Source organism: Prunus mume, linkage group LG1, assembly GCF_029339155.1.
Source record: "Prunus mume cultivar Tortuosa linkage group LG1, ASM2933915v1, whole genome shotgun sequence".
Taxonomy (NCBI): Eukaryota; Viridiplantae; Streptophyta; class Magnoliopsida; order Rosales; family Rosaceae; genus Prunus; species Prunus mume.
In genome coordinates, this window is record NC_142698.1 from 10,655,605 (window position 1) to 10,726,746 (window position 71,142).

General features: G+C 35.8%; 7 protein-coding genes across 9 annotated transcripts; 4 read left to right on the forward strand and 3 right to left on the reverse strand.

Annotated features, from left to right (window-relative positions):
* The first annotated feature begins 709 nt into the window (after positions 1–709).
* Positions 710–7,257, forward strand: SHM1 (serine transhydroxymethyltransferase 1). The gene is made up of 16 exons (XM_089044011.1): positions 710–1,202; positions 1,306–1,356; positions 1,470–1,556; positions 1,865–1,986; positions 2,105–2,181; positions 3,154–3,278; positions 3,612–3,704; positions 4,150–4,242; positions 4,413–4,610; positions 4,688–4,792; positions 5,398–5,463; positions 5,972–6,049; positions 6,278–6,389; positions 6,482–6,592; positions 6,744–6,902; positions 7,063–7,257. The coding sequence occupies exons 1-15, from the start codon at positions 1,113–1,115 to the stop codon at positions 6,887–6,889; spliced, it is 1,554 nt and encodes a 517-aa protein (XP_088900137.1). The 5' UTR covers positions 710–1,112; the 3' UTR covers positions 6,890–6,902; positions 7,063–7,257.
* Positions 7,258–7,716: 459 nt separating this feature from the next.
* On the forward strand, positions 7,717–15,113 carry LOC103335379 (putative cytosolic oligopeptidase A). Its single transcript, XM_008238388.2, is given in 18 exon segments — positions 7,717–8,259; positions 8,465–8,632; positions 8,878–9,001; positions 9,460–9,536; positions 10,052–10,195; positions 10,284–10,514; positions 10,577–10,667; positions 10,854–10,975; positions 11,283–11,390; positions 11,493–11,738; positions 12,429–12,507; positions 12,510–12,573; positions 12,930–13,047; positions 13,771–13,930; positions 14,036–14,067; positions 14,255–14,320; positions 14,603–14,674; positions 14,981–15,113. Coding segments are annotated over 18 exon segments (2,430 nt in total). The 5' UTR covers positions 7,717–7,815; the 3' UTR covers positions 15,065–15,113.
* An 890-nt stretch (positions 15,114–16,003) lies between these two features.
* BRK1 (BRICK1) lies at positions 16,004–17,526 on the forward strand. The gene is made up of 2 exons (XM_008238397.3): positions 16,004–16,499; positions 17,262–17,526. The coding sequence occupies exons 1-2, from the start codon at positions 16,277–16,279 to the stop codon at positions 17,390–17,392; spliced, it is 354 nt and encodes a 117-aa protein (XP_008236619.1). The 5' UTR covers positions 16,004–16,276; the 3' UTR covers positions 17,393–17,526.
* Positions 17,527–18,686: 1,160 nt separating this feature from the next.
* Positions 18,687–27,780, reverse strand: LOC103335398 (nodulation receptor kinase-like). The gene is given in 16 exon segments (XM_008238403.2): positions 18,687–19,218; positions 19,447–19,579; positions 19,937–20,126; positions 20,236–20,304; positions 20,381–20,507; positions 21,269–21,495; positions 22,499–22,671; positions 22,776–22,847; positions 22,945–23,016; positions 23,878–23,946; positions 24,050–24,148; positions 24,513–24,663; positions 24,776–24,919; positions 24,922–25,241; positions 26,289–26,817; positions 27,244–27,780. Coding segments are annotated over 16 exon segments (2,799 nt in total). The 5' UTR covers positions 27,338–27,780; the 3' UTR covers positions 18,687–18,888.
* A 553-nt stretch (positions 27,781–28,333) lies between these two features.
* On the reverse strand, positions 28,334–31,837 carry LOC103335408 (endoribonuclease E-like protein). 2 transcript variants are annotated; one of them, XM_008238422.3, is made up of 7 exons: positions 31,682–31,837; positions 31,219–31,474; positions 30,615–30,892; positions 30,117–30,282; positions 29,561–29,805; positions 28,829–29,016; positions 28,334–28,722 (listed from the first exon to the last, which is right to left on the reverse strand). In XM_008238422.3, exons 2-7 carry the CDS (start codon positions 31,409–31,411, stop codon positions 28,509–28,511), a joined length of 1,284 nt encoding a protein of 427 aa, XP_008236644.2. In that variant the 5' UTR covers positions 31,412–31,474; positions 31,682–31,837; the 3' UTR covers positions 28,334–28,508. The 2 variants fall into 2 exon arrangements, with proteins under 2 accessions (XP_008236644.2, XP_088900138.1); XM_089044012.1 differs by lacking the exon at positions 31,682–31,837 and having other exon boundaries at positions 31,219–31,511.
* A 3,467-nt stretch (positions 31,838–35,304) lies between these two features.
* On the forward strand, positions 35,305–40,494 carry LOC103336026 (DNA-binding protein, putative (duplicated DUF1399)). Its single transcript, XM_008239065.3, is given in 11 exon segments — positions 35,305–35,446; positions 35,772–35,941; positions 36,249–36,366; positions 36,454–36,708; positions 37,185–37,640; positions 38,164–38,702; positions 38,950–39,148; positions 39,404–39,559; positions 39,664–39,817; positions 39,820–39,967; positions 39,969–40,494. Coding segments are annotated over 10 exon segments (2,535 nt in total). The 5' UTR covers positions 35,305–35,446; positions 35,772–35,783; the 3' UTR covers positions 40,321–40,494.
* Positions 40,495–55,581: 15,087 nt separating this feature from the next.
* Positions 55,582–59,494, reverse strand: LOC103335428 (Glycosyl hydrolase family protein). Of its 2 annotated transcripts, none has more exons than XM_008238438.2 (6): positions 58,592–59,494; positions 58,110–58,276; positions 57,909–58,006; positions 57,442–57,792; positions 56,697–57,113; positions 55,582–56,408 (listed from the first exon to the last, which is right to left on the reverse strand). In XM_008238438.2, the coding sequence occupies exons 1-6, from the start codon at positions 58,802–58,804 to the stop codon at positions 55,810–55,812; spliced, it is 1,845 nt and encodes a 614-aa protein (XP_008236660.2). In that variant the 5' UTR covers positions 58,805–59,494; the 3' UTR covers positions 55,582–55,809. The 2 variants fall into 2 exon arrangements, with proteins under 2 accessions (XP_008236660.2, XP_008236665.2); XM_008238443.3 differs by having other exon boundaries at positions 57,442–57,802; positions 58,110–58,179; positions 58,592–59,448.
* Between the last annotated feature and the right edge of the window lie 11,648 nt (positions 59,495–71,142).

Here is a 71,142-nt window from a genome sequence, read left to right on the forward strand (position 1 = left end):
ATTTTATAATAAATATGGACATGTGATAACCGAAAATCTTATAAAATTTTTATATGAAATTTGAGATGTGAAATTTATAATAAATATGGACACATGGCAACCAAAAATCTTATCCAAAAATTTAATCTGAAAATGTTATCGGAAAATGTTATCCAAAAATTTATCCAAAATATGAGATGAGAATTTTATATAATAAAAAATGACACATGACAACCGAAAATATTCTCCAAATTAATTATTTAGGTAAAAAAATAAAATTAAAAATTAAAAATGAATAGTATTTGCCATTTGCCATGGCAATGGGTGAAAACACATATTGCTTTTTGCAGGCACTATTCACGTGAAATAGAACTTCCCCTAAACTCCATTTTACATCAAGCACCCACAAACCTCAAAAACATCATAGCCCTAAAAAAAACCCATAACCACCACATTCATCTTACATCTCACAAATTGAACATAAAGTCAAATTTAATTCACTTTGAATAAGAGGGCTCTTGAGCCGAAAAGGGGATTGCTAAAGTGAATTGTTGATATGATTAATGTTTGTTGAAACTTGAAATGTGTGATCCATCCAAATTACTGTACCATATAAAAAAATAACTTTGGCAAAATAATATTTACTCTCGTAAGTTTACCTCAACCTATATAACCACCTCGGCGAAAATGACATTTGAGTTGGTGAAGTGCTCTCTCTCCTGGAGGAACAATTCAAAAGCTTCGGTGGCCAAATTTGTCTCACAAAATACACAAAACCCGATCAGGCCATATCTGCGAGAGTCCCTTTGTGGCTGAGAAATGAGAACTTTGGATAGGCCATTCATGGATGGCTTTGGTCTCATATCTCTCTCTCATACACCAATCCATTTTCCCACATAATTGAGTTACAAGTTTAAAAAAGCACCAATCTTTGTAGTTGATAATGAAATCTCAACTCTGAAGCTATAGACAAAACAGGTGTCGAACTGAGCAACCAACCATGAATAAGCTCACCTAGGAGAGCAAGGACAAAACCCACCATAATTCAAAAACCACAAAGGGAAAAATCACTACCACCAAAACCTCACCCACGCAACTGAACCCAGAAGCCAAAGAGTGAGAGAAAACTCAGCATGGCAATGGCATTGGCGCTTCGCAGGCTTTCCTCTTTTGGGGACAAGCCCATTCGCCCTCTCTTCAATGCCACCTCTCATTATTACATGGTTCTTTCTACTTTTTCTCTTGTTTTGTGTTGTTGGGTTCTTTGCTGTCATTGAATGCCTGATAATTTTACCACTTTCCCACTTACTTGTTTTCATTTTACAGTCATCTTTGCCCAATGAAGCTGTCTACGACAAGGAGAAGCCCGGTGTCACAGTAAGTTCCCATTATAGCCAGTTTTTAATCTGACTTGGGTTTTTTGCTTTGTGTTTTTGTGTGTTGATGTGGTTTGTTTCTAAATAGTAAAGCATGAACTTTATATCTTACAGTGGCCTAAGCAACTGAATGCTCCACTGGAGGCTGTGGATCCCGAAATTGCAGACATCATTGAACACGAGAAAACCAGGCAATGGAAGGTATGCTGTTACTCTGTAATCAAAATCAAGACTTTGGTATGAACAATGATTGTTAGAATGGACAATGATGTGGTTTGATGCCTATTTTTCTGTGAACAATTATAGTTGTGAATGGTGCTTCCTTTTAGTAGTCTATGTTGAAAATTTTATCCAGGCCACAATTGAGAAATTTTTATCTCTTTCCATTTTCTATGATTTTGTGGTGGGAATTTAAATGATGGAAGCAAGTTTCTCTTTAGCATGATATCAAGTTTTGGTATGTTGTTTAACTTCATCTCTTATTAGAATTCTTTGTTGTATTTCTGAAGGGGCTGGAGCTGATACCCTCAGAGAACTTCACATCGCTGTCTGTGATGCAAGCAGTTGGGTCAGTGATGACCAACAAATACAGTGAAGGATACCCCGGTGCTAGATACTATGGAGGAAATGAGTATGTGAAATCTTCCCTACTATTCCCTTTGATTGAAAGCAGGGTGTTTACATAGTCAACTCTTTATGTTTTATTTTGGGCTAGAAACTAATTAAAAAATAACTCTTCAAATTCTCAGGTTCATTGACATGGCAGAATCTTTATGCCAAAAGCGTGCTTTGGAAGCATTTCGGTTAGATCCAGCAAAATGGGGAGGTAAATTCATATGGCATGACTCATGAACAGCCTCCAGCTATTTGTTACAATGTCCAAAAGTAAGCATACGGGCAGTATGCATCTCAACATTCACCAGGACCATATTTTCACATTCACAGGCCACTTTTCAAGCATCTGCTATATGAGTCAGGATGACATCTATATGAACAGCCTCCAGCTATTTGTTACTATATGAGTCCAAAATTATGCCTGGGATGTCTTGGAAGATCAATGGAGTTGGTTTCAGAAGATAAAACTTAAGCAAAAAACTTCCTACCATCATCTCCAAATTGCATCTTAGTCCTCAACACAACTTCTAGCTTTATCTTCCTATCACATATCGTCTATGACTATTTTTAGCAACTGTGTGAAAGAACTTGCCATTCTTATCACCTTCCTGAGCCACCGAACGTATCAGTTGCAAGAAATTAGTAAAAGCTGGAGAATTCTATAATGTAGGTAGTAATTGGAGATGAGTGCTTGCTTGGGGTTGAAGATTCGATGGCTTATGTTTTGCTAATATACAGTTGCCTGTGCTAAGTGTGTCAAAATAGAAATTTGTTTCTGTCCAATTTTACAGAAACAAGACTAGCAATATTCTACAGACTAGGATTAGGTAGAGGATTAAAAGTTGAAGTGACAATTGAAGAAGAGGAAGAGGAAGAGGATTGTGTAGCCATAAGAAACTGAGAAGATGATGGAGAGATAGGAGGTGTGAGAAGAAAAGAGGCAGAGAGCAAAAAACATGAAGAATTACCATGAAACAGATATATGGAGTAGGGTTAGCCTCTGTATTTATAATCAGTATTGTCTTGCTGTACTAGAGTCTGATGTATTAAATAAATTGAGCACAAACCAAGTCCCCTAACTCAAGTCAATCAAATCCCTGAATAGTAGGTTTAGCAATATCTAATATATGTTAACCGCATAGAAGCTTTCTTTTTTACATGATGTCATCTTCCTATATTGCAGTCAACGTGCAGCCTCTATCAGGGTCTCCAGCTAATTTCCAGGTTTACACTGCATTGTTAAAGCCTCATGATAGAATCATGGCACTTGATCTTCCTCATGGTGGACATCTTTCTCATGGTTATCAGGTAATTAAACTTCCGGTGAGCAGTTTCTTCTGTGATGAAATGTCTAATCAGTCTACGATCAGTGTTTTCATCTGTTTTGATTCTAAACCTAAGGGTGTACTTGAAAATATTTCCTCTGTTCTGTTGTAACATCTGCAGATTCTTTTTTCTCTAGAAACTTGAAATAGCTGCACTAGAATAGTATCACTGTTCCTGTAACATCTATTGACTTTGAAGAAAGTTGAACCTCATGCCGTTTATAATTTTTCAATTTTTGTTACTTCAATACTTGATGGTAACTACATTCCTTCTTTTAAATTTCTTGTTTTTTTTTTTTTTTTTGGTAATGTGCAGACTGACACTAAAAAGATATCTGCTGTGTCGATCTTTTTTGAAACAATGCCGTACAGATTGAATGAGAGCACTGGCTATATTGACTACGACCAGGTAGCTTAGAAGTTTTCTTGTTATGGTGATTCTTGGGTACAACTCATTTTTTCAATGTTACTTTGTTGCCAAGTTCCTACTTCAAAAATGCCTTAAACTACCTTTATTTTTTGGCCTTGCATGACAGAGGAATTTATGAAGATCAATAAAGACCAAATAATAACACAGTGCAAATTCAAACCTATTAGTTCAACCTGTAGGCTGTAGGATTAGTAAACTGTCTGCTTTTGATACATTATCAAAAGACCAAAAAAGACATTATCAAAAACTTATTGCTGAAATACTGTAATGGATGATTTAAACCACAACATTCTGTTGAAAGGTTACCAAGATGAAATCTATCTTATTCTTATTATTCTTGCTCGTCATATAGAAACTTTGTGTTTAAATTTATCTACCTGTGCCAGTAGAAGCTTCATCTGACAAGAGTAACCATGATTTGCAGTTGGAGAAAAGTGCCAAGCTATTTCGGCCAAAATTAATAGTTGCTGGTGCTAGTGCCTATGCACGTCTGTATGACTATGCACATATTCGCAAGGTAAACTTGTTTGGATTTGAATAATAGTAATAGAAAAAAAAAAAAAAAACTCAAAAGACATCTTTTCTTGAGAACACTAGAACTAGGAAGAACTATATTTTCATTTGGAATTTGATTTCGTGTGATGGTGGGTGGAAAAGTACAAGATTTACCTTTTAAGTACTTGACAGGTATGCAACAATCAGAAAGCAATATTGTTGGCAGATATGGCACACATCAGTGGGTTGGTTGCAGCTGGTGTCATCCCATCACCTTTCGAGTATGCGGATGTAGTGACCACCACAACGCACAAGTCGCTTCGTGGACCTCGTGGAGCCATGATTTTCTTCAGGAAGGGGGTAAAAGAGATTAACAAACAAGGGAAAGAGGTGAGTTTTCAAAGATCACAGTTCGAACTTATTTATGCAGTTTAATAAACTCACCCAATGTTTATACTTTCCTGAAGGTGCTGTATGACTACGAAGACAAAATCAATCAAGCTGTCTTTCCTGGGCTTCAAGGTGGCCCGCACAACCACACAATTACTGGTTTGGCAGTTGCATTGAAACAGGTGTACATGCTGATTATGATAACCAGGAATTTAATTTTTACTTTCTTTGTAGAAGTTAATTCCATTGTTAATGCGGTATATTTAATTATTTATGGCAATAAATGATCTGTAGTAGTTATTGTTGATGTTGAGAATAGTGCCTTATTATGCATCTTGAGTTGAGTCTCAGCTCACCACCCGTGCAAATATCTTATGGAACTCAGGTGGCCAAGACAGTATTTATCTATACAGATCAGAAACTGAAATACCTTATATTGTCTTATGGAACTGACACATACTGGAGTCAAACTGCAAATTTTGTTTGAAGTACTTGCTTTACTTTTCTGTGACCACTGAATTAGAAAAAAAATGTGGAAGTTCCTATTTGCAAATGGTCCGATGTAAGATATGCATGGTTTATGGCCAGTACATCCAAAGCAATTTTAAGGAAGTGTTAACTCTCTTGGCCTTTAACATCCATTGCCAATTCAGACCTTACACTTTTACCCTCACACTCTCCTTCCCCCAGTTCTTTCATAAAATTACCAATGATACTTGAGAATTTTACTTTTCAAGTTCTGTTGAAATCTTATTGGTCGTATTTTCTGATTCTTGTTTAAATGTAGGCTACTACACCAGAGTACAAAGCTTATCAAGAGCAAGTTCTCAGCAATTGCTCAAGATTTGCACAGGTATCATATTCTGAGATGCAAGAATCTTTGTTTTTGAGACAAGATCTTAAATTTATATTTATATATATATCGTGCATTATTATCGTGCGGATGTCTGCACATTATTATCATGCGGATGCTATTGTAAACAGGCAGGAAAGTAGGGAGGAGTAGCATAGGAGAATTTCTGTATATCAGTTATTCTCTTATCCGGATATCCGCACATTATTATCTTGCGGATGCTATTGTAAACAGGCAGGAAAGTAGGGAAGGGATAATACAAAATACACGGCATCCGCACGATAATAACGTCCGGATGTTCGCATATGAGAATTTCTGTATATATATATATATATATATTATATATTTCAAAAGGAAAAGAGACAGAGAGAGATAATAGCTTCAGACATTTCCTTTTGTTCACCTATGCTAGAATTTTCCTTGATATAATGTTCTCTTGTTAAGACATAGGTCTATAATTTACTTCCAGCATTCTAATAGCTAAAAATTGGAAAAAAAATATATGCAGTCTTTGGTTGAGAAGGGCTACGAACTTGTCTCTGGCGGAACTGAGAACCATTTAGTTTTGGTGAATTTGAAGAACAAGGTAACATAATTTTTCTTTTTTTGTAATACTTTATAGAGAAGCTTATGGGTTTCAAAAATTTGTTTGTGCAATCATCTAAGTCTACCACTTAGTTGTGCTTTATAGTCAGAGAAATTTTGAAACTATCAATCTGAGCTGTTGACTCCATGTAATAGTGTACCATATAGTTTTTCTATCATGAAAGATGCAGTGACAGCACTGTCTGTTTGTGAAAACCTCATTTTCCAGGGTATTGACGGCTCCAGGGTCGAAAAGGTGTTAGAAGCTGTTCACATTGCAGCCAACAAGAACACTGTTCCTGGAGATGTGTCTGCCATGGTTCCTGGCGGCATCAGGATGGGTAAAGGCTTCTCATAATTTTGGTTCTTCTTACACTCTTTTTCTTTCATAAAATTTCAGTAACCTTACTTGGTGATTTTTTTGAAACTTCAGGAACCCCAGCTCTTACTTCTAGGGGATTTGTTGAGGAGGATTTCGCTAGAGTTGCAGATTTTTTTGATGCTACTGTGAAGTTGGCGGTGAAGATCAAGGGGGAAGCCCAAGGTTCCTAAACTATTTGATATCATAAATTTCATGCTCACCAAGCTTTTGTTTGTCCAGTTGTCATTCATATACAAGTGGTATTGGCTGTTGATAATCCTGGTGTTTGCATGGGCTAATATGGAACTGCATTTCCTTCATTTCTGTATACCAGGAACAAAGTTGAAGGACTTTGTGGCCGCACTGGCCGCCCCTCACTTCCAATCTGAAATTGCAAAGCTCCGACATGATGTTGAGGAGTATGCTAAGCAATTTCCCACAATTGGGTTTGAGAAGGAAACCTTGAAGTACAAGAACTGAAGAACAATGTTAGGTATGAGATTACCTGAATACCATTCAAGTAATATATTTGCAGATTACGCTTTGTGCTTTAATTCGAGCAACTAACTTGAAACATTGAACCACAACTTTGCACTTTAATTGAAGCAAGTCCACAGGCATGTCTTGTGTTTTAATTTATCTTTGTGGAACAGGCACGGTAAGCAGTCATCAACGGACTTTTCTTGGTTGAGAAAGCAGAAGGATCGTACTTCAAGATGAAGAGTTATACTGTATTTAAATTCAGCAAACCTTGATTCGGATCCTAGTGAATGTATATAGATGTATTAGTTGAAACTTTGTAATGCAATAAACCTGCCTTGATTTAATTCCCAAAAAAAAAAGAAAAAGCTATCAACATGAGGTGATCTCACAACCCAAAAGATGATAATAAACTAAAGTAAACAAGTTTTACAGATAATGAACTATTTAGTTAACTTCATTTTTACATTATCAAAAGCACATTGGCCAACTGTTTTAACTCACGTCTATGTTTTTTTATTTATGAATCTTAAAAGTGTATATTGCAAGTCAAAAGATCTTAAGTTATATTTCCAATGAGACTAGCTGAACTATGAAATGTAAAAACACATATCATATACATTTGAACAATAAGAATTTCAAAGAATAAATCTGAAATGTTGGTTCAGTAATACTTAGTAGTTAAAATAAGTATAGAATACATAATGAACTCTGGGAGGTTCCTCTTATTTCAAACATGAAGGATTCATCAAATTTCTTTCCTTGGTTTCATGAGCTCTTACCACTAAACTATGGACTGTTGACACAATTCCCATTCTAATTAACGTGTGCCCAATTAAAAACTTTTCAGTCAGAATCCGAATTTACAATGCGACTTGCATTAGTGGTGTGCCATTTTTCCACATAAAAAAAAACAAAATCCTCAAATGCACAAAACGAAAGAGAAAGAAACAGAAATGAGGCATATCTTAAAGCTCCACGTACGAAAGAGAGCCCTGTTGGCTTCTCTTCTTATATTCAACATGCTCATGGCTACTCGCGTCATTCTCTCTCGTTCAGTCCACCCTCTCCTCCTAAAGCGCACTCCTTTCCTCCATTCTGCCCCTAAACATCTACCCAAATCCCAGTCTTGTCCCCTCTGGTCTTCTTCCTTCTCCTTCTGCCTCAGTCTCCACAAATCCGCCACTACCAATCCTTCACTCTCTTCTCGCCCTTGTTCTTCCCTATCTGCAACTGCAATGGCCTCCTCTGCTTCTGTAGACGAAGCTCTCGAAGCCAATCCTCTTCTCCAAGACTTTGACTTCCCTCCCTTCGATGTCGTCGATGCCAACCACGTGCGACCTGGGATTCGCGCTCTCTTGAAGAAACTGGTACGATTTTCATTCCAGTTTCAAAAAATTTCATTTTGTTTTTATTTTTATCGTATTTGAGTTTCTGGGATTTTATGATTTTCTTCGTTTTTCTATATTTTGGCTATTTGTTTTGTATTGGTTTCTGGGTTCTTCGTGTTTTTTCTAATTGGGTTCCTATTTTTTGTGGGTTTGGATTTGATGGTTTCCATGGTGGGGTTTAAAGGAGGGTGATTTGGAGGAATTAGAGCGTACGGTGGAGCCCACCTGGCCGAAGCTCGTCGTGCCGCTGGAGAAGATCATTGACCGATTAACTGTGGTTTGGGGGTTAGTCAACCACCTCAAGTCTGTTAAGGACTCCTCGGAGCTTCGTTCTGCTATTGAAGAAGTCCAAGTATGGATTTTGTTTTCAGAAATTTTGCTTCTGTGCCTCGTCTGTTCTTGAAGTTCCATTTTTGTTTTTATTTTGAATCACTTTTTATTTCAAAGAGGGCCATATGAGATGATATTGACTTGACTCTGAAAGCTGTCCTTTTAACTCGCTCTAACTAACTTCTCAGTATTATTACATTTGTAGTCCCTGAATTGGCTTCTTTGTTTTGATTTTGCTTTGGGTTCTTGTTCGGTGGTGCTCTGCAGCCAGAGAAAGTTAAGTTTCAGCTTAGGTTGGGGCAAAGTAAACCAATTTACAATGCATTTAAAGCCATTCTAGATTCTCCTGATTGGCAGACGCTGACTGAGGCCCGCAAACGTATAGTTGAAAGTGAGTATTCATATATTTTGTACCATGTAAAAGTTGAATCTACAAGGCATATGGGGGGTTCACGACCTTTTCATTGGTTTTTCTATTCTAAAGTAATTGTGATGTTTGATGAACTATACCTGTACCACTGAGCCTTGCTATATTTTACACTTGAAAAAGGATGGCTTGCAATTGGTGCTTGAACTGGACACAGGACTTGAAGCCGTGTGCAAAACTTGTTATTTCCTTAATGTGTGTTTTGTATAAGGCTTAGTTACAATTTTACAAGCTAACAAAATTAACATCTTGGCATCCTATTATAAAATTTATAAATAAACCCAATTATCCAAACACTATTTAAACATAGAAACAAAAAATCAACTCCAAAGTGTGGTTTTCCTTTTACCTTTACGTTTTTTCCTTTTACCTTTACGTCTATGCTTGTCTTGTCTGACATTTCTCTTATTGTGCTTGTGCAGGACAAATAAAGGAGGCAGTTTTGTGTGGTGTTTCTCTAGAGGATGATAAAAGAGACAATTTTAACAAAATTGAACAGGTGTGCTTTAATAAATTTATTGAGCTAGTACTGTAGGAGTCTTTTTGAACGTCATCCTCCGTTGTGTCTTTGAATTCTTTTTTTTTTTTTAAATCTTGGAAGAAGGTTGTTATCCATTTATGGTAACTCAGGTTTTGGCATCACTATATGAGTTGCTACCGCTACAACCGCGTGCTAACTTATGCCATATTATTCCTTGGATACATAGTTTCATATGGGCTTGTATGAGCATTGCTTACCCCTTTCTTATATATTTGGAGGGGGAGGAGGGGGTTGGAGGCAATAGTTTGACTTAATCTATATCAGAAAACTTCTGTGCTGCCTTTTCTTCGTATTTTTTATTTGTAGTTTATTTATTTATTTAATTTTTTTGGGCCTTTCCCTTCAATTTGGAAATATCGGATATGAGTTAATATCTATTTAATTCAAGTAAGACTAACAAATAGGTTTTGATGATGATATTCTCCTTTTAGTTTGGTGTTACCATTACTTGATTTTGGCATTTCTATTTGCAGGAACTAGAAAGACTGTCTCACAAATTTCAAGAGAATGTTTTGGATGCCACAAAGAAATTTGAAAAGCTAGTTACTGATAAGAATGAAATTGAAGGATTGCCAGCCACTGCTCTGGGAATGGCAGCACAAACAGCGCTGTCAAAGGTATTCCATTTGTACCCTGACGAGGTTTCTTTAGACTTGTTATTTATCTTACTTAGTATCATCTCTTTGTATCTGTGTATCTCATCAGGGGCATGAAAATGCAACTGCTGAGAATGGGCCTTGGATAATTACATTGGATGGCCCAAGTTTTCTCTCTATTATGCAACATGCTCGAAACCGGTCTTTGCGTGAGGAAATATACTGTGCTTACGTAACTCGTGCATCCAGTGGAGATTTGGATAATACTGCTATCATTGACTCAATTTTGAAGCTTAGGTTGGAAAAGGCCAAGCTTCTGAATTACAATAACTATGCTGAGGTGCGTCTATTCATTTTAAACATACTTTCTTATGATAGGCTTGCTGAGATATAATGTATCAGGTAAGCATGGCAACCAAAATGGCTACTGTTGAAAAAGCAGAAGAGCTCCTAGAAAAGCTTCGAAGTGCTTCCTGGAATGCTGCAGTTCAAGGTAGGTTATTAACAGCTCCTACTTTATGGAAAGTTATTTCTATGATTTTTAATAGAGTTTATCATTCTTTGTTAGCTTTAAAAAAAAGGAGGAAAATGAAGATAATTTTTAATGAAAATATATTCAGCAAAAAGTCTTTTATGTTAGAAAATATACTGACGTTTTTATTTATTTATATCCTTGTAGATATGGAAGATCTTAAGAATTTCTCCAAAAGTAAAGATGCTCCAGAAGCTAATGATTTGAATCACTGGGACACCAGCTTCTGGAGTGAGAGGCTTCGTGAGTCTAAATTTGATGTCAATGAGGTTCTCTCTCTCTCTCTCTCTCTCTCTCTCTCTGCTCTTATGTGTGTTGTGTGCAACTTCTAATCTTCCATCTGTTTGGAATTACATGTGTAACATCAAATGGTGTAATTAGTACTACTACTCTCATTCACTTCATTAAATCTTTTGTTGTCACTTTTGTGTGACAGCATATATTAATGAAACATAATTGGAGATTGTCAAACTTTTTCTTTCTTTTTTTAAATTTTTGTGTGCTATCATTTTCCCATTAATTTAAGGCCACCATTTTTGTTCGCAAGACTTATATTCCTGCCTTTGTATTCTACAGGAAGAATTGCGTCCATATTTCTCCTTGCCCAAGGTCATGGATGGCCTATTTAACCTAGCAAATATTCTTTTTGGAATTAATGTTGAACTGGCTGATGGTCTAGCTCCGGTATGTATGCTTTTGGAATTGCTATATTTTGGTTCATTTAATGAAGATATGAATTTGCATGCTGTACTCATATACAAATATATACACACACACGTCTCTCAGGTTTGGAACAATGATGTTAGATTCTATTGCATCAAAGATTCTTCTGGGAGTCCCATTGCATACTTTTATTTCGATCCATATACTCGTCCATCAGAGAAAAGTGGAGGTGCATGGATGGATGAAGTTCTTGCTAGGAGTCATGTATTGTCACGTGATGGTGCCTCTGCGAGGTTGCCTGTGGCACACATGGTGTGCAATCAAACACCACCAGTGGGAAACAAGCCCAGCCTTATGACCTTCCGCGAGGTAAATTGAATTACATTCATTTTTAGCTTACTGGCCATGACCAAATGCTAGAGTAATTAGAAGGGGAGCGAAAGTTAAGGAGTTCAGGGGATTTTTTAAGTGGGAATGGAAAAGGAATGTGCCTACTTTTGAGGCCCATCATTTTTTTTTAAGGAGATCAAGCCCATCTTTTCACTTCCTCCTGTATTGGAGCTATATGAAAGTTTGATGTTATAGATTACAGAAAGTGTGTTTCATAGATCCAAGGATGTATTATGGATCCCCCATTCAGATTGAGATGCACTGATCAAGTCCATCCATCTAGTGGTTGGAGTGACTTTATTAATTCTGGTTCAGCATGAGTAAGTGTCGATTGGTTTATGTGAAGGCCTTGGTATCCAATCAACACATGCCCAATTTTAAATTATATTTTCAGAAACACTTTTACTATTGATGTTGTGACTGGCTTGGTCCGAGGAATGCATGCAAGTATTGCCAAGTCTAGGCTTGTGCTATTGCTGGTAACAAGTCCTATTCTTCTACTTGTAGAATGTTAATGAGTATTTTTTTTTAAGTTGATATATTCAACTAGTAAAAAGGCTCTGAATTTCTTTATAGAAAGAAAATCTGGGAAATTTTGGGTGGGGCACTGAATGCCACATGTTTGTATATTTTTGTCTTACAGTCATGAAATAGTGATTATTTTTGCAGGTAGAGACTGTCTTCCATGAATTTGGTCATGCACTTCAGCATATGCTGACTAAGCAAGATGAGGGTCTTGTTGCTGGTATTCGGGAATAGAATGGGATGCTGTTGAATTACCCTCTCAGTTCATGGAAAACTGGTGTTACCATAGGTAATCTTGTCTGCTAAAATCCTTTGAACTATTATGCTTCGAATCTTCTAGATTTACCTCTCAAATGACAGACCTTTATACTGATTGTGTCAAAGAGGGAGATGGGGAAAGGGATACATGTATGAAATATATAGTTGCTCTATCATCTCATCACGCACTTGCCCTTTGTTTCTCAAATTACTTACCTTTATACTGATTGTGTCAAATTTGCGTGCTATGCTTTAAAACTTTATATATGTGGGAATTCTGTCCTAAAACCTAGAGCCGATTTCCCTTCCATGCTGTATCAAGTGACAGTAGGATCCTATGTTCTTTGCCTCAGTATTAATGATTTATTTCTTGAATTGGTGCTGTAGAGACACTTTAATGAGCATTGCAAAACATTATGAAACTGGGGAGACTCTTCCAGAAGAAACATATAAAAAGCTTCTCGCAGCTAGGACTTTCCGTGCAGGCTCCCTGAGCCTTCGGCAGGTCAGTTCAGTATCTTGATGTTACTTTTTCCAGACATCGTTTTGGATTTTTATATTTTCTATTCTTGTACTTTTGATATAAATATTACTTGGTTTTACTTTTATTGAGGATGTAAATCTGGATTCTTTGTTGGGTTTTGTCTTGCTTATCCTTGTGCTATACGAGTATTGTTTGTTCTCCGTGAAGGATGTCTTTCTTGTGGTGTTATACTGAGGTTATGTCAACTTTGCGCATTCTGGCATCTTGAAGACTTTATGACAAACATCTTGTCAAATGTTTGAATCCGACATTCTTGTGCAACTTTATTATAACTATAGAATGTTCCAACTTTGTAGTAAAATGTATCTGTAAATTTCGGTAAAACCAAACTAAGATAGGCAAGAGACAATCAAAGAGATGAAGAATTGCAGTTATTGATATACAATTACGTGCAAAGGTAAGAAAAAATAATAAAAGCTGAAGATTCAAATACAGAGAAAAACCTAATAAAGGTAATACAAATTCTAAACTACCGTAGTGAAATAAGAAAATGCCTAATAAAAGTTCTTTATTGTAGATAAGATTCATTGCATTTATGCTCTTTGTTGTATATTAATTTTTGAATGATTTTCACTACATATATTTGTTTTTTATGGCAGTAATTTGCCTGTATTATCCATAGTTTCAGGAAGTCCACTGTATTCATATACATGACAGATTTTGTCTTTGATTTGCATGTTGCAGATAAGATTTGCAAGTGTAGATCTGAAGTTGCACACAGATTACATACCTGGTGGATCAGAATCCATCTTCGATGTTGATCGCAGGGTTAGTGAACGAACACAAGTGATCCCCCCACTTCCAGAAGACAGGTTCCTTTGTGGTTTCAGCCATATATTTGCAGGTTTGCTTCTACTTTCTGACTTTCAACTTCTCAGCAGTGTTCTAATTTTTAACTCCATTTGACCTTAAATGTTTATCTGTATATTGCTTTTTCTGTGAATATTAGGTGGATATGCAGCTGGGTACTACAGTTACAAGGTATTTCTTGTTCTTTCTCTTAAGATAACCTGTGTTCAACTTTCTGAACCACAAAAATAAAATATTGAGTGATCAAAGTATTTGTAATATTTTATCATATCCCTATGATTTGTGGCCTTGCTTTGTATTTTTAGTTGTCCATTTCCTATGGAATTTTATTTTGAGTGGAAATTGCTCTATTTTTCAGTGGGCTGAGGTGTTGTCTGCTGATGCTTTCTCTGCATTTGAGGATGCTGGGTTGGATAACAGCAAGGTAAGCTGGAAACAGCTGTACGTAAGAACTGGACAAGTTTTGCAACTTACGTTGTGTAACAGGGAGTAATAATTCATGAATGGATTATGCATCATCTCCCGTCGCTCCTTGTTGATTTTTTATATTTATCTTATCCCGTGAAAGTCATGTGGCTTTGCTCACCTCATGGATTTTTTACATGCTTGAACACACAATGACATTGGACTTGGCCCATCAAACAGGTCAAGCCATCTGCCTTCTTTCACGTTTGATCTATTCACATGATGTTTAATCTTGCAACAGGCTGTTAAAGAAACTGGACACAAGTTCAGAGAAACCATCCTTGCTCTTGGAGGCGGGAAAGCACCACTAGAGGTTAGACAAACTACATTCCTTATGGCATGCATACCTTTTCATGATTTCCTTATATATTTTTCCCCACAATTTGTTTGTGGGAAAAGCTTTATTTGGTTTCAACTATCTCTGCTTTGTAATGAAATACTATACGGCTTTGTCCATAATCGTTCTAGTGCTTAACCAAGCTTTGGATCTGTTAATTGTCGTTCTTTTCTGTCAATCATTATAAGTGCTCTTAAAGAGCATACTGATTTAGATTTCTTTAATCTTATATCCAGTACCCTCCTAAGTTTCTTTCTGAATGTTTTGATTGTTTGTTTCCAGGTTTTTGTGGAATTCCGGGGTCGTGAACCTTCACCAGAGCCACTGCTCAGGCACAATGGACTATTAGCCACGGCTTCTGCATGAACTAAGATGAATTACGATGAATTATAATGTTTACTTGGCCTTTGATTTATTTTTGGCTCTGCTTGGATTTGAAAGGCATCATGTGGCCAGAAAAAGAAATGAGTTCAAATGTATCAATTGTCCCAAACCCATTGTAAGGGGGTTCTTTTGCGTCAATGACTAAAAGATGTTGTATGAAGCGTCATTCATCTCAATAAGATTGCTTGTCCAAGAACTTGAAAATAACACAACAAAAACAAAAAAATGCAGCAGAGGAATGAGGATCGTCGTCTTGCAATTTCATTTTATATTTTTTTTGTTTGTTTCTTCCTAACATACATACCTTCCAAAGAATTTACCATGGTGAGAATTAAAAAATAACTACAATTGACGAAAAAATTTAGTTGCAATCAATGTATTCAGTTAATACTTTTGATATAAGCGATATTGAGTGAGATGGAAATTGAACTTAGGATTTCAGGTGTGGAGATAAATGCTCGCACAAGCCCCTTGCGAAATAACAATAATTGTTTTTGGCACTTGATACACTACAGTGTGTTTTAAACTAGTACTTTGTCAGGGCAATTGTTATTCAAACTCTCAGTTTGTCATCCTACGCTTCAAACTTAATGCAAGCAGTATCATCTTACACAAATGCCGAACGTAATGAAAGATTACATATTGAGAAGGAAAATAACACTATCGTTAGTATATTTATTGTTAAAACAGGAAAGATAGATATTAGGCTGTTTATTAGCTAAACATTGTGCTATTCACCTTTTTGTCTATAAAACGAAAATGCTAGCAAAGGTCCTATAAAAAATTGAGCACATTATGAAAGAATTTTAAAAAAAAAAAACTAAATAAAAAGAGAACAATATAATGGAGGGTTTGCCTTGGAAGGTAAGACTCACAAATCATAAGACAAAAAGGTCATAAGCAATCCATTACCAATCCATCTATGATCTGAAGGTTGATAAAGCAAGAACAAGAAGCAACCCACCTCACCTCAAACTTCAAACTTCAAACCCTTCCACTCATTTTTACAAACTACCAAATAAATAAATAAGACAACAACCACAGGAAGAAATAAAGTAAGGAAACCTGCCATCTTCACACCACCATCATACAAAAGCATTAAAAATCAATTTGCTCCCGTTCTATAGAAAAAGAAAAAGAAAATTCAACTTACTCCAATCACAGGCCAACAAAAAAAAAATTCATAAAGGATGTATGTACCCACCTCAGTTAGATAGACTAAATAATGTTAGTTTGTTTAGATCTTTGAATTTGCTGGGTGAGCCACCAAGTAGACAGATCAAGATGGCTCGTGCAGGAGGAATAACAAACGCAGTGAACGTTGGGATAGCGGTCCAAGCTGATTGGGAAAACCGCGAATTCATCTCCCACATTTCTCTCAATGTTCGCCGCCTCTTCGATTTCCTTGTCCAATTCGGTACATCCTTTTCCAACCTGTATTCTCGGTTTTGGTTTTGGTTTTTCTGTTTGTCCTAGTTTGTTTCTAGTCTTTTGCTGGTTTGGGTACGTCTCAAAATCTTGTCTGTATTGTTGACTTGCTTCAGTTGGTTTCATGGTTCTTGCTGATATTGGTGCTGACCCAACTGAGATTTGGACCAATTTCTCTAAGTTGCTGATAGTTTTAGTGAGTTTGTTGCTGATTTGGGTGTCTCTCATTTTGAGATTTGAGTGGATTTTAGACTTGGTATATGCCTCCCTTGAGGGTCCTAGACCATTAAAGATATGCATATTAGCCTGAAACGTAGCACCTTAGCCAAAATTCCACCTTGTTCTGCCAAAGATTTGGTTCTGATTTATCTACTTTAAATGGGAGTGCACATATATTTGGTTGAATTTTGTGACCCGAAACAACGAATGTAGGATAGTTAATCATCATCTTGTTCAAGCACCAAGCTTTCTCTTAACTGAACTCTTCTTGCAGCCCTAGTTGGAATCTTTCTATAGGTGCATAGTTGGAATGACTACTTTGCCCAGCTTCAGCACAATCCGTTTCAGTAATAATTTAGTTTGCTGGAGTCCTTGCATCTGGTTTCGAATCTGATTTTTCCTTTTACTTTTAGGATGGTGGTTTGTTTTCATTTGATCTACTTGTTGGACAAATTGGAAATTTCTCTTCCTTTTGGAATTTAATTAATGTTACACACTCTTGGGCTAATTTTTGTTTTTCTTGTTATTGAAGAGGCTACAACAAAGAGCAAATTGGCATCACTGAATGAGAAACTTGATGTATTGGAACGAAAGCTAGAACTTCTTGAAGTTCAAGTGGGTACTGCATCAGCCAACCCTTCTCTTTTTGCTCGTGATGCTTAGCAGATCATGCCATTCTTATTAGATTATAATATACCACTTTACTGTAAGCATCCTCTTGTCTATAGTGTGGACGTGAACTTATTTCTTGGTCTTGCAGCCCAGTTCAAAAGTAATCTATCCATTTTTCTGCTTTATGTTGAGTAATAGAAGTAATTTGTTTGCCATGAGGTTATTTTGGGGGTATACACTTCAAACAGAGCATGCTCTGTTTAAAGTCTTTTATTTTCTCTTAGATACGTATGCATTAGATGCATTTTCACGAATGGAAGAGGATCGCACAAGAGAATTTGACGGCGCAGGCAATTCTTGATATAGTGGATAAAAGACTATGCAAGTCTCTGATTACCTTGCCCAAATACTGTCAGATACAGCTATGTAGAACCCTAGTTGCAATTTTGCCAGTTGGGGTATTTTACGTTAGTTAGTCATTCTTTGTGGGCTTCTTTTCCTTCATTAAAATCAATTGCTCATTCTTTGTAGTCATTCTGGTTGAATTGCATGTGTTCTCTTATCTTCTTCTTGCTGCTCCCATAGCTCAGTCCAGTGCATTTAGTATAAGCTCAGTCTTCTTTGATCAACCCTATTGTCCATCTAGCTTCACCTTATCTGCAAACGAGTTACTATGGTCAAGAAGACGAGCAGCTATACGCCATTGTGTTACAATGTTTTCAATTGGTTACTTCTTTAGAGATTTCGGACCTGTTGGTCTGCATAACAATGGGGATTTTTGTCTCGGTTTTAGGTGCTTGCTACTTATAGTTTTCAAGATTGACTTTGGATCCTTTTATTATAAGAATCAATGAATTCATACACCCTCACTTCCTGTCTGTTTTGCTTACACAACTGACCCTCGTAATTTGATCAGACATGTGTTCAAGCTAACTCCTTTCCTTAGTATACATCCCCCCATCTTGCAAATTAATTAACAAGTGAAAATTGGGGTGACGGCTTTAAATCCAAGATCTATTGCAACCAGAGCTCCGTTACCGTGTTAGAAATTCACTAGACCCGTTCGGGACTGCTTATGTTAAAAAGAACTATACTCTAGAGAACTTTTGCTAGAAGTGCTTTTATTACCAGTACAGGGACATGGATTTTTTTTTTTTTTTTACAAATCCAAGTACTTTTGGAGAAGCACTTGCACTTTAAGTAATTTTCGTGGAGCATAATTTGGTACAATTATGAATTCTCAGTGACACATTTAAGAAGTCTAACGTTGAGACCCTATGATGCCTGCATATATTGCATTGGTTTTGGTAGGCTGTTCTCATCATTTATTAAAAGGGTCAAACAATGCAAAAGAAAGCCCACACCATTCTTCAGAACTATAATAGCGTTAAGTAGATTCCTTCACTGTAAGAAAAATATATTACACAAGAAGGCGCATAAATTCAAAAAGAGCATTTGGAAATTATCCTAATTTTCTCCTTTATCACTTATGCGAAGCAACAAAACAATCATTCATGAAGTGACGAAAAATCTCATAAAACCATTCACTATCTTGGCTCCGGAGGAGCCATTTGTGACAAAATAGGTGAAGGTTCTGAAGGAGAGGGTGATGGAATCCTTCTCTCCATGACCACAGAAAAGCGATTAGATCCAAAGCTCTCTATGGATCTCATGTATTCTGATGCGTTGTTCTCTATAATCAAAGCATCCTCCAGCTCCCGTACAATTTCAACCATGTTTGGTCGGGAAGCTGCGAAGGGCTCGATGCATGACACTGCCACCTCCACCACTCTCCACATAGCCTCTGCATGGTACGCTCCTTTTATGTTTGGATCAACAATCTCATCAATCTTTGATTCCCTTACATAGGATTTGGCCTGCATGCAAAGGTGTCTTTTTGTTAGTTTGCACTTATTGGATAATTACGCTATGCTTATTCACAATGATTTGAATCTTCGAGGGGGAAAAAGAATAGGAAAAATTTTCCGGCCAGTCTATCAAAATGCGGTGTCATGTAAGAGGTCATTGATCTTTACATAAAACATCAGACTTAGAAACAATATATGTATCAACATTCCCTGGATTCTAAACATGATCAAACATACCCATTCAACCAAGCTCCACTCGGGACGTGGCCTGTGTATGTTCAGAGGTTCCCGGCCGCTTACAATTTCAAGCAGAACAACGCCAAAGCTAAATACATCACTTTTAGCTGATAAATGATGGGTCATGTAGTACCTGAACAATACCAGATTGAGATTATTAAGTTCAGGTAAATGTTTTCTACAGTTTATGCTTTTTGCACTACCTGAAAACTTCAAGATGCAAAAAGTAGGAGACATTTTTAGCTTGTCCTGAATTTGTTCATGTACCTAGCGGATCCATGTCCATGTACATTCATCAAGGGTATGGTGACAGATTGACGTTGTATGTAGATGCAAGCTTAAACGTTATTTATTTTATTTAAATTGGCAGAGTGTTCTTGTAGTCCGACATCTCTACAGTCTACCAGTTCTGATTATAAACTAAAATAAGAAACTACAAAACCCAAAAACAATTCAAACCGAACAACTTAAGCTGAAGAAACAATCTTACTCTGGATCCAAGTATCCAGCTGTCCCTCTTACTTCCAGAGAAGCACAACTGTCACCTTCTTGGGGAGCATATTTTGAAAAACCAAAGTCTGCCACCTTGGCAGACATGCTATGATCCAGAAGAATGTTACTTGATTTCACATCCCTATGTATAATGCAACGCCCAGCAAAAGTGTGAAGATGCGTCAAACCTGAACAGTGAAAGTACTCTTCAAACCTTCTGATATTCAAAATGTTAATGGGAAAAGACGATGAACATCCAGTACATGAAAATAATATTGAATACTATATATAACTTGCCTCGAGCAGCACCAAGAGCAATTGACAGTCTGGTTGGCCAGTCCAGAATTTTTCTTTTTGCTGCTTCCCCTGTTAATTTATTTGATTTCAGTAACAATGAAAATCAAAAGGTATGAGTCCAGAGAAAGAGTGAGGTGACCAGTACCATAGAGGCGATCTTGTAGAGAGCCATTGGACATAAACGGATAAACTAGAATTTCTTGGTCATTTTCACAGCAATAACCAAGAAGAGGGACGAGGTTCTCATGGCGAATAGCTGAAAGAAGATTTAGCTGTAAAGTACATTAAAAGAATCGTCATTTCGCTTTTAAGGTATGTCAAAACATAACATGATAGTTCATCCACCAGTTAAGGAAAAAATAATAATAATTTCTTGATATGAGATAAACAGACAAGTTAAAGATCAAAGAATGATAAGCAATGATTTCCTACATTAACATGAATTGTCATATATTATAGTAGTTATCAGTACTTAATTACAACTTAAACCTCTACTAAAATCACCTAAAAGGACAAACTTGAAATAAAGAAAAACTACGATTGTTATGGCACCCCAGCCAAGGAGCATTTTCCCTGGAAATGCTTGAACCATGTAGGGGTTGCCTCTGGGGTGCAACACCCCAGCTGGGCCCTGCCCATCGGGGCATTGACATGGGCAGTGACCATGGCTACCACCACCATTCAAAACAACCCAAAATAAAGTGGGTTAGGATATAGGGGTAATCGGGAATATTCTTGGGTGGGGTGAGTAATGAACGCAAAGAAGTAAAAAATTGTAGGTGGTGGGAAAAGCAAATGTGAAAATAGAAAGATATTAAGTAATCTAGAATGCACAGGATGTGTTATATTTTATCTAATGGTAGCTGACTACAAATTTCCCTTCTCCACAAGGAGTGGGAGAATAGGAGTGATATTTCAAGTTCTGTGAGTCATATAAAATAGCTAAATCACATTAGATGATAACTGGACTGTTGCATAAAGTTATCAAAAGCTATGACCAAAAGTGCTCAAAAATGAAAATTGAATCTCCAACCTCATTCTCAAATTCCCGAGTTCCTTGGGTTGATGTTGCTGATCGAACCTTCACTGCCACTTCCTGACCATCAATTAAAGTTCCACGGTAAACAGACCCGAAACCTCCTTCACCTATCAATGTTTTATACCTTTGGGTCGCAGCCTCTATGTACTCAAGAGTAAATGTTTCTATGGATATTGACTTTAAAACCAGATCATCCATGCTGGGTAATGAGAAGATTAAATCTGCAGTTCAAGGATATCTTTATTCAGAGGCTACGTATTTTAGAAAAGCAAACTATATAATCTGCAAAACTTCCTCAACTAGCCTGACAATGTAAACAATGTGCTCACTTCATAGATCATAAGCACACCCAACAATTTTTGTTTATTGAATGTACAAGGGTATAATTGACATATATTTGTCTTTCATTCATCCCAACAGATATTGGATGCAAACTCAAAATTCTAATTCATGGTCACGCCTTCTATTTTATGCCAAGTTGCACATTTTCAAACACCACGGTGACATGATGATGCTAAATTACTTACACAAAAATTACATCCAAGTGTGATATATCCAGTAATTACTCTACAAACTATAGCAGAAAAGCTGTAACTACACATTATGTCATTGTATTGTGCCAATTTTACTTTCTTTTTATTTTCCCTAATTCAAGTGTGGTGCCAAATTAACTTGCAAAATCATGTCCCAAAACAAGCCAGCAAAAATTTGCATACTTCTGGCAAGTTTATATTAGACCGCACATGGTATAAACTGAATATATTTATACTTAAAATAACTTATTAATAATAGGTGTAATATATTTTGATTTTTACTAATAATGATTGTATAAGAAAATGCTTTGTCTCAAGATCTGTATGAAATTCCACATTTGTAATACAATTGAATATTTCATACCATGTATAGTTAATAGCATTAATTTTAATTTGATTCATTTCTTTTTTTTTTTATTCACAATTTTTTTTACATACTAGGCATTTAGTACTCTATAATCTGTGTAATGTGTGTTAGTATAATAATCTTGAAAATTGCAGGAATGGACATGAAACAAGAATCTGTGATGTCTTTTTATTGTTGTGGGGGCTACTTTTCCAGATTGGCAACCAACAATTGGAATTTGTATTTCTTACCGTTGAAGTCAAAAACCAAAATGAAATAACTGTTCCTAGAATCTTAGAAGTATGAGTGGAATACCATGAACAATATAACATGTAGTGCACTCACTCTTTGCCATAGGATGATGTATTTTCGCATCAAATTTTCCTTGAGGCAGAAATTTTTGTCTCCAAATGCAAAAAATTATCCCAGCTATAATGGTTAGTAGTACAGACCCAGATGCAGCAGCGCCAATGATGATTCGTCGTTTAGAAGATTCTAGAACACTGCAACTTCCATGGATGTAATATAGACATACACATTTCAGAATTTTTTTTTTTTAAATACTTTTAGTTATTCTTCAATTCACTAATTTTTTTTGAATTCATAGAGAATAAATACATACTCTGTGGTAAATTTTGAGCCATTGAAGCCGGAGGGAATTTTTTTTGCAACATGAGGGTTGCAGCCCAAATATCTGTGGATCAACCACATGCACATGAATATATGGTGGCATGTTTAATGCTATGTCACTAATTTCGTACGTGAAAACGAATATCGAAGTAAAAACTTACAGTGTTTCCAAATGAGGCAGTGAGATAAGAGATACTGGAATTGACCCCGAAAGATCATTGCTGCTCAGATCCCTGACAATATGAAGCAAACCAATCAAGAAGAAGAAAAAAAACTCGCAGGGGGTCATACAACACTCTCGCTGGAATGCTCAGAATACATAGAACTGAGGAGTACACAAAGAAAAGAATATGTGAAACCTTTAAAAAATAAAAAATTTGACCTCCAGTTTTTAACAATTTTTTTTGTTGAACTATAGAATCAGAACATCAAACATCAAAGTACAGTCATTATATATCCAGTAAATCAGACTGACTTCAATGGGTAGTTCCAAAACTAACTGACTTGAGAATTCAACCTATATGCCTTAAATATAGGATATTTCAGAAATTGCTCATGCGTTCCCATGCAAGTATAAAGACAGGAAATGCCAAGAAAAACTACAACTTGACATATGGACTTGTATAATCCTAGTAGATATTTCACAATTTGAGCGTGATATGTTTTCATGCAAGTATACAAATCGGAAATGTGTATGTGTGTCAGTGTAAATTCAGTATCAGCACAACAGATGGGGCGTTATCTTCCAAACTATGCCCAGAACAAGTCACTTGATCCATGTAAGAGAATGACACTTTCCTGCAGCTCCCGGCTGGATGAATGGATTAAGCCATTTTACAAAGCTTAATGCCAATGGCTCATGCAGGGTAATACTAGAGATTTTATAAGGTAACAGGTGTGGAGACCTTCCTAACATCACATAATGACCTTAAAGGAGCCTATCTAAGAAATGCAGGCTATTTGCAATTTTCATAATAATCCTTTCGGTGAACAAATATTGCATGTGTTAGTATTTCATTAGTGCAGTTGGATAGCTATTTATTAAATCGCGAACAGAAATTTCCATCAACGTAGGATTTGAAAGAGAAAATTACACTGAGATCAACAAGGAGGAAGGAAGAAATGCTGGAATATCGCCAGTAAAGCCATTGTGGCTGAGGTTCCTACATATCACAAACAAAAGACAGCAATGCATTGAAATTAGAGTTACAGTAAATCAATAGAATCCAACACTAAAAACCAAAAGGAATGGCGCTTTAACCATACAGGGCTATTAGGTAGGTCAGCTTAGTGATACTTGAAGGAACTGGCCCTTTAAGAATGCTACTTTGACCAGACCCTCTACTGATGCCAGAAGAAAGATCCCTGAAAGTTGTAATAATGAGCAAAGTTAAGCATGAAATACCTATAAGAAAGCAATAGTAATTATAATAGAACATTGAAATATAATGAATTATCAATTTTCCGTGAAATATGATACTTATCTACTTTTTACCTATTTTGCAATCAAAATTCTTTTCAATTTATGTAACAAAATTCAAAAAATTTACCCATTTGAACTTACGGTTTTCTTTTTTTATACAAGAAGTTGTACAATTATGATCTTTAAACCCCAAAGCATCTCGCCTAACTGAAAACTAGTATAATTCAATACAAACACTAAGTTGTCATGATTCCATCCAAGCCATTGGCAGAACTTTTTCAAAAGCAAGGAAAATAAATAACTTACAGTTTGGTAATGACAAGGTAACCATCAATGGCTGCACAAGTTATACCATCCCAGGGAACTGGAAGACATGGGTCTCCGGACCAACCCTCCCAAACTTCATTTTGTGGGTTATTCTTCAACAACTCATTCTTCACCTCCAAAATCACTTCCACTGAAGAAATAATGTGTCATAAGACAAAAGAAATAGTGAAGGCTAGAAAACCCACTAATTATTATAAACACCCAATTGGAAACTAGAAATTCTAGTGACAAACAAAACTTACCATCACTTTGGTTAGTCTCTTGAACCCATGGAAGCACCTGCAAGATCTCATAAGCATTGCAAAGGGGTCCATTTTCAGACCCAGGAGCCTTAACCAGTGTCAAATTGAGAAACCCATTTGCTGTGACAGTGAAAGCAAGCTCCTGTAGTTGGAGCCATTACCGGAGACATCAAATCTCGATTGTTTCAGCTCATTGTTGAGGTAAATATCAAACACCCTTTGCCCAGGTTGAACTGTCTGGTTGACCTCATAAAGGTAGAGGAACATAAGGTACTGGTAGCTTGTTGTGGAAAGGCCATTGTGAAGAATGACCAATTGGTCTGAAGCCACCAGAGCTGTTTGTAGGACTCGCACGCTCACACTGGCGTTGCCGGAGATGAAGACATTGGTGGTTATAAGAGAGGTTCCACTTCCAAGGTCACTTGAATTTGAAGTCCAAATTCTGTCACTTGTGTCATTTGGGTACCTGAAAATTAACGAGGCCTGATATTAAATTTGTCTCGCTCTTTGGGTTGATTTCAATAGGCCCTTTGAAAGCGGAGTGGGGCCAATTGAGGCTCATAGAGGAGCCGGGTTCCACCAATTGATTTTACTTCTTTAAAAAAAAACTACAAGGAGATGATTTCTCACACACACTACCGGTGTCACGGATTTGAGCATGAGACTACTAATTTGCAAATCAATGCTTTTTTTATTGAACTAGACTACGTTGGCCCAATTCATTTTACTTTAGAACTATCATACTACACCATTATTTTTTTTACGCCAATCACATGACATATTTCCTTTTTCAAGTGCTTTATGCTTCTAATAGAAGTGCGTGAAAATTTTCTTATGAACATGAATGCTTCTTATAAAAACTCTCCCAATGGGTAACTAATGATGTTGTGCGAGAAGTTCATCTAAAGTTTTGACCTTTTATCACATAGATGTATAAATTAATTGACTATTGAGAACGTGTGGTACAATGCGTGTCTTACAATGCTTGGTATGACACATTTGAATTGGATATAATAAAATTTCCTATACAATTTAATGTGTAAAATCATACGCATAATAAGTATTAAAAAAAATCATAGATGTTATATTTAAACAAGAAAAATTGCACATTTGTGACATGAGAAGAGACAGAATTTGTGTAAGATTTCCACATGCCATTATTCCTTTAATCACTATTACAATATTATTCATTCCCAGATGCATGTCAGCATCTCACAAGTCACATGCAACACAAAGTGAGAGCAAGACTGCATTGGGCAGTATAAGAAGTATAAATGCTAGTTTTTCTACTTTGGTTTGGCATAATTTGAAATTTTGAAGTACTCTCTCCTGTTAGATAAATGTAAACTAGCAAATTAAGGTATGCTTTTGGATTTGGGTTATTGAGTTTTGGGGAGCCAATTTTTAATTTCATTCTTTTCTTATGGTCATAATCCATCTTAATTAGGCCATTTATGTTTCTAATTTTGATTCATTCCTTGGGTTTAAAGAAATCAAGTTCTAGAAAGCATACCTGATCTCCTCTTTTGAAGTTGCATATTTAACTCTTGCAACCAGTTTCAGAACACTTGAAGGGAAGTCTTGTAGATATTTTTTCAAGCCATGCAGAGGCCTCAACTCAAGCTCTGAAATATAAGGAGCTCCTCCCTTCCCATTCACCAAGCAGAAGTAGGTCAAGTCCTCAGTGGCTCTCAAAATTCCTTCAACCACCACTGAGTCCTCAGATGAATCTACTACACCAATTGGGGTCACTCCAACTGAAACTGAGAAGTTAAAGTGTGAGCCCCAAAGAGGTCCAAATAGAAATGTGCCCCTTATCAGATAGTCTTCACCCTTTGTTGTTGATAGCTTATAACATCTTCTCTGACCTGAGCCTTGGTAAAATACTCTGGTTCTGTTGTAACCAGAATTGTTTACCACTGCCTTAACTGAAGTGTGGCAGCCTCTGTTATTAGGGAACTGATTAAAGTCTGATATCCAGTTAATGTTTCTACTATCCTTATAATCTGATTCGGCGCAGCATGCAATGCTCACAAAGCTGCCTGCATAATACAGCAGAAATTAAATTAGATCTTGTTAAGAACAATCAAGATATAAGTGTAACCAAATTTTGAGAACCCTAGTCTCGCATCTCCGAAAGGATCTCCCTTGACATAACGGTTAGGTGACTGATCTCCATGTTGAGATCAACCACTTTCAATGGTTTTGAATTTTAGTAGATTAGCAGACCATATATGAGACTTTTTTGTTGCAAAGTTACAAGAGATCATGACTCATTTCCCACCTAATTTCTTGACCATATCATAAGGTTAGAAACTGAACCCCGAAGAGAAGAGATCTGGATGAAACTTAATATAGTTAAAATTAATCTAGATTGAAGTACAAAATCTGATTAAAAAATAAATTAATGCCTTATTTAATTTTGTTTCTTTATAAATTATGATCATAAGTTTTATTTACATGCTTACCTTCATCTGCAGAAGTAGGTCCAGAAAGAATGAAGAGGCAAATGATGAAAAACTCTATTAGCCTTAAAACCCAATAATCTAATTCCTTCATCATCCTTTTATCTTAGGCCGAGGTCTCCCCATTTGGCTATCAAACACATAACCAAACCAACATATGTGACTTTTTTAAATTCCACCAACTACCAAAACAAATACCCTTCTGAATTTCATGAAACTCAACCTCTTCCTGCCTTGTAATTCCTCACCTCATTCTACTTGACACAAAACCTTCAACTAATTTGCTCCAACAAATTAATTAGATGCAGTAATTGAAACAAAAGCATCTTGATCATGACTAAAAAATTCAAGCATGTGACAAAAGTACTATAGCACAGAAAATATGAATCTTGGAGCTTTAGAGACAAAAGAGCATCAAAGGGTCAGAAGAATGGGAGAGGGAAAGAGATCTGGGAATATGGTTTGACTTGCAATGTGGGGAGCAGTGCAGAACCGCAGAACAAGGAAGAAGAATGAGTGTTTCTGGATTAGAATAATACAATGTTTAATCACAATTATTTAAAACATTTAATTATAGTTTTTCATCTAGTGGTGGATCAAGTTTATTATTAATTCTACAATTAACTCAAATGGTTTTTTTAATAACAAGGCGGAGCAACCCTTCGTCTCTCTCCTTGTCTGTTACCATGGACGCAACATCACAGAAGATTGGATAACTCCTTGGGTATTAAGGTTAGAGTAGGTCACGAGTTCAATTTTCTGTCGTAATTTTTTTTTCCGTTTTCTCTCATGCATTTTTTTTTCATAAAAAGGAGGACTAAAGTCGAGCACAAATATTATTCATCCACCACCCACCATTCAATAAAAATATTAACTGACATCTAGGGACTTGGGTAAAAAGGAGGACCAAAAAAAACATAAAATACCACCCTCCTTGGTATTATTACTGAAGACTAGGTTGGCTTGATTGTTGGTTTGTTCCACCAGCAAGCAGCTAGTGGGATAGGTTAGATTCAGAACTAGATTTTACCTTGTATTTTGTATTGAGACATTTTGTTTATTTATCGTTTTGGTTTGGTTTCTTTTAAAGAAATAAATAAATGGCACTCAAATTTCTATTACATCCTCTCAAGTGTCAAAACAGAGCCAAACTAAGAAGATGGAAGGATGGCATGATGCCATAGTTGACTACTCAGCTTCTTTGTAAAACTAAGATCCTTCTCCCACATGAAGATAGCAACCCGAAATAAAGCTGTCACTAAAGTACTTCATAATTCCTCTGGTTTGGTATCCTCTGTTTGAGACTTCTGATCTGTGCTTCGTTCCAAATATTCCTCTTCAATAGTTTCCTTGAGGATGAACAGCCTTTGTATAACCACAGGCTGAGTCATCTGCTTGGCTTCCCTAATGTCAGTTTCTTCCGCATTTAGATGGTATGCATCAAGCATGATCTTAATCCACTTGTGAAGCTCTTTGGGCGTACTGCTCAACCACAAAGTGGAAAATACAGGACATGTTACATTGCAAAAATATAACAGATATTGCTATTGCCCAAAAAAATATCTGAAGAAACAAGGGGCTCTCTTACGTGTATACGGCTTTGGGGTCCTTGGCTTCAGGTCCATCACCAGGGGAGAAGGCTGTTGCCAATGCCGAGAATCTCTCTTCAGGATCTGTAATGTTCAGCAAATGCTTGAGTAGTTTTATTTCTTTTGGGGCAATGCTCCTAAGACTGCTTTTTGTGGCTTTGTACAAATGATACATTATGTCTTTGACCTGCATTAAGACATCAAATCTTCAGAATACAAGGAAGGGCAAGCATTTGAGCACATGAAGGCAAACATAATATTGCAGTAAAGACTATATAATGGCCGAAGCTTGGGTTAAAGAAGCCAGAGTTGCTTGATGCCCTAGTAGCTTCAAGAGAACACCAATAGAAGAATAAAATTATTTTGTAGGAGTTGTGACAGGACAAACGCAAGCATGTATACATGTCTTTAACGCTATTATTTTCATTTCTTCAAGTGCTTCTATGAAAAAGGTAGCATCTCAAGTCATTCTAAATTCTAATAATACTTGATAGTTTTCAGAGAAAACATTCAGGAGTATCTTACTGTAGCTTCTATAATGACATACACATTAATACCTCAGAAATAATTGAATAAATCCATTGCTTGGTTTTTTCTTTAAGCATTTTCTAACCATTCTAAGAATAACTGCTAATTTATCCTTCCCATGTGCATCTGTGACACATTGATGGGTTATGAAAAATATCCTGTAATCCAACATAAGCTCATCAATACAAGGTTGTTGACCATACCTCATTCTTCATCGTTGTGGACTCCTTTGCAGAAGCCCAAGCACTGTTTATCAATAATACCAACGAAGAATCAAGCTCCTTTGCCTTGGCAAGGCTTTTAATCTTCTCACATGCTACGTCAACTGAAGGAGAATTTAGGATGTCATCAAATTTGGCCTGAGCAGTATCTAATGTCTCCACATATTCCAGCGTGTTATCATAAGCACTGACGGCAGACAAGCATCTAGCACCCAGCCGGGCCATTGCTGCTCAAAGTTGAGACAATCATATAAGATAGGTGAACAAGCTACAAAATTGATCTCTAGATGGAAAATGGAATCTGTCATTGTCAGTAATTAAAGTCCAAGACGTAAATTGTACATCATATTTTTCCACCCATAGTCACACAGGTCAGAGTTTTGCAACAATTTGTGAAACTTCTTAGTGTATTTGAAAAGTATAATGAAAACCAGAGACACTCTCACAAGTTCATGTAGGTCAAAATCAGGTCATCAGCAATTGTTTCACGAAAATAATCCAAATACAAACTTTGAGATGATTGAGCATGTTCAATTACCATCACGATCTTCCAAACTATCATAAACTTCTGAAAGTAGGTTAAGGTGGCGAAAGAATTCCTCTGTGAAGTCTTTACGCCTCCGTGCAACTAATGCATTAACGTCAGTTGGATTGTCTTGTATCTCCTTCAGAAGTTCACTGTGCCTTTCCATTTCATCATCAATCTGCAATGCTCACTCCTGATCAAACATAACCAAAAGGACCTCTAAACACAAACAAGCATATGTTTACAAGAATCTTTACCCTTTCTTTCAGATGTTTGGTAAATAGTAGAAAAAAGGGGAATTAAGTGTTTAATCTCATTAAGTTCCATTACTTGGGACCTGGAAAACTAAAACCACTGCTAAATCAAAAACAATACTTATCTAATTTGGGGTCTCCAAGGTAACAAAAGGCATAGCTTCAAAAAATTTGTTCTTCCTTTAGTTCCCTACTTATAACAGAAACAAAGAAATATCAATATAACTAAAATAACACGATAGAGACATTTACATACCTTCTTCACCTTTCTCCCCAAAGAGGTAAACTTTTCTTTCATAGTTGGATCACCCTCCATATCTGCCCGTGTCCTACACCGGTTATAAAAGCTTTCCCTATATTTCTCCCAATCCTCCCTAAATACCAAAAGTTTCCTCCATTCCTTTGCCCTGGGCTTCTCATTCATGAAAACATCAATTATCTTATCACAAAATTGAGTCATGGTGTAACCCTCAGCAACTTCAACCTCTACTTGCTCTGCCACTTGGGCAGTGGCTATGTTACTTGCTTGAGGACCTGAAAATAGATTCCCATTTTTAAATTCTAAACAAACCCAAAATAACAAACAACATATTCTAACCATTACCATTGTTCAATTGCCTATGGGGGAAAATGAGAAGGGTAAACCAACAAATTAAAATGCTGATCTTGAGCTTTTTTTTGGGTTTTAAAAAACTTTAAAAACCCACCACAACCAGCTAAATTTAGTGGCAAATGTAAATAGAGGTTCTTACTCTCTCATTCTTTCTTTCTTTCTTCTTCAACAACCAAAGTAAGCTCAGAAAAGAAAGATAGGCTAGGCAGTACTGAAAAAAAATGAACGAAGGTGATAAAGTACTTACTGGTTGTGGGGCTTGACTGGGCTGCCCTTGTCTTTCTTCTGTGCTTGGACTTAAGAGAGGCAAAGGATATGGGTGGTATTAGAAGGGTTGTTGTGGGCAGATTTTCGTTGAGTCGGAAGAAAGTTGTGGCGTCGAAGAAGATGGAGGGCTTGGTTATGGAGTTTGAGAGCTCTAATGCCATGAAATTGCTCATGGTGTTCCCTCGCTGCTGCGCGCTTTGGAGCAGAGAAGAAGTGGATGAGTGTAGCAGCAGTTACTGATAAGATTAAAGTGATAATTAGTGAGAGCTTGATACAGAGAGGCCGTGTTGAGTAGATACACAGAAACCACTTCGGCGTCGTTTCGACTCATTTATGCCACCAGCGTAATTTATAATTAAGGGTTAACGACAAAAAACACCCTGCAGGTTTGTGGGTTCTCAATATGAATCCAAGGTATCAATTTTATCAATTTACAACCTTACCTTTACAACATCGTCCAATTTCATCCTTCTGTTAAGTTGATTGTGTGGTCAATCGTTAAATCTTGACGCGTCTACTGTGGGACCTATCTAATAACCCAAAAAATTTATATAAAATAATAAAATAACATAAATTTAAAAAAGAGTGGTAATTTCCTCTCATTTTTCTCTTATTTTATCAACTTACACTTCTTTTTTATAACTAAAAAGGAGTGTAAGTGAATAAAATAAGTGAAATCATTGCCCTTAAAAAAAAATCAACTTAAAAAATCTCAGCCCTTCTAGCTCCATATCGTCATCCACACCCTCATCTTCCTCTAATTCCTTCCTTTTTCTCTCTTCTACTCGTGTTGGTTCTTCTGCAAGGCCTCAAAATCACCAACATAATTATACCCAGTAGAGGCTGATGTCGCCTGCGTAGCCATACTTGTGAAAAGTATTGTACTGCTTATCGAAGACGAAAGGTTCAATAGAGGCGTCCTTAACGAAGTCGAGCTTGTGGTTGCGCATGACCCTGGGCGATGCCGTCCTTGGTGTAGGGATAAGATGGGCCGTATATTGGGGCCCATAGTTGGTCATAGGAGGAGTTGAAGCCGACGATGTGTTAGGGTTGGGTCAATTGGCCTACTCAAAGATCGTTGGCCAGCAACCACCTTCAGGGCCAGCATCGTGCCGTCGACATTGGGCATCGCGGACTTGGCGAGGAGGAGCCAAGGCGGTGAAGTGTATAGGGACGATGTTGTTGAACTAGAGTTTTGGTTTTGCTGCTCTGGCTCGTTCAATTCTTCGTCGTTTTGATTAGAATAGGCTCGGAGAAGATCCGTTCATATAAAAAAGGGATAACCCTAAACCCCCAAATTTGGTCCTTGTGTTGAAAATTTGAGACTTTATTCATGAATTCGAAAGGCAAGCACCAAAGGGTGTGGATGACGATATGGGTCCACAGTAGACACGTCAACATTTAACGATTGACCACACTATCAACTTAACAGAATGATGAAATTGGACAATGTTACAAACGTAAGGGTGTAAATTGATACTCTCGGGTCCATATTGAGAACCACCCCAAACGTCTTTTGTCGTTAGCCCTATAATTAAAAATCTATAGGAAATTTGCATAAATGCGACTTTCAATTTGTACTATTAACCACCTAAACTTTGCAAAGTGTAGTGATTTACCTTTTATTATAATTCCGTAAAAAATTTCCGTTAAATAAAGTCACAATGTTGAACCTATGATATTTTTTAAAGCACATTTTCAGCTTTTACATGTTTTGATTGATCAACTAAATTTCTCCAGAAAAGCTTATGTGCATATCTTTGAGATAAGTCATCAAGTGTTCCATGTTTACTTGGTGATTTATCAAATACTTTCATATTGCATTCATTTGTATGTTCAGTGACTCATACGGTTAAGGGCACCAAGACTGTGGTGGTGGTTTTCTTCCGGCGAGCTTGAAACAATCGTGACCAGTATTGTATTTAACATAAGGAATGTTGAAGATCATCCCGTGACTGAAGTTGAGTTATGAAGAAGTCGGTAAACATTATCTAGAATGTGTCTAGGATAAGTGCTTGTGTACTTCTTGTAATCATCGTTCTATAGTGGATTTTTGTTGGACTGAGAAGTCCCGTGGATTTTCCCAGATATGAGGTTTTACCACGTAAAATAATTCTCTAAGTGTTCCTTTATTTTATGCTTAGTACGTTTCATGATTGATAAGCCATATCAATCCTACTATTGAAGTTTATTTTTTGTTTATTAATTATAATCTTAAATTGCCCTATTCATCCCCTTCTTGGCATTCTTAGTCATCCTATAAGTAATTTCAGCACTCTTTTTTTTTCTTTAAGTCTGAGAACTAAGCACTCTTGTACTGCGCCTATTTGGTGATTGGTACTGCGCCCTTCTTTGTACTACAAGCAAAGCACCTCTAATTTGTGTCGTGCACGGAAAAAACAGGAGAAAGATATAGAGCAAGGTTAGCATGCACACAGACAGTCTCACCTTATATAAAAAAACAAAACAAAAAAAGTTGCATACGCATGGCGTGATGGGCATATTTTGCATGCGGTTTCTATTTGTCTGTTTCAAAATTGGAAATTAAGCTTCATTCTAGCAGCTATAACTCCCATGTCTTTTTAGGTCATTCCTTTTGCCTTTTTCATCACCTTGTAACAGAAGCGAGAAGAAAGCTGGCCCGCTGTTGTTGGGAAGTGAAATTACATAATTGTACATAGGGACTAAATTTGTATATATTATTATTATTATTTTTGATATTTAGGAATTATTTATGTTATCGGTTTCTGATATATACACACGTATGTTGCCCCAACCAGAATTTAGATTAAGGACTTGTGGTTGAAGATTGGCTACCTATAAATTAATCATTAGCTAAGAGATATACATAACATCTTGAGATGTTGAGATGTATGCTCACTTATTGTTATACCTAACCATTTCTTTAATTACTAATCACTCTGCAAAATGCTTTTTGCTTAATTTAATAATTTTTAGTCAACGGAGTATAGCTCAGTAGAAAAATATATTGAATTGCAAATCAGTAGTCTCATGTTTGAACCTTAATAGTGTGTGTGCGTGAGCAACCATTTTTCCCTTATAGTTTAGACTATTGTGTTTTTTTTTATATAAAAAATATACACTATCAAACACTTGTTGAATGACTCTTTCCATCTTTATAAGGTTTCTAAAAGTCCACAAGAACCTAAGTTGGAAAAAAATGGAAGCTCGTGAGCTTGTTCTAAATTTCTACACTTCAATTAACATTTAAAGGATTAGAATAATATACAATCAATGTGATTTGTTATTTGCAAACTTGAGTATAGATCAGTTGAATAGGATAGTAGGTATGTCTCTCTTACTCGAATTCAAATCTCTTATCCCATAAAAATGATTTTTTTTCCTTTTTGAATGACACTTGTTTTTTGTTTTTTGTTTTTTTTCTGAATGATATTTAAACAACTTAATTTTATTGGAAAAAGTCCCATATTGAAGTCCTGTGCACGAGCTCATCACAGTCGTTTAATAAATATAAAAAGTGGCCTCTAAATGACCTTATGCATTAACTTGTTCATATGAGACGAATAATAATTAGGGAAATTTACCATTATACTCAATATAAGGGTTCAAATTATTAAAAATTTCTATATGAAATGGACTTTAAAAATACATCCAAAACTCATTTACGACATAATAAAGAGACTTTTAACTTCTTATAAATTACAAAACTGTCATCGATTTCTTAAAACAAATCTAACCTCAAAACCTCATATAAAAAAACTCAAAACACTTAATAAGGCATCAAAGTAATTTAATAATCAAAATTAAATTCAATAGGACCATCTGTCATTTTTGAGATTTTTTTTTTAGTTTGTTTATAAAAATTAAATAGTATAGGGTCTATATATATCATTAATGCTAATAATGAGTATATGACTAAATATCTCTAAGTAAAAGCGCAAATAGAGAAAATACTAGTCAGCTGGTAATTATCTGAAACATAAAGGGTATTTCTGTCTTTTAAAAATAACTTGTACTATGTATAGGACGATCCTCCGTGTACTATTCCAAATTCCTTACTATAAATATCTGATCGAAAATCTTAATTTTGTAGTAAATTGTAATAAGAAGAACAAAGCCGAAGAAGCTTAAAAAAAATCAGTCTTCAAATTGCGCGTAACAACTCTCCGGTGGAGAAAGTCAAATTTCCGGTGAACTGGTCAAACTTAGGCTTCCAATCCTTTCTGGTAATTCAAATTGGCAGTTGATGTTTTGAAGCTCTCTCTATTTATTTTCAAAGCTGTTTTTTTTATTGTTTGTTTGATTTCTCCTATCGGCGGTGATTTTCGTGTTAATTACTAAGTGAATAAACAAAAAATGGAAAATTGAGATTCTTGGCAAGCTTGTGTGCATGAATTTTATGCTTGCTCTTTACTGTGGTTATGCGTTGACTCTGTGTTATTTGCTTTTGAATTTCAAGAAATCTTGAAGCTTTCTATTTCTATTAGATTGATGATGAGAAATGGAAACTACAATTATGAAGGTACTGAAATTTGGTGTTCCTTTTGTTAGAGAAACTGAGAGATGGAGAAGGAACAAGAGGTTGAGTGGATCAAAGCTCAGAACATTGGCATAAGCATAGACCTTGTGGCTGCAGCCCAAAAGCAGCTTCTGTTTCTTGCTGCTGTAGATAGAAATCGGTTTCTATATGAAGGGCCTGCTCTTGAAAGGGCAATCTATAGGTACACATCCTGTAGATTTGGTTCAGTTCTTCAGTTTTTGGGTGCATTAGATTCTTGTGCAGTATCAGTACCAGATCACATGTTTTGTTTTTCATTTTTAATATTTTAATATTGTTTTCTGGTTTCCCATTGTTTTCAATTCTGGTTGTTCTATTGTGGTGGAGTAAGGAGTATGTTTTTTTTTTTTGGATAGCTAATCGGGTTTGTTTTATAGTCTCATAAAATGATAATCTATTTGTGTTTTCAATTGGATTTTCATTGTGGCATTTGATCTTTACACTTCATGTTCCAAAAATTCTATTTTCAGGTATAATGCTTGTTGGCTTCCGATGCTTGCCAAATATTCTGAGTTCCAAATTTCTGAAGGACCTTTGGTTGTACCTCTTGATTGTGAATGGATTTGGCATTGTCACAGACTAAATCCAGTAGGCTTCTCTGAACTGTTATAGTCCTGGTTATCTTTGTTTGATGACTTGAATTGCTAAGCTTAGTGTCTTTGGTTTGTTATTCAGGTTCAATACAAGACTGACTGTGAGAAACTTTATGGAAAGATCCTTGACAATTCTAATGTGTTATCCTCGGTTCAAGGCTCTTGTAAAGGGCAAACTGAAGAAATTTGGAATAGTATGTATCCAGAAGAACCCTACAACTTAGACTTAAATAAGGCATTGTCAGAGGATATATCTGAACGGATTTCTGGACTTGAAAAATGCACCAAATATGATCTGATTGCAGCTGTTAAAAGACAGAGTCCTTTCTTTTACCAGGTAATATGAGATTGCAGCTAATACATTGGATAGAATACGTGTGTTGAGTTATCAAGTGTTAACAGTAATATGTCTTGGAATGAAGTGCTTATATGGTTCCATATTATCAGTATAAAAGGAACTATCATTTGGAGTACTTTTAGATTGGAACACATTCTTAGAGTCTTATTTGGTGTTGTGAGGCCATCGAAAGATTTCCTTATGGTAACTGGATGCAAGGAGAGTTTAGATAGTATGCTATTACCTGCATGCATTTCAAATTCAAGGGTCGAAAGAAGCATTGTGCAATTATCATACATTTTAAATTTAGTTGCATAATGTATTATATAGAGATTATCCTTCTTTCACATAACACCTGTAGCCACAAATAAACACACCAAGACCCACCCGAATGATTCTCCCCTCTAACTTTCCATTGTTCTTTTTTCTGTTTCTGTGCTTCTTCTGGCTTACCTGCCTTTTTGTGTTGTTGACAGGTATCCAGACCCCATATGAACCATGATGTATTTCTTCAAGGGGCTGTGGCTAGGTATAAAGGGTTTCTTCATCTAATCAAGAGAAACAGAGAGAAGTCTCTAAAACGTTTTTGTGTTCCCACATACGACGTTGACCTTATCTGGCATTCTCACCAATTGCATCCTGTATCTTATTGTAAAGACCTGAATGAACTACTTGGCAAGGTATTGGAGCATGATGACATGGACTCTGACAGAACTAAAGGGAAGAAACTTGATGTTGGGTTTTCTGGAACTACCAAGCAATGGGAAGAGGCCTTTGGTACAAGGTATTGGAAGGCAGGGGCCATGCATAGAGGCAATGCTCCATGTCCTGTCACAACCACACCTTACAAATCTAGCATGATGAGCAAGGATGTAGTTGCATCCACCGAGTATCAGAAAGTACTTCAGCTTCCAGAGGTTAAATTTGTGGAGGTAGATTTCTTTACCTCGCATGCTTTCTTTTTCCCTTTTATATTCCTTGTAATCAGGAAATACTATAGAAATGACATGAAGAGATGCCTTGAATTTAAACATGGAACTTAGTCTACAGCTTCCTCTTACTTATGGATTCTCACTTTAGAAGTTGACTTCATGAAAAGCACATGAGGACTCCTGATCAGTGCGCTTGTAGATTTAGAAATGTTTCATCATTTCATTGGTCGAAACCATAATTTACATGTAAAGATTGAATACTTCACCTCCAGTGAAAATTGAGAACCGAGATTAGTACTTTGAGCAAAATTTGGGCATGCTTTTGAATTGAATGTGTTGATATATAAATGAGCACCGTAGCTGGCTTTCATTTCTGTTATATGTTTATACTTTTGAGGCAATGCTCATATAAGTGAGTACCTTTTTTTCTTTCAGATGTTAAATAAGGACACAGGCTGCCTCCTACCTGAGCCAATTATACTGTAATTATTTTTCCTAAGCTGTTTCCCTATTCGTTTTCCAGGTCCTTTTGGAGTTTGTTGAAGTTAGGAACTTACCAGAGGGACACAAAGGAAGTCTCTTTGTCTCATTTAGTAAGACCCAACATGATCTATTCTTTCACGCTAAGCGGAGACTGAGTATTTTGTCCCAGTCTGGAGAGAAACAGGTTGCTTGTTTCCAGTGTGAACCTACTGGAGAGCTGCTTTTTGAACTGATATCCCATTCACCTTCACACTTACCGATGAAAAAGACATATAAAACATTGGGTTCTACTTCATTCTCTCTTCAAGACTTCCTGATCCCACTCTCTAAATTAGATGCAGAAAAATGGTTGGAGGTGGTGCCAACTTCTGGAAATGAGAACTCGAAACCAATCTACCTTCGGATTGCTGTGTCATTTACTGTTCCAGCCTTAGCACAACATGCACTCCACATGGTTCGTTCTCGGCCATTGTCCAAAAATTCTTGCTTCCTGCCCTTTCTTGGGAAGGATCAAGATGCTAAGAATTTCACACATGTGATTGATGAAACTGGCACAAAGCTTATCAGTCTGCAAATTAGGTATACATGTTGTTGTGTGCATGCATTAATGTGACGAATTTCACGCATGTGGTTCCCTCTCTCTCTCTCTCTCTCTCTCTCTCTCTCTCTCTCTCCACTGGAATGGAAACTTATACACATGTAGTATGAAAGTATGTTCAGAATGATAATTGCTTCTCATGCAGCTTGTGAATGTTTTTGCGTTTTATGATGTATTCTGAAGCTCTGACCTTTACTTTGTGCCGGCTTGGATGGATTCTATTTACAGGCATCCTGAAAAGGAAAATCCAAGGGCAAACACCGTTCTTAAGAAAGAGGTGATTGGAATTACCAAGTCTGGAAAAATATCTACTCTTGCAGAGTCTGTAGGGACTGGATGGTCTTTGATGGATTCTCACTGGTTCCTTCACCCTAAAAAAAATCCCAATGGAGATGGCCACCTCTTTGTTCTCCAGGGAAAAAATATGGTATGCATTCATGATCCATGCGCTTATGTATTTCCAAGTCACATTGTAATTGTAGAGCTTTTTAGTTTATTTTGGTGCCGTCATACACATACATGGATGGGCTCTTCAACAGATATAACGTTCTCTTGGTCATTGTTATTACCCGCTAGCGTGCCCAGTAATGTTTTGGAGATATTGGAGTGCTTCATCTCGGTATGAAGATAAATTGCTGAGATGGAATACTAGATTATGCCTCCTAATTAGCTCTTGGTACAGGTCAAATTATTCCGCGGAAGAAAGCTGGACTATGAATCTAAACATTGTGAGAAACATAAAAGTGAACAAGAGTTCATGACCTTGGTTGAATTCTCTGCTGAAGATCCTTACGGCAAAGCAGTGGCATTGCTTGACTTAAAATCCGGATTTGTCCAGGTACTGTATGATCAGTTCCCTTATTTATTTATTGTCGGATCACTTCCCTTTGATTTGTCACAGTTAATTAAACACTTAACTTATTTTACTTCAAAATTGAACAGGTAAAGGAAGAATCGATGCTAGTTCCTGGGATCACGTTGGCTTTCATATTTTGCGATATGCTAAAGAAGGAAGGATATGATGGCTTTTCTTTTAATGCGAAGGAGATAGGTAGTGTAGCTGAAGAAATTAATGAGAATCATGGGAAGGCAAAACAACCAACTTGACCTCTTCAGGAGTGACCGAAGGAGGGCTGAATAATGAGGTGGCTGAAGATGTAGTGATGCCGAAAAAAGGTGGAGGCTGTGGTGCAGGATGTGGCAGTGGGTGCGGAAATGCAATAAGGAGTGCCTCTGCTGGATGTGGCGGGTTGTGGTTGTGGTGGAGGATGTGGAAGCTCGGTGAAGAGTGGCGGCTGTGGAGGGTGTGGTGGAGGTGGTGGTTGTGGTGGTGGTTGTGGTGGCGGATGTGGAAGCATGCTGAAGAGTGGTGGCTGTGGTGGCTGCGGTGGTAGTGGTGGATGCGGTGGTTGTGGTGGTGGGTGTGGAAGCATTCTGAAGAGCGGTGGCTGTGGTGGCTGTGGTGGTGGAAGGGAAAACTTATTCAAGGGCAGAGGTTCTGGTGATAAATCTGCTCATGCAAACACATCCGGTAACTCATTCGCTAATGAACACCCAAACGAAGCAGCCACTTATGTGAATGAGGTAGCCGTTGCTTGATTCCCAAGCAACCCGGAACATCAGCATGATGAAATTACATGCATCATAATAAAGTTGTATGCAGCGCTCACACTTCTTGTATGCTCCATTGTCAATCCTCAAGTTCTTGTTTTTCTATCATCTATTGTGTTGTAAATTGTATCATATGAAATAAAATACAGCGTTATAATTGCACATATATCCATTCCGTTTGAACTCTTGTGCTCTCCGGATTGCATTGCATGTGTATTTTTTTTTGGGGGCCAAAGTTAGGAATGGAAATGGGGAAACTCGCACACATCAAAGGTCTGATCCAATCCAACTAACATCTGATTGATAGGTTATATGTAAATTGAGCCCATTGATAGGTTATATGTAAATTGAGTTGAATATTTTGGAGTACAAAAGGTTTTCGTTTTGGTTTCTTTCATTTTTCAAAATAACCATATTAGAAAGCTTAGAGAGAGGCAAATTACAGCCAATCTAGGCCATCTTCCGGCCAAACCAAGGTATGTAAACGTGATAAATTTTTAGTAACGGCTACTTTCAAAATTAAGAGGTATGGTATTAGAATGGGCGCATTTTGAAAGATACTCCATCCTTGCTTTGATCATGTTTATCAATGATATCAATAATGATATTATTTTGTTTATCAATGAAGCAAATTCTAATGGGAAAATACCTATTAGAAGAAGAGCTGGAAAAGATATAATTTCTGCTTGATTTTGGTATTATTTTCTTTTTCTACTTTTTATAGAAGAAACGGAAACGTTATTGTGAAGCAAATTACAAGAACAAAAATGATCCTATCCTAAGGGGAAGTATCATACTACCAGGAATAACTAGCATGCATCTTTTTGACCAAAAAAAAAACTAGCATGCATCTTGAAAGGAAAGATAATTGATTTTGAAATAATAATAAAAACCCCATAAAAGAAAGAAAGTATGCGTTTCCTTTCCTAGTTTTGCAGCCGACGTGATTGAAGACTAGGCTTTATTCTCAAAAGTCAACTCAGCTTTATATATTTGTAGCATTTGTAACAACGTAATTAAGGTCAATTAATTCCCTACAAATACCATATATATATTTTGAACGTAATTATATATTTATGACTATATATTTTGACTCTCTATATAAATCGCACATCATCTCAACTTTTTAGCAGAAGAAGTGAAGTGAATTCTAGAAAAAAAACGATGGCTAAGTTTACAATCCCTTGTTTCGTCCTCATTTTGGTGCTATTGTCAACCACCAATGGTTTGTTTCAATGATCTTCAATCATATATATTTTATTCTTTTCCTGTTAGTTAGGCTTTTCAATTAAGTATTTACAATCTCCTATATATATGGTCAAACAGATGTCTGCATGCAAACTATGAGGGTTTTTTTTTTTCCTTTTTCCCTTTTTCCTTTTTGGTTGATCATATTAGTGTATGAGTCGATAGAAAACCCTAATTAAATCAATTTTACTTACTATTAATCTAATAATCTAGAGTTTGTTTAAGTGTGTAAATCCATGTCTACACTTGTTTTTTTCCGTAAATATCTTGTAACATAATTTTATATATTGCAGAAGTCCATATGATTATATTGGTTACTATTTTCTGCTTAGGAGGCTTTTTGTTTTGTTTTGTTTTTGTTTTGTTTTTGGTTCATATAGCGTTAAGACTATAATCTTTTTGAAGAATTAATTAATAGTTTTTTTTTTTTTTTTAAAAAATTCAGTTTGGAAGATAGCAACTGTTGAAGGTTCCAAGTGTTGTACTGATCATCCTGAACTTGGAAAGTGTGTCCCTGGTGCGGATGACAACCCAAATGGGGGAAAATGCTGGACATTTTGCACTTCAGATTGTGAGAAAGGAGGCATCTGCAAACTATTTGGCAACCATCATCATTGCCATTGCTTATGTTGATTTTCTTTCAACCCTATTCCATAATATTATTAATTAATTAACATTTTTATCTAAGATCCTTAAGTTGGCTGGGTAGGGAGGCTCCTCCCCCCCTACGAGCCCCCCTACTAGTCTAGATCGTCATCTCCAATTTCAAGCATATGTACCCTTCTTTAGTTGAATAAAATTATCTTGGCTTTTTGTTATTTTTGTGTGCTCAGGCTTCCCATTGCAATGCGCCGTCTTGGGTTCTTCACTAAATGTCCTTGCAACTTTAACTCATGTAATTTTAAATATCTAACTAAAACCCAAACTTGTAAGATAGGTATGCTTTATTATTATTAACTAAATTACAATATATGCAATCTACCTTCATGTTTTGTATTTAATTTATTTTAAAGTATGTCATTAACTTCCTGATTTTTAGCACATTAATGACTCCAATCTTTTTGTTTGATGTTCCCTCTAATCCCTAAAATTTCGACAAAACAAAAACCCTCGAATTTCGACCAAAAAAATCCCTACAAATTTGACCAAAAAATATCCTTAAATCATTTGATTTAAACATAGTTACATTTTTTCTTTTTCTTTTTTTACCCAATGTACATTATTTCTATATATCTAACATACGCATTACTTTGAAAAAAATTATGTACACTTGTTACAAATTAAAGACATGTACATAATATTTTGAATAGTATAGATACTATTTTTATTAACTCACAATAATACGTAAATTATAATTCATAAAAGATAATAGGTAGATTATTATTGATAAAATTTTATAGGTACAATAAAAATTTAATAAGTATATTATCATTGTTAAAAAGAAAATAAATAAATATAAAATATGGACACTATTATTCTCAAATTTAAAAAATCATTTAAACAAATGATTTTTTCCTATTTTAAATTTGACAATAACAAAAAAGGAAGAAATGAACCTTTTTCGCCAAAACATAGGAATTTTCTTAATACAAAATTAGTGAAATACCCATTTCTAGACATGAAACTATAAATATACCCTACACTATTTAATACATAGAAACACACCCAAAATAAACCCAAAAATCGACATTGTCGATTTTTGGATTTATTTTCTATGTTAGATTACGGTTTTGACCTTTTGGTTTGAATTTTTTGAAACAGGCCCAGAACTCGCTCTGCAACTTTAGATAAAGAGAAGGAGAATGAAGAGAACGAAGGTGTTTAGAACTGGAAGAGAACGAAGGTGTTCAGAACGCCGACGTCGGTGGTGAGTGCGAGAAGAAGATGAAGATGATTTCTCTTTCGCCTGCACTAACCCCGACGGATCGCTGATTTCCACCACGACATATTCCAAAATTATCAGATCCGTCTGGTGTTCCCGATTTTCAACCCAGATCTTCGTTCGCCGACGACAATGACGACGACGACGACAACGATTCTTCCAAAGCCAGATGTTGCATACCGTAGATCTGGAGACTTGTGCAAGGTACAAACCTTCAACTACATTGCTGCTAGAATAACCTTCAACTACATTGCTGCCTAGAATTTATTTTTTCTTCCTTTGCTCTAATTGTTGATTCTGTCATAGCTTTGCCTAGACGTGTATATAATCTTTCATGCAGTCCAAGTTCATCTATTTTAATTGACAATAAAAATAAGTTTAATATGTTATCCGATAAACTCAGCATTCAACAAGCTTATTAGTGAGTTTCATTTCATTTCCCATCAGAACACGCTGAGATAATGAGAAGCAAAAGACCAGGTGAAAATATGACATTGGATGACACAAAGAAGATAAAGTATACATGGCAGGTTGCTTGTGAAAGCATGCGGCTCTTCCCTCCTATCTTTGGCTAAAACTTTGAGAAGATTCTGCTCCTGGCTATCAACAAGCTTGTGTTATTTATGTTTGGCTTGTGAATGTTTTAAATTCAACGATTTAGTTTGTATGGCATAGGTTAGAGATCTATTTTTTTTGTTCTTTAGTTGTCGTTAGTTTTTCAGTTAAAAGTTTGAGAATATTAAGGGTTTTTTATTTAGTTGTTCTCTTATGGCTTAAAACCAATGTAGCTCATCTGCTTATGGATTTCTTGGTTTTGATTTCACATTAGAGTTTTGATTAGCGCTTTGAGTATTTGTTTCATTTTTAGTGATAATGAATGTGAATTGGGTATTTGAGTTTCTCATACTAATAAAAGTTTGCTATCCCTGTTTGCCTATTAAAAGAGATGTGTTAAAACATTTTATAAGTTGAATATAAGAAGGTTTATTTTCAATGTTTATGTCGCATGCGTGCTTTTCAAATTTCCTTATAAAAAATCTTTATTGTTCTTGTCTCTTGCTGAATTGATATGGAAAAGCTATGTAGAGAATAAGTTTTTTCGGTAATGTTTTTGTTTGAATTGAATTTCCTTTGGCTCATTATGTCATGGTCTGTTTGTAGGCTCTTGACAAGATTATATTTGAGAGTATGACTGACAAGAGCAAGCTCAATGGTCAATTAGAGCTTTTCATCCCTGACAAAAACAACAATACCTTGACTATTATTAATAGTGGTATTGGAATGACCAAAGTTGGTAAGTTGATTTGTAGTATACAATTTGTTATCTATAAGTGGTATGAACATTTGTTAACTTCCAGTAAGTGGTATGAACAATTGTTATACTGTTCATACCCTGCAATTGAGTTGATTTTTATTGCATAGTATTAACAGTGTAATTTTATGACATAGTATTAACAGTGTATTTCTATGACATAGTATTAACAGATTTTCAGTAACAAAGCATGCTCTATATTTTGCTCATATAGCTGTGCACTTGAAGTTTATGATATGTATAATGTGATTTTCACTAGGAATATAATTTTATGACACAGTATTAACAGTGTATTTTTTTTTTCTTCTTATAGAGGGCCTTTGTGATTGCTTCTAGTGAAACAATGGACATTTGGATGTGGTTTTTGCAAAGGATATCAAATATTTTGCTGGGCTTTTTTTGGGTTTTTTTGACTTTTTTTTGTATGAAATAGTATTAACAATGTTTTTCTATGAAATGATATTAACATTGTACTTCTATGACATGATATTAACAAAGTATTTTTATGACATGGTATTAACAATATTCTTCTATGACTTAGTATTAACAATGTACTTCGGGCTTGCTTTTTTTTTTTTTTTTGAGTTTTTTGTATTGGGTTTGTTTTAAGTTAATAAATGGCAAAAATGTAATTTATAGGAACTTCAACACTTATTTTTTTAGTTAGTAAATAGTTTTTGGGTGTGTTTTTAAAGTCTATTCCATATAGGGTTTTTTTATAATTTCATGTCCTATTTTAAGGGTATATTACTAAAGCTCCCTTTTCTTAATAGATAAAAGTAGAGTCTACTTAGCCAAACGACACAAAGCCAAGAAGGGGTATTAAAATCCCAACGGAAACTGCCCTAACCAAAAAAAAAAAAAGGAAACTATTTGCTTAACAAATCTCTAAATTTATGCCAATTTAGAAACCTATATTTGAAATTAAAATACTATTAAAACGACAGCTAATAATGGCAATTTCTTAAAGATTACTTAATTTACCTCATATTATAATGTACCATGTGTTTTACCATGTTGGCCAATTAAGTCCCCTGTGTTTTCAATTTGGCCAATTCGGTCCCAGTGTTTAGGACCGTTAGTCAATGTTATCAATTCCGTTAAATTTGTTGTTAAATATACATAATAAACATCTTTGTGTCTTTTAAAACCTATACAACTTTTTTAAATTAATCTAAAAATATTAAAATATATATATATATGTTGTCGGGGAGGGAGGGTTCGCCGAGCGAATGGAGAGGTGGGAAGGAGAGTGATGAGCACAGGGGCAAGATAAACAAACGAAACCAGAAACTAATACAAGGAAAACCCCATAAGGCACTACCTACTGAAACATTCAAAAACATGAAAGTAAAGATTGTTCTTGAGAGAGAGATAGTGAGGTGATTCGGAGTTGGGGTGGTGGGTTGTTTTGGGAGAAAGAGAGAAGAGAGAAGGGTTGAATTGGGTGGAGTGGTGGCTTTTTAAGTTTTCTTTCTCTTATTTGTTTAACTTTAAATTGTATTCAAATAGTTATTTTTTTAAATTAATATTTTAAATTGTTCAAATTTTTTTAACAAAAATTTAACGGAATGGACAATATTGGCTAATGGTACTAAACACAAGGATCGAATTGCCCAAATTGAAAACACAGAGACTAAATTGGCCAACGTGGTAAAACGGAGGGACCATTTTTGTATTTAAGCCTAAAATGTAATTAGGGTTACGTTTGGAATTTGAAAAGTATAATAAATCATATTTTAAGTTTGATTAGGTAAATTAATGAGTTCCATCCTAAGGATTTACTTATAAAAATCATGTTTTATTTATAGAAATATAAGGTTATGGGTTGAAGGTAAGAAAAAAATTAGTTTGAAGGAGAAAATTCAAAAAAAAAAAATTCAAAAAAATACAAGTGATAATAGGGAATCGAATTGGCAAAAAAAAAAAAAAAATGAGGAATCGAACATAGGAATCTCAGGTGCAAAGGTAAATGCTCTTAACCACTCAAACTACAAGCTCTTTACATGTGCCTCCTTTAAAATACATAGCAATTAACAAGTTATTTGCTCCATTTTTTGAACAACTTTCAAGGTTATGTGATAATTAAGTTTTTTTTTTTTTTTGTTGTTGTCAAAATTAAGATAATTAAGTTGGCCAGCACTATTTTATTGCTTTCAAGATAAATAAATGTTGATTATATATGGTAGTACTATGTACACATAAGTGGAGGCTTGAAATAAAATTAACCCAATATGAGTATGTATATACTTCCAGTATGTTAGAGTAAGAGCATCTCCTCACTGAAAGTAAAATCATTTTTACATCTTGTTTATATCTCCGAGAAATATAAATTGAGTTTTCTCTCTAATGGTGAGATGTGAATATGGGGATGGGAGATGGGACATGTATACTTTGGCAAGGGACATGCCCCAAAATTATGCGATACAGCGGTTTACAAGGGATGTGCCCTCAAGAGATAACAAATCCCTTCTCTAACTAATGACAAACCTAACAAGGCTAAGCCTGGGTTAGTTGTTTAGTTGTTTTATTGGGCCTCTGACCTCGTTGTGTACCAAAGAAATTGAGTCCAATAAGGGTTTAACAAGCAGAAGGCTGTTATAAAGACTCAATCCTTTCCGACCCAACCAAAGAAAAGAAAAAAAACTCAAATCCTTAGACCATCTCCAATTATGTTGAGGCTAAACTCAATTTCTACTCTCCAAAATATAACTATTCATGTACTTTTAGGACTCAAATTTTATTTTCCTCCAACCTTGCTGACTCATAATTTGAGTCTGCAATTGTATTAAACTGCTTGAGAATGATTAACCCTTATTTTTTTAGTTTTTCTTGACATCATTTTTGTTTCAACATTCGTGATTTAATTTTCTAAACATTTTAACTTAAAAAATTAAAATTCCAAAACATAATAGAATTTGACTTCAAAATAAAAACAAGTTTGCATTAAAAAAAAAACAATTCAGCTTTCAAATTGGGCCATTTGATTGCAACGGCTCTTTGTCCATAAGTTGCCACTTGTCGCGCAATAAGAATGCAAGGGAGAACAACTTTATTGTCACGCTAGGCCCACCTCTTTTTCCTCTTCACATGGGCTGCAAAACAAGAATTTGAGCTCCACACAAATTACCAGTCCAGGCAAAACTTAGATTGAAATTCTGCCCCAAATTCCACCATCTTAAATTTCCACCCCCTAAAATACATGGGTTGGAGATGAATTTTGGGTTCAAAACTCAACATTTGAGTTTCTGCCCCTTGGGTTGGAGATGGCCTTACATACGAAAATCAATTCTGAACAAGTTTTTTATTTTATTTTATTTTATTTTATTAATGCAAGTGATTAGGAGATGGTGTTTACACAAATATTTATTCGATGTCGAGGGTTTTTGAATTTCTACCCACAAAAGTGGAAGCGGAAGAACTCAACCAACTGAGCTTAGGGATAACAACGGACCGGGCATGAGCTGAGTATGGCAATACCATCCCCTTCCCTCTTCCAATCCCTGGCCCTGTCCCCTATAAGTATTTTCGGGGAGTCCCCTTCCTCGTCCCCATCAGGGAGCTATACCCCAAACTTGCCTCAAATCCCTGAATCAACATGTTGTCTCCTTCTATACTATGGGTCCATCTTCTTCCTATTCTCGTTGACCAGCAATCTACAATATGGTCGAGTTATATTTGCTCCATCAAGTCCTGAAACATTTAGTATATATGGAACCGTAACTTAAGGACATAGGATTGTGTGGTTTCAAATCCACACATCAAAGATAAATCCAGAAAACAAAACATGAATCTAAGTTTTCTGTGCAAATTAGTTCTCAATAACAAGTATACAAAATGTTTTAATGGAATTTGGACTCGTGTGTGAATCCCAACTCCTTCAACGAAAAAGCCCCACCAATTTCCATAGGTATGCTTCCATTGAGCTTAGGGCCCTCAACTCTCTGATAGTCACATGAATAGGACCAACAAAGAGGTTATGGCGCTAGGAGGAATGAGGAATTGGGCTAGGGTAATAGCATATTATATTATAAGTATATATTTATCAGATAGGGTTCGAAGACGGGGATGCCAATACCTTCTCCGACCCATACCCAATAGGGAATTTTAAAATTCGGAGATCCCCATACCCGATCCCCATTTTGCCCTGAAATCTCCCCTATTATGGTCGAGGATCTGACAGGAATTTCTGGAATTCCTAACTAAGTTATACCTTACTAACGAACAAGCTATTATAAATAAATTATTGTTTAAAAATAGTTTTTTTTTTATTCAAGCGATATTAGGGAAGGGGGAAGTAGCACCTCAGATGCTTGAAAGAGTTTTAAATTGACGTTAAAAAAACGATCAATTTGTGTTGACTCTTATTTCTTTCGAAAAGCAAACCCTTTCTTCTTTTCATGCCCCACAGTTTTGAAGATATTGGAGGACAACGGGACAAGCCCCATCTCCTCCTCAGCTTTTGATTCAAAATTCAAAATGTGGGGACTCAACTGTCGTCATCACCTGCATCATTCCAATTTCCAAATTCTAGCCCAAAGTTTGGCTTTGAATTTTTCCATCTACCTTCTCCGGTTATGCACCAATGAAGGAATATCAATTGCTGGGTATTAACTCCAGAACGTTCAGAAATCTTGCAAGGAATTATAAGGTTTGTCGGTATAACGTGTCGTATAAGGGACGAAATATGCCACATGCATGGATCAATATACTGAATATAAAATTAAATTTATATTTCCTTTTGGCTGAATTGGAATTTTGACTCTGAAGAAGATAACTATTTTGGATAAGCGTGAGTGAGAGATTATGCCACATACAGCGCAGAATAGGAACAACTAGAAGTCTTGTACATAAATAAACCCTAAACCCTAAATAAATTAAAATGATCGAACAAGAACACCTTCAAACATTACAATAGGAGTGGAATTATTCAAGGATACATTATATATTCTAAAAGAAAAAGAGGACGGAGGGATCGCAGCAACACTCGTCAATAAGGCAGCAGCAACACAGAGCAGCAAGACTGTCAACAGATCCAAACTTTCAAAATTAATTTTCTAACTGTAAAAATGACAGAGATGGCAGATGTACAGAGATGGATGAGGAAGTTTACCATCCCTCAAGGAAGCCTGGCTCTCTCCTGGGTGGTGGAGCAGCATACTGTGGAGGTGCCATTACTGGCGGGCCTTGGTAATAACCTACAAGATTGGCCAACAAATAATTTAAAATTAAATTACAAAATAAACCAATAAATATATATTTTTTATTATAAAAAAAAAAGGTTAAGTAATAGGTACTTCTTCTTCTCATCATCCAAAACAGGGTAAAGTAATAATGAAAAGGGACTTGGTTTATTGGTGAGACAACTTTGAGTAATCAAACAAGAATCCTATGAGCACACAGTAATACATATTATATACTGAAGCTTAAAATCTTCAAACTAAAATAATTTATTAATCAGATAATTAATCCATGTTCTCAAACTAATATACTTTACTGATGATGATCAGCTACAAATTAAGAACAAGAAGAACCCAGAGAAAAATACCACACATAGCTATAAGTTAATTAATTTTAATTAGAGATAAATAATACCTCCTTGACCTTGAGCAGGGTAGGGATAACCATACTTTGGGTCGTTCATCGCTGCTAATGAAACGGGGACAAGTTTTTGGACTGAAACGAAGGACTGATTTGAGGGGATGGAAAACAGAGAGAGTTTTGAGGAAGAGCAAATGGGGAAGGTTCTGGTTTTTATACTGATAGTTAGAAGGTTCTGGTTTCAAACCAATTAAATATGAACACATATATTCATAAAATTGCATGCATCATCACTTTTGATGCACTTTACTTTCTTTTCCACCCACTTAACATTCCTACCTCACCTCTCCTTTCTTTTCTTTACAACCCAGAGGATTTGATTCGGGCACCCCGCTTTTCTCTTTTTTTTTCTTTTTTTTAAGTTATCAATACTGGCAGTGCACCTCCTTGCAAATCACGGTTTGGCATGTGTAAAAATAATTCATCAAAAATACAAAAAGAAAAATTTATACATACATATCATATTGTTATTAACAAAAATATAGGAGTTCATATGGAAGTATTTTCCTTTAGCTATATACGGGGAACTTTGTCTTACTTTTTTATCAGAATTGTATAAAAGAATAGATGAAAAGTTCTTAGTATCTATATTTGAAAAAAAATTCACTGGTGAGCTCTCATGTCATGTTTGGTGAGTGTGTACAAAGAAACTAGTAACACTAATTTAACTGAGGTATAAAGCTTTTTTAATTTTTTCTTGTTGAAGAAAATAAAACTAAAACCAATTTTAAGAGGGACTAGGGGATGTGAATAACTTAGGACCCGTTTGATAATTATTTTAATTTTAGTTTTTAGTTATTATATTTTGTGTTAGGGAGTCTAGAGTATAGAGGAAACTGAGAGTGACAATGAGAGTGATGATGATGGAAGGAGGATAGGAGGAAGGACTAACAAAAGTGAAAACAAAAACTTGAAAGGAAAAACAATTTCAAATAGATTTCAGTTTTTAGTTTTGGTTCTCTCCCATTCTCCTTTCTCATATTCCCTCTCAATCCCATCTCCACTCTCATTCTCACATTTTCCCTCTTTTTTCTCTATACTATAGCACAAAAAATGAAAATAAAAACTAAAATTGAAATAGTTATCAAAAGAGCCCTTAGTTGTGATTCATTACATGTTCCGACACTTTGTGAAGAGCCACAAATATATTGGGGTGCATGGGCTTAGTGGCTCCATTACATAGGATCTAAAATTTAGAACCTCGGTTGTATATGTAAATATTCATAACTATTTAAACTACAAATCCATTATCATGTTTATACTTAATTATATTCTTAAACTAATTTATACTTAGAAGTTATTATATATATTATTTTAATTTTGAGTTACAACGACATTCTATTCTAAAGAGGGGGGAAGTTTTGAATTCAAATCCAGGCCAGCTGGGTGATAAAGAGAAGGCAAACCAGTCGTCCACTCCACGTCTTTTTTTCCTTCTTTGTTACAGTGCAACGAAATTCAATTCCTCTCAAGCTGGGTAGTTTCTTCTTTGTTACCGTATGGTGTGGATAACAACAAGAACATGTCTCACGTGGACTCGCGAAGGCCTGTCAGAAGACACCTAGATATTCAACTGTTGACGTGTCAATTCTCATCAATTATATATGGCCATCAAGAACACAGTGGAGTGCCCAAATCAAAAATATCCATTTTTCTTGCAAATTCTTTTTAAAGGGAAAATATATTTAGAGGAAGAAAAATAATGAAAGTGATCCTGCCCCAAATATAGTGGGCCTGGGGGCGGCAATTGTGGAAATCAACCTTGATAAAATTCGCATTGGACAAGATTTTTGCTCGAACCTTTCATTTCACCATTCAATTCGCAAGGCATGCCTAGAAACCAATTTACCATCTATTAATTACCATTTTGAAACCTCAAGATGATAAATACAGGATACTACTCTTAATCACTTCATCATAGATGAAGTTTTAGAGTATGAAAAAGCATATCCAAATATGTTCAAGTCCCTGTTAACGAGGGTTTATTCAGTTGATAAAGCATATGCACTGTGTGTAACTCTACCAGTTTGAGTTCCGCTGCCACCATTCTCATTAGTGTGAGATCTGTAATTACCTAGATAAATCCATACTAGTGGTGGCAGTGGCTTGGCTACCACGCAGTAAGTTCTTCCGACTTCGAGATTGTGGGTTTGCCCTAACACTGGTGGTAAGAATAGTCAATCTCCCCCTAAACTTTGTTTTAACAAAATATATATATCGTTACTCACTATCACTTGTATAAAAAAAAAAAAAAAAAAAAAAAAAAAAATCATTTCTTTTGTACCGTTATGAAATCAAAACTGTAATACAATGCAAAACAACAACTAAATCTTTTTTTAAAAATGTTAGAAAATGAGAGAATAATGTACATCAAGCTATCAACTTTAACAATTCCTCCAGAAGTAATCCATATGTGAAAATACCCCAAGGCCTTTATACCACATATTCTGATATGCTATATTATAGGCCAGGCTTTATTTGGTTTGATGAGGTGAAGAATGTGAACGAAATATTTTAATCTGAATTTAAAGGAATATATGATGTGAAATCACCCAATTGGAATGAATCGTTTATTCCCCTAGAAAAATCCTGCTTCTTTGTTAAGGTTATTTTGACATATGTCACACTCTTAGTAGTTTACTTGTTTATGGTTGTCAAAGTGCCTACGCGGTTTGCTATTCTGCTTTCTGTCACGCGTATTGAAATTTAAAAGAGATTGCTTTTGAGAGGAATAGGTTCTATCTCTCCATCCACATGATGTATTTATGTTATAGTACATGTGTATTTATTAATAGGGTTTTTATCAGAAATAGTTTGCGAAATTATCATTTTTGGTCTTTTATGTTGTTTTTGACATTATTGATCCTTTATATTATAACTTATACATCAATTTAGTCTCTACCGTAAAATTTTATTAAAATAGCTATTAATTGCTTGTTAATAGCTCTTACCACCTCTACGAGCCAAGTCCATCAAAAGAGAGATGTGGCCACGACAGACCAGTCACCTGCGTCTCGATCGGTTGGAGTACGACAAATCATAGACTGAGCCGATGGTCAGATGTTTTCATGACTAACTTATCGCCAGGATATTTTCTGTTCAAAACAGAAATACGTGTGGTGAACAGACTTGATAGGCCATGAGGGTCAGATAAATGCGCTTCCCATCCTCGGCCAGGTGTCGCATTACCATCTCATCTCCAAATAGACAGGTTGGTGATGGGAAGGGATCATTTTATATACCTCCCATTCATGTTCGACGCTCACCTCACTGCAGGCAGTATGGTGATATGAAGTAAAACATTAAATGTAACTGAGAGTTGGGAAAAGATCTCCTTCGAAAATATCTTGACCTCACATCCTCCCTCCTATAAATACCCATCACCAATCTTTAGACAAAAGTAATAAATAACTCTACACATAATATTACTTCTATTCTCTCTAGCAAAGGTTAGTTTCTGATTTAACCATCAGAGAAGGTTAGACTGGAATCAACTCCAGTCCGCCCTAATTTTGATATCATTCAAGGTGTGCAGATCTTCTTTCAGATGTCAACCATGCTCGTGGGCCTTTCACGGGCCCAAGCTCCCTTTCTCCAAATCAAGGGCAAGATACCTGTACGAGAAGGATTTGCGGCTTACATGTTGCTGACTTCGTATTCTATGTGAATTAAACAATATATATTTAAAGGTTATTTTTTTTGAAAAAAATATATATTTAAATGTTTTAGAAACTTAAAAATAGCTTAAAATATTAATAAAGCTTTTAACATTAAATAAAAATTATTAATTTTTAAAAATTCTCTCTCCTCTCTCTCAAGCTAACCCAGTACACGGCTCCACCGAAAAAGCTAACCCAGAGACATCTCCATCACCATTCACCACCACCCACCACCCACCACCCAACATCTTCGCTGTCAATGAGACCCATTCCACAACGCTCAACCACCACCTTTGCTGCTTCTCTCTTTCTTATGTCTCTCTTCTTCCCCCAATCCCCAGACCCACACATAGAGTTCCCATCTCACCACAAACCCCCGCAACCCACACCGCCACCGTACTCTCCCCCTACCCCCATCAACATCGATGGCTCCCTCTACTCCTTTTCCTTACCCCCTCCCTCAGAACATTCAAAAACCATAAAGAAAAAGATGTAGCAGTCGATTTGTGGAGTTCGAAACCATTCAATTTAAACAGGCAATCTTTCTAGTGGCAGCGGCGGTGCTAAGAAAGAAGGGGTGGGCCATTTTGTGGGTTTGAGTCGGGGCAGTGGGGTTGAATCAGGGAGGGGTGGGTGGATGGGAAGGTCTGTGGTGGGTGGGGTTGAGAGAGAGAGAGAGAGATCAGAGGAGGAAAGTGGTGGAGACGGAAGGGGAAGAATGAGAAGGGAAGGGAGGGGGAAGGGGAAGAGGGGGAGAAGCAGTTTTTATTTATTTATTTTAGTTTTCTAATTTTTTTAGATTTTAATTTTTTTTTAATTTAGATCCATGTGGCAATATTCCATTGGATATGTGGGCATCACATACACACAAAGTCAGCAATTTAACAAAACATTTAACAGAATAAATTTAGGTTTTAACCAAAAAAAAAATTTCACTTTTAGATAAAGCCAAAGTTTTTTCAAAAAAGACAAAAACCTCTCAACTTTATAAACAAATAAAATTGGCATTATAAAAATAGTTAATAGGATTTATTTAAAATTAAAAATAAATAAAGGACCAAATATGATAATTTGTATTTTTTGTGATAAAAACCCTTCTTTTAATACATCAATATTTCTCTGTCTCTGTTGTGTTTTTCCAAAGTCTCCCGTTAAGTTTGTGCTCTGGCAATTCAAACTTTGAAATTGAATAGCCAAGTTGAGCAGTGTGTAAGCATTTTCTTTTCTAATAGGTGAGCAAAGACATATTTTTCGAAATGATTATTAATTTAGTAATTGGGGTACTTGCTGCAGCCTTCATCCCAAAGCAATACTTACTAAACTAACTAACTAATCCACAGGCTTCTTGTGAGGCAACCTTTTATTTTATGACCTTATATACTCCAAGTTGCATCATTCTACCAACTCCATTAGTTGAGGGGTCTTCATTTTCATTTAAGAATTGGTTCCATCTCAATTCTTATTAATGGCTTTTGAATCATCAAATAATAATATAAAAAAGTAACATGCTTATAGCCCAGTGACAAAGCATCTGTCACACAGCCATGGAGAAAAGTTCAATTTCATATCTGAATCTTATCTAGAAAATTTGTAGAAAATTCACATTAGCAGAAAATTCTTTCCAAATTCAAAATAAACATTTAGCTACTGACTCTATTTTATGGATATTTAGCAGTATCAGAGATCGCTATGTTCAGAAAGCTTTGATTTCTGTAAAACAAAATGAAGGATACATGTGCTTCAACAATCGTGTCACCTGTTTGACATAAATAGCATCAATTAATTTCAATTGAGACAATGTGTTCTATATCTCCTACCATTAACTTATGATCACCCAGTGGCAATATCCATTCCCCATAATCATTTGCAAAGCTAAAATGTGTGCAAGGATCAACTAGAATGCTTGTTGCAGTAGATTTGTACGAACCAGTATGCACACGGTTAAATCCAATCAGCTGTTGTTTTGGAGCACCCTTGACAACTTTTGTCATTCTGGAGAACAACATCACAGTATGGCCTCCATCCATGTCTCCTATATTCGTCACAGTGATTTCAACAAAAAATCTCAAGGAATCACAAGATGTCACCTCATCAATGTGTAAATAATCAAGTGTATCTCCTGCTTGGTGTAGTATGTTTCTGCTGGAATCAACCTTGAGAGGTCTTGATAACCTTAAATTTTTTGGCGCTGATACAATGTTGTAAGTGAACTTACTGTAGCTTAAGCCATCTCCAAATCCATACAGCCTGCTCCCTGTGTAAAATCGGTAGGTTCTTCCCGGATAACCTTTAGAAGGATCGGCCCTCATGTTCATATCATTCATCGGTATATTGGTGAATGACTCAGGATACCAAGTCATAGGTAGCCTTCCACCTATTTATAATCATATCAAGCGATCATGTTAAATTTTGCCTTTGAAAATTGATGTGTATGTGTTTGGATGCCTAGCAGAAACAAAATAACTCTGATGAGCATTTGCACAAAACAGAACTCATAGCATTTGTGATGGGGCCTTCTTTCCATATCATGTTTCAATTTCATCTTTATGATTATATTTCAGGAAGTGACTCCATCCTAGAGAAGTACAATAAATAGAGGTGATTTCATTTGATGCAAAACATAAATTCCATAATAGGAAACTCATGTTTTCCAATAACCTACCCGGATTGAAATCTCCAAAGAGGACTTCTGCTAGTGCTCTCCCGCCAGATTCCCCAGGGTACCCAATCCAAAGAATGCTTGCGATTCGCGGGTCTTCTTTGGCAAATGTTACATCAAGTGGTCCACCACCAGTAAGAACTAGAATCACTGGTTCTTTACTTGCAGCTGCCACAGAAGATACAAGGGCCATTTGTTTACCGGGTAAGAGAAGACTAACTCGGTCATGATCTTCCCTTTCTTGCGTCAAATCAAGACCAACAACTATGACAACAATATCAGCCATCTTGACAGTATGAATTGCTTCTTGGAACCCAGCACGAGACTTACATGGTACATCAAGGCAACCAGCTGCATACAATGCTCTTTTTGTGTACTCTTGAAGACCTTCAAAGAGACCCTTTGAGCTGCAGGGAATCCCTACACAACCAAAGCAAACCCTTTAGCTTAATGTGAAACGTCATGAAAACTTGAAAAAAGGAAAAAAAAAATTGGAAGCCAGAGTAGAAATGTTATTCTTTTCAAATTGGATGACATTCAAGATTGAGTAAAGAATGTTGTTGGCTCATAGATACCCAATTGTCATGATCAAATTGCCAACAATAGTCCACAAGTACATATTATTTCTACCTATGATGACTCTACCAGCTATCAAAGCCTGAGGAATCTTCAATAACTGAAGATCTATTAATAATCCAAGAAGCTTTATGTGATACTGCACACTAGTAATACATGTAGCAAATCATACCTGTGTAGCCCCCACCCAGCAAACTTGCATTGTTTGCTAATGGACCAATAACAGCCAAGGAAAAATCAACACCCTTTTCTAAAGGCAAAAACTTCTTATCATTTTTAAGAAGCACAATTCCCTGCCTTGTCGCCTCAAGTGCCAAAGTCTTGTGCTCTGATGTACAGACGTCCTTAGGTCCCAAACTACCAAATTGCCCATTTCTGGGATCTCCATCAAACAGCCCAAGGCGGAGTTGAACTGAGAAAAGATTGAGAAGAGCCTTGTCTATGTCTTCCTCTTGCACCTTCCCTTGTTTGATCGTCGATAGAGTATGTCGAAACAAGAATGTACCACAATTAATATCCGTCCCTACAAATAACTGATTCAATTATAACTTTTTAAGAAAAATAATCCACATATTTGTTGTCAATGGTCATTGAAAAAAAAACAACAGACAAGTATAATGGAAGAAACAATCATAAGACCTGCTTTAAGAACATCAGCAACTGCATCTTCAGAACTTTTAGTGTAATTCTGATACTCATAGACTGTGGCCACAGCATCACAGTCTGAGGTGATATATCTGTCGTTAACCCACAAAGGATGATGTCTTAATATATATACTGTTTGAAATATCTATTATTTCCAACTTCCATTCAAATATAGAGAAAGAAGAAACTTTTTACCCTTTGAAGCCCCACTCATTCCGAGCTTTGTCCAAGAGATCCTTCTGTGCACAAGCAGGAACCCCATTGACTGCATTGTAAGAACACATTAAGCAGCTAGCTTTACCATGTTGTATACAACTACGAAAAGGTGGCTGATACGTATCCTCCAAATCTTGTTCTGAAACCTAGTACACAAAAATTAATTAGACTCCAAATTCCAGAAGGTCCTTTTATTGCAAATTTGTATCCAAAATGTTTGCTTCAATGTTGCTGCTGGTTTCCATGGTATGAGAATTGGATATCTTCTTTTTTGTTTGATCTTACCACTTCAAAATCTCTATAAAATTTCCACCAGTAACGGAAAGAGATACTTCCAGAATAATTTTGCAGATATAGACAAAACTAATTTTGCACAAGCTAAAACATACTAAACCCAACTGAAATTCAAATTGAAATTGGCTAAAATTCCATGACAATCAGAAAGTTAAAGAAAGTCTTACCACAGCATTGAAGCTATATCTACTGAAATTCCGCCACAAGTCCAAGTCATAAGCAGTGAAATGCTTGCAACAAGCAGAGAGCATTAGACCATCATCACTCCCACCATCATGACCTTCCAAGACTCTCCTCTCTCCAAACCCATCATGTCTAATTCCCCAATTCCCACCTTGGAAACCCTTCACAAACTCAATTGCATAAGCAGAAGCAACCATGGGGTCCTCCCCAAGGGGTCTCTTGACCTCTACCCCATCTTGGGTCCCTAAATATATTGATATTGGGTGCCCAAAATGTCAGCCCAGCTTGCCCCAAATTGTACATTGCTCTAGCCTCAACAGCTATGGCAGACCCAATTAAGGACCAGAGAGTCCTATTGAAAGCAGCTGCAGTGACAATCACTTGTGGGAAGCTTGTGGCTGAAGGTATGGTGCCATTGAAGGAGACACCAGGGCCATTGGTGGCTATGCCATGGAGTGACTCAGACCACCATTCATAGGGCGGGATGCCAAGTCTTGGAATTGCAGAGGCATTGTTTGAGAGCTGTTGGATTTTTTCTCGGAGGGTAAGGAGGGAAATTAGGGACTGAGCTCTGGTTGTGATTGGGAGGGAGGTGTTGCAAAAAGGGTAGGAGCTGTAGTGGGGTGGCTTGCATGGGAATTGAAGGTCTGAATTTGATGATGATGATGTGAATGGCTGGGATTTGCTGAAGCATAATTTGAAGAGTTGTAGAAGGAGGAGGAAGAAGAGGGATTTCCAGTTAGGAGACATTGAGTTCAGAGAAGTGTTTTGAGTTCTCAAAGTCAGCATGGTCCTGTTTTGGGGGAAATACTGTGAAAAATAGTTGAGAAATGAATTGATGATGATGATGATATGATGGTCCTGTATTTGTTATGTATAAAATTTATAAATTTCAAGTCTTTTCTTTGTTTACTGTTTTTAAGAAGCAGTGGTTAAACTAGTGGAAAAATGGTCTTGACTTGGGACAAGAAGTTTCATGTTCGAACCCTATAGCATTATTTGTGAGTGTGAAAAATCTCATCTCCTCTAATTTAACCCATCGTTTGTACTAAAAAATTAAAAAAAAGGTTATGAAAGACTAGTTTTGTTTTTCTGGTCAGAAGTCCAATTTTGTTTAGAATGATTTTTGTATGAATTGTTCCTTTGAGTTCCTTATTCAGCAACTTTTTTTTTTCTTTTCGGAAACTATAAATTAATAAAAGCTCGCTAACTTATTAATATCAAGTTAATATGGGTTTTACTAATGATCATGAACTCAAGTTGTTAATAATCGTACACTATCGTGTCAATCCGTTACCAAACCAATAATGCTCGACCCAAACATTAATTATTCTTTCGTGTCGTGTTATTATGTCGGTACATGATTTTGTCATGGGTATATTTTCATATGTAAAGGCCAAAAAAGTATATGTCTCTAATTTTAAGTTGTTTGCTGATGGTTTTTTGGGTCAAACGCTGGGAAGGGAGAGGAGAGTAATATACATGGGGTGGGTTTTTTTTGAAAGATACCATCTCATGTGGCTCGAATTCGGGTGATAATTGGGGGCCAGGGGAGGAAAGTTGCCGCTCAACCACTGGCTAAACCCCATTGTCTGAGTTGTTTATCACCATATATTTGTTTTGTTCAAAACACTACACCTAACGTATGTATGTAAGCTTATTTGAGAGATATTCAATAACAATTTGCTGTATATATATAGTAATTTTGTGAATGAATCTTGGAACAATGTTACCCCGAAAGAAGAAAACAATTAAAAAGATCTCTTCATCATGAATAGATGGACATGTATATGGTAATTTCGTGATGGAACTCAAAAATAAAACAATTAAGATATCTTGATCATGAACAGATAGACCACCATTAGAAAGCGATCTTTAACAACCAAAGTTTAAGATAAGAGAAACTTGGATTCTTTTTTTTTTTCTTTTCTGAATTTTTTATAGATTAAAGTTTTTTTGTTGTTTTGTCAAATAGAAGTACTAAAGTTAGTGAGGGTATAATTGGAATTTTGAGCTGGGTGTATTAATTTAATCTTTTAGTGTACATTTTAAATTAGTTTTTGGGTGCATTTGGAAGCCCATTTTCCTTAATTCTTGAAGGGCCCTACTTTCAATTTGGGCCTTAGCCCAGTGTCTCTGTCGCACTTGTCTTCTGATTCTCCCACTTGATCCATTAAACTCAGTAAAGATTCCTAGGTATAATTTAATGTAGAGTGTGGCACTTGTCTTGTGTTTCTCCCACATAATCCATTAGACATTTTCCAAAATATATGAGAAGTAGGAATATGTTCGTATTAATCACACTGACTTAGGAAACGAACAAAGCCTTTAGGTCCCGTTTGGTTTATGAGAAAAGAAGGCTTGATGATGAAAAATCAATTGCTTTCTCATGTTTGGTAAGTTCAGGCATGGAAAATGATTGCCTAGCACATGGGAAAGTAAAGGGGGAAAGTGAAGTCCTCCTCTCAACTTAGGTTTTGTTTTCCCTCATCGGAAAGTTTGGGAAAATGAGCAAACATTCAATGCACATTTTTCATAACCATTTTGTCCCTATGAACAATTTAGAATTACAATGTATCATTAAATGTATTTTTTTTATTTGATTTAATATGGGTATAATTGAAAAATTATACAAACTTTGGTTTCCATTCCTACTCAAAACAAACATAGGAAAGGAAACAAAGTGAAATCTCTCAGTTACTTTCTCGACATTACCAAACGTATGAAATGAATCTTTCATTTCCCATTCCTTGGGAAATGACATGGGAAGTGATTCCATTTCGTGAACTAAATAGGGCCTTTCGAGAATGGGTTCACATCATGGACAAATTTATGTTTTAAAAAATGACCTACCTACTTAGAATTTCTGCCTTACTTAGGCTATATTTAAAGAATTCAAGAGATTCACTAACAAAATAATTTGACAATATAACATACTACAATACTGTTCTAATAATGATGCTCATAAGAAACAAGAACAACCCAAAATAATGGCTCGGATTCCATATAGCCCAAGTAAGGCAGAATTTCTAAAGGCCCGTTCGATAAGTATTTCAATATTTATTTTTAATATTTATTTTTTGTGCATGAGTATAATAAAGGAAAAAGAAGGAGAATGGAAGTGAGAATGAGAGTGGAGATAGAATTGACAGAGAAGATGAGAGGGGAGGATGGGAGGGAGGAGTAACAAAAGCAGATGCACATTGGATTGGAAAATCCAATTCCGACCAATTCCGATCCAAAAATTTCCAATTTTTGCAAGTCCAATAAATTTCAACATCCAAAAATTCTGAATTATGAAAAAAGTTGGATTGGAATTGGAATGTATCTCGAGATTCTGAAAAGTTTCGAATTTCGAAATATATTGGGGTTTCAAGCTTAGATACATACAATTACTAATTTCATGTTGAACTAAATATAATTTAATGACCAAAATAGACATAGACAAGTTATTCCATAAAGGATAACAACATCTAAGTACTAGAATATAATAGTTTTTCAAGTGTTCAATATGAGTTTTAAATTTTGAGCCAATTTTAACCATTCAAATGGTTGGGCATGTTTAAAATTTTGAACTAGTTTCCAAAATATATAAGTTTCGAAATTTTTCACAAATTCTGAAAATTCCGAGTTTTCCAAATTGGAATGGATATTGAAATTTCGAAATTTTTTGTTTTGGAATTGGAATCCCCTGATTCTGATTCGTCCGAAAATCAGCACTACAAAAGTTAAAACAAAAACTAAAAACTGAAATCTATTTGAAATTGTTTTCACTTTCAAGTTTTTGTTTTCACTTTTGTTACTCCTCCCTCCCACCCTCCCCTCTCATCATCTCTCTCGATCTCATCTTCACTCTCACTCTCACTCTCATTTTCTCTATACTCTAGCACAAAAAATTGAAATTGAAATGGTTATTAAACGAGCCCTTAGAAATTCTGTGTTACTTGGGTTATATGGAATTTGAGCCATTATTTTTGGGCTATTCTTATTTCTTATGATTTATTAGAATAGTATTGTAGTATGTTATATTGTCAAATTATTTAGTAAGCTAATGTCTCGAATTTCTTTATTATTATTATTATTATTATTATTATTATTATTTAGAAGGTTAGGAAGATGAGGGGGAAAATTCACACACGCCTACTTGAGAGCACACCAAAGGGCTGGGCTACTCTCTCTCTCTCTCTCTCTCTCTCTCCCCCCTAACCTTAGAAAACCCAGCCGGACCTTTCTCAACAAGGGGGAAGAGGAGGTCACTGCCTCTCCTCCCCTCTCCTTTCCTCTCTACTATCCTCTTAACCCTCTCATCTCTCATCTCTCTTCCCTCTACCATTCTCAACATCCTCCACCATTCTCACCATTTCCTCTCTCTTTGCTTTCTTTGGTGATTTTTTTCCACTCTTGTGGGTGGATTTGAGACTATATGTCTTATTTTAATTATGTGTCCCCAATTCTCCATCAACCTTTCTCTAAATCAAATTTTGTCCAAGCATCTTCCATCTACCCCTTGGATTCCTTTTCTTCCTCTTCGATCTAGCCTCTCCTGTGGGTTGTAGAAGCTAATCCAAAACGCAATCTCTATGTCCCCATCGAAAGGTATATAAAGCTCTTGCTCTGGTGCTTACACCACCACCTTTCACTCTCTTGATTCTTTGGGCTTCGGGTTTTCATTTCTCTTGGTCTTGCTTTGATTGGTTGCTGCATTCTCTGTGGGGCATAGGTGAGTTCAAGCTTGGTGGAGTTGGTGATTCAAGGGTGGATGTCATTGAGTTGATATGGCTTTGTGGTTTAGGGAACTTATGGTCTTGGTGGTAGATTTGTGGGTCTTTTGTGTGCAGCTATGCTGTTTTGTGCGGTGGTGATGTCTCCTTTCACTTTCAACCTAGGTGGTGAGCTCCCTGTTCTTTTGTCATCAGCGGCAGTTTTTGTGTGCTTAGACTAGGGTTTGCCAAAATTCTAGTTTTTGGTGTGAAGTAGGTTATATGCTTATTTTTGGGCTCTGATTGTATTTGGGGTGGGCCACTGGACTATGTGTGTCTTTTGAGTTTTTTTTGTTATTGTGCTAGGTTTGCGAACTTTGTTCTAGACTTGGTTTGAGTTTAGATGTTCTTTCTCGGTCATGTTATGGTTCTATTGTGCCATTGGTTTGTACTTTGTACACTTGCCTATTTGGGGTTTTAATGAAATGAAATATGATTTTGACCAAAAGGAAAAAAAAAACAAAAAGGTATGGGCTAATCTAACCAACAACCCATTGGTAAAAGAATAGTTTTTTCTTTCGATCAACAAGTCAACTATTGAGCATGTCATGACGTTGTTAGGATCTCATATCGGCCTTTATGGCCCTGACCGGTAAATGGGCCATTATGAGCCTCTAAAATATCTTTTATACGTATTGACCAGGAGAAGAATTGCAATATCTAAATTATGGTGCAATGTCGGTTAGCCATAGAACTCCAATTACTGGATATAATCCTCCACGAAAAGTAAGAAATTCCGCATATTTTGATCAATTCAAGGTGAAAAATGGGTTGCTCCCTCAGAAAAATTGGGCTAAAGTTGATCCAAAAGATCCCAATTCAGTATAAATTCATGGAAATTAGGGCACAAATATTCTCATGAATGTCATTGCATATTGAACCTTCTGTGATCCAATATATGCTTAAGTCAAGCCATTGTAATAATTATAAATTCTTCATCCGAAGGATAAGTTTCAGAGAAACACACAATTGAATATTTTATGTTCAAATAAAATAAAGTGATCAACTTGTAAATGATCTGTGAATCACAAAAAATTCCAAAGCTCTAGTAGTTGTTGAAAATTTGTGTAGTGGGATAGACAGACGCCATATAAGGACATCAATTTTTCTGGAATTATAACTATATTATACTAGACATTTGGAGGAGCTTTCAAATCAAATGCGGAAATATAAGATTTTATATGTAGGTTTAGTTGCTTCAGCCCAACGGCTGTGTTTAATATGTGCCATGACTCACACGCATCCACAAATTTGTCAAACTAGACCTCCTGAAATTATGAAAAATAATTCAAACAAGAGATCTTTTCCCCTCTTTGGCCTGCTTTCTCAGTTGTCCAACATTTAAGAGAATGTACTCTTCTTTTTTCTGATATTATGCTTGTGTATCCAGAATTAGCAATTTCATTTTGGAGTTCGGATTAAACATTTTCAGTTACGATTAAGTATTAGAAAGATATGAGTAACACCTTCAAATTTCAATGTGATCATGGTTGGCATTTGATATATGGTCATTTTTCAAGGAAGTTGAGATTAAATTCCAAAACCAATTGGCAATCCTTATAAGCTAAATGAAAGGCGTCGTTGGGCTTCACACGTGGGCAAACATGCCCTGATACCATAAAAGAAGTTAAGGTTCCAACTCCAAAACCAAATGACAATGATAAAGAATGGCCCAACTTCTTACAAAATTTCTTAACTTTCTAATGTACGTAGAACAACACGTCACATCCTCTCCAAAAAAACACCTTGACTCTGTTGTTAAATGACCTAGCCTGGGTTTATAAGGAGTTGAGCTACTCCCCCCCAATAGCCAATTGGTTCTAGGGTGAAACCTCAACTTCCTTCATGGTATCAGAGCAAGACTTCACGTGTTGGGCTCAATGGCCACACGTACTCTCACGTCACCCAATATGTGTTGTCCACGTGTTAGGCTTGAAAGTTCGCCACACGTGCTGGGCGTGTTGAGAGTGTTTGTCCCACATTGAAATGTTAAGGGACCTAGCCTGGGTTTATAAGGAGTTGAGCTACTCCCCCCATAGCCAATTGGTTTTGGTGTGGAACTTCAACTTCCTTCACTAGTACCAACTAGCAACAAGGATCAAGATGCCAATTTGCCAACCTCGATAATCTTGAAAATAGAGGGTTCACAGAAATCCTCTTATGAATATGTTGGAACTTTGGGGAGACCACGGATGATGCTAATTTATGAAAATAAATATATGAAAAAGACAGCATTATATTCCCAATCACTTTGGCTCCAAATCTTTTAGCTTCATACCCAGATATACCTCTACATGCTCCATCGATCCTTTATTGAACCATAATAAGACACCATAAACGTAAGAAATCAACAAGTTTATTGCTGCATTGGTCATTTTAGTCTGCAATTTATGATTAGAACTACCCTTTTTTTTTTTTCTGTCCAAGTGCGCCTTGTGAATAATAAAGTGGCATCAACTCATACTTTGAACTTTATAAGCAAACATGTACTTCGCCAAATTGTTATGATGAGGAATTCCCTTTCGTTAAAAAAAAACCGATCCTTATTCTCGCTGCAAAAGATTCACTGATTTACAATAATGAATTTGACAAATGTACTCAAAGCAATGATGATTAGAATATAATTTTTTGTAACTTTGACACGTGAATTAATGTAAATTGTAATTACACACTAAAGACATAGAAGTTTAAATTTGATTTGGTAAAGTTGAGAAATGTACAGTTGGGGCTAGAGCTTTTGCATGAACTTAGGTTCAAGTGTGCTAGAACCCTAGAAAATTTTCCACCACATAATAGCAACTTTGTAAGTAAAGGTTATGAACTTTCCTCGATGATCAAAATGAGAACGTGAAATTATAACTAGGTACAAAAACCCAGTTGAGGATTTGGCAGACAGAGTCACGTGTTGATAATTAAAAGTTCATCAGAAGTTTGGGTTCATATGATCTCCTTAAAAAGTCCAACCAATTTTGATATGATTTATCAGCTAGACATGATCATTACCAATGCTTGGAGTATTTTCAAGGGCTTCGAATCTACAAGAGCATAAAGGTGAAGAAAAAAAATATGTACAATTATTGATCTTCTTTCTTTTCTTTCTCATCTCCCGTGTTCCAATTCGAAGGAAAAAAGTTCATGGGAAGTCATTCGTCAATCAGTAAAATAAACTATTATCAAGTAAATAGATGAACACAATATTTCGATAAGATACTAAAGGATTTTCAATTTGTTTTATTTTTGTAAGAATAATTCTTGAAGAATGCCTTTCGATTATTAAATTATATTTTTGAGATGTAAAAAGATGTAGCAGGTAGAAAGATGAAATAACTAGCATTTCCATACTAAAATAAATAGTACTTCATTTAAGATAACCATTTGACTTTTAAATAGCACTTGTGTATGATTTTGCTGACAGAACCCAATTGACTTCAAGAAAAAAGCAAATGCTATTCCTCTTTTTCTTTGGCAATCACCTGAATGATGATATATATTCCACAAGATATCATTACAAACTGTCTTCACTCTTCATCATTACTTGTCATATATATATGCATGCTATCTTCTGCATGCAATATTCCTTGTCCCCACCGCAGCTAATTAAAAAAAAAATATTGCAGCTTTGAGCACAAGAAGCTCAATGTACTGCTATCTGATCGTTTAGGTTATTTTAGATAATAGCCAATATTGGAGTATGGCCCTTTAAGAACTCATAGAACATCGATATAGTGATTAAGAAATTAAGAATGCTAATTAAGGCTAATTATAACCACCCTAAGGTATTTTCACTACAAGCTCATAAAGATTTTGATTAAACATTGAGAGCCTAGATTGTCATATAAGGGGAGCCAACCATATTCAATCCATTTATTTTATCATTTACGTTAAGTACATGCGCGATTCTCTTCATCTGACTAAGTATTATTTATTTTAAAGATTAATTAAAAATAATGTCTTAGTTAAATTTTGTGGGTCACAATGCTGGAAAATTTTCATTAAATCGAATACTAATGTTTACGTCTTCGAGTTTAGCTAATGTCTAGTCCAAATTTGTATAATACACAAGCTTCAAATATTGCATGAAAATAATTTTCTAATAAATCCGAACATTATTTCTTCTTCGTATCTTTTTTTCCCTGTCTCCATATATATGTACACCTAAATTATTGAGTTGAAGTAAATTACAATCCTGAAAGATTGATCACTTGCAAAGGCAAGGCAACATTTGGATGGATGCGGCCAAGTCATTATCGAAGAAGAGTATGTGTTCAAGCCTGCACAGATGCAAATTTCAATCCCCAATCTAATTTATATGCGTAAAGTCACTCTCAAGGTAGACACATTGCCCTATTTTGCAGATTTGTCTTCATCATTCAATTCTTGTCACGTACACGGATGTTGTGTTTATGTGCAAAAGTCTCCTACCTTGCCGAGCACTTCATTTTATTTTTTATTTTTTTTGTGTGTCGGGGCAACCAAAAAAACATAGTTGCATGCACCTTTTGGGTAAATTTGGGAGGAGAGTAATAAACTGTTTTTGAAGTCCATATACAATTTTCCCATCATCAAAAATATTATAATATAGGATAAATTACCGAATATCCCCTTAATTATAACGATAGCGGAATTTAACACTCCATATTATTTATTTAAACAATTTACCCTCTCATGCTCATTCTAAATCATCAATTTAGTACCACCCATTACTTTATATATATATATATATATAAATATAAGTAATAGGGGAAGAAGGGAGAATCAAATTTAAAATTTCGTACAAGGTAAATACTTTTTAACTATTTGAGTTACTAAGTTGTTTACCATGCTTTTACCTTGTGTATAAATTACTGATTAGAATGAATTAATAATACTGTTACAGTCACTGTAGGTCAATTGCACGCCTTTTGATGGCCATTTTTTCTTTTCCCCTCGTTTTCTTGTGCTGATGTGACTCTCAGTGGGGACCTCTTCCATTTTTCCCCTTGCCTTCTCCTAACAGCGACATGCCTTTCCTGACGTTTGCAGAATATGCAGAATGCAAGAGGAGGAGGAAAATCTCTTCCTTCTATTTCCATGATCATCGATTTGATTCCAAGCATACTATACCATACCATACCATCCCCACGCGCAACTCTTCCACCACATAATAATAACTGGTGGAAGAAAGCTTATGCTAATTCATTTCCAATTTTTCCCTCTGCTTTTTTCTTTTCCATGTTGATGAACCTTACCCTAATATTTTCCTGGTTTTCTTTACCTTTTGCAGGTTTCAGTTGATTATAATCATATCATGATAAATATGATTATAATAAAAAAGTGTTGGGAATTGTGGATCATATACAATTGCTTCACGTTGGGGAAATCATCGTCCATAAATAAGTTTATTAAATTGTATGTTCACACTTGGAGGTTCAAATGAACCTAGTTAAATTGGGGATACTATCGATACAATTTCAAAGAGGTCTAAAAGTCATGAGCCCCAACACAAAGAAAATTATAACATACCTAGTTTAAGAATATAAAAGTTTATTAACAGTAGAGATGAAATTAGCAAATTCATTTAATTCATGTGTTAAATTAGAAATTTTTATTATTTAAAGAGTAAGTTTGATTAGGGGGGGAAACGGCACATTGCTCTATTCTAAATAGGCTTAAATGTCAAAATAGCTATAATTAATACCTATTGCCACTGTTTAGTTGATTATAAGTTTCTCGGTCTTGCACTAGTTCATCTCCTAATAATCTTCTGATCTGTTTTGATGGAGTGATTTCAAATTTAGAAACTCATATGACAACTCATGATCAATTGTGACCAGTGGATGCTAACATTATTCCATGGAAACAAGAGATTAATTAGTACTAGACTTTGATATGAGAGATAGGCAAGTGAAAGAACGCTGGAGTACAAAACATAAAAGGGCACAACCAAGCTTCCCATCATCGATTCATATGTGTTCATTCATGCACTTCATGTACAAACAACGACACTGACGTGGCAGTGGGAGGCCCACACCCATCACATGGGCCCCTCCACACATGCTAACGCTCTCATGCAAAAAGTGCATCAGCGGTTAGTTCACCTCTCTTCTCTCTCTCACAACTATCAAACGCAATGCATAATCGAGGAGAAGGGACAGTGTGGAGCCCGGTCAAATTTTAAAAAAAAGGACACAAAAAAGTGAAGGAATGAGTAGCGGTTTTGATGTGGGATAATATTGTGGGCGCTGCCTCTTGTATTCATGCAAATGCCAAACGAAGCACAATCATACGTATGAAAACCACCGCCAACCAACCACACCAAATGAAACTAAAACCGCTTTGTCGATTGGCGGTATTGGCCTCACAGCCGCGGTTTCATCCGTTTATTTTGCCTCCTGCCTTATGAGGAGATGCTCTCTTTGGTGCGAATCACAATATAAATGTGATGTACAAATAAAAAATAAAAAAAAAAGTTATTACGCATGCCGTGTATATTATATGTGATGTCTGAATTTCAAAATACAATGTGAATGTGATGTACACAAACACAAAGGCACCATATATGTTCGGGCAAATCTGTCCTAGGCTGTACCTGTAGCGCAGAAAAGGACCTCACACCAAGGTTTTCTAGGTAGAGCTGGTCACGGCACATGAACGACTGAATGTACATTTCCATTTCTCGTCTTATTTTGGTAACCATTTCATATCCTCATATCTGATATGACGTGAAAAGATTATATACCAAGTTTCGTTGGTACTGAGGAGTTTGGTAACAAGGTGTTTAGGTTGTGCGACTCGATATAAATCATGGAAATATCGTGATAATTGACTGCTTAAAAGTATATGGTCCATTACTAATTGTATAAAGACATTTTAAGTTCAAACACCACACTTAGATGGGTCTTACACATCATTTTATCCAAATGATTGAATACATGTGGTAAGTTAAAGACAATATCGGTGTAATCTTGGATGTATTTTATATTTAAATTGAATCTAACGTAGTCTGGCTCCTTACTCTTTGATCTAGAATGTACTCCTAGATACCTACAATCAAGGGAGGCCTTGAGCATAAGCAAACAAGGTGGCCGTCTAGGGCCCCCAATTTGTATAATACCTTCTATATACACACCTATATTATTTTTAAAAACTATATTATATAAATATTATGTTAGGCCCAAACCAATTATTGTATAATAAAAAAAACTTACCTAATCATTCAATTCAAAATTATTATTATAAATAAATAAAAAACCTCAATGAAGGTCAACTCATTGTAAAAAAAAAAAAAGAAGAAGAAGAAGAAAAACTTGCCCAATTACTCAATTTAAAATTAAAAAGAGAAAACTCAATAAATAATTATTTTGTAAACTTATACCTAGTTGAATCAATTAGGAAATTGAAGAAAAAAAAAAGATAGAAAAACTTGATTATGTGTTGAATCAAAAAAATGCAAGACGAGTGATATTTAAGTGATGTTTTGATGCATTTTATAAAATTATTGTGTAAATTACATATTGATTATTCTTTTTATATTACAAGAATTTGAGTTCATATAAATTTTTTTTTTAACTTATAAGAAAAAAATCACATATATATATATAATACAAATTCCCATTTGCCATTTGGTATCATCTTGTAGCACTCACTACTCACGTGTGTGAAATCAAAAGGTGTGTGAAATCAATTGTGTTGGCCTCTTGATTTTAATTTTACAAGGTGTGTGATGTTAGAATAAAATGCCACAAGCGTCAAATTATAATTCCAAAATCTCAATTATATGTGATACAATAATGTTT

Bases quoted from the DNA above. Each gene is read 5' to 3' on its own strand.
- BRK1 (XM_008238397.3), top strand. From the start codon at position 16,277: ATGTACCCACCTCAGTTAGATAGACTAAATAATGTTAGTTTGTTTAGA. The intron at 16,500-17,261 runs GTACATCCTTTT...TTGTTATTGAAG, and splicing joins CGATTTCCTTGTCCAATTCG to AGGCTACAACAAAGAGCAAA.
- SHM1 (XM_089044011.1), top strand. From the start codon at position 1,113: ATGGCAATGGCATTGGCGCTTCGCAGGCTTTCCTCTTTTGGGGACAAG. The intron at 1,203-1,305 runs GTTCTTTCTACT...TTCATTTTACAG, and splicing joins CCACCTCTCATTATTACATG to TCATCTTTGCCCAATGAAGC. The intron at 5,464-5,971 runs GTATCATATTCT...AAATATATGCAG, and splicing joins ATTGCTCAAGATTTGCACAG to TCTTTGGTTGAGAAGGGCTA.
- LOC103335428 (XM_008238438.2), bottom strand. From the start codon at position 58,804: ATGGTTGCTTCTGCTTATGCAATTGAGTTTGTGAAGGGTTTCCAAGGT. The intron at 58,277-58,591 runs GTAAGACTTTCT...TTTGTGTACTAG, and splicing joins GATATAGCTTCAATGCTGTG to GTTTCAGAACAAGATTTGGA. The intron at 57,793-57,908 runs GTCTTATGATTG...AGTTATTTGTAG, and splicing joins TGCTGATGTTCTTAAAGCAG to GGACGGATATTAATTGTGGT.
- LOC103335408 (XM_008238422.3), bottom strand. From the start codon at position 31,411: ATGAGCAATTTCATGGCATTAGAGCTCTCAAACTCCATAACCAAGCCC. The intron at 30,893-31,218 runs GTAAGTACTTTA...ATCTATTTTCAG, and splicing joins CCAGTCAAGCCCCACAACCA to GTCCTCAAGCAAGTAACATA. The intron at 28,723-28,828 runs GTAAGAGAGCCC...GTGGTTGAGCAG, and splicing joins GACCCCAAAGCCGTATACAC to TACGCCCAAAGAGCTTCACA.